This window comes from Ailuropoda melanoleuca, chromosome 1 (assembly GCF_002007445.2).
Source record: "Ailuropoda melanoleuca isolate Jingjing chromosome 1, ASM200744v2, whole genome shotgun sequence".
Classification (NCBI taxonomy): domain Eukaryota; kingdom Metazoa; phylum Chordata; class Mammalia; order Carnivora; family Ursidae; genus Ailuropoda; species Ailuropoda melanoleuca.
The window spans coordinates 163,202,430-163,274,518 of NC_048218.1; the positions used below are offsets into that span (position 1 = coordinate 163,202,430).

Consider the following 72,089-nt stretch of genomic DNA (forward strand, 5'->3'; position numbering starts at 1 on the left):
GAGGATTTTGTTTCTTTTCATTTTTTTAGTTTTGTTTTCTTTGGTTTTTGATCTGGGCATGAGGAAATGGGGGAGAGGATGGGCCCAGATTCACTTTCCTCAAATGATTATCCTGCCATAAGATTCTAAGGCTTTACATTACAGCATTTTCTCATGGGAATGCTGTAGCTCCCAGAGACCATTGCACAATCTGTACTTCAACTGATTTGTAAACATAACCTGAAAGATGTTCAGCAGATAGACCAAAGGCAAGAAAGCAATCCCTTAAACTCTAGCAGCCAATGGTCTTCACCAGTAGACCAATGAGGACATGCTTTGGTTCTAAGCATAGTTAACAAAAACTGTTACCTATAGAAATGAGCATGGATTTCTTCTTAATAACTGGGCCCCAAGTAGCTGATCCAGTGTAATCTCACAGACCAGAAAGGCCAACAAATTGAACCCTAATTGAATATCCCACTGGGTGGCCCACCCTGTCAGCTGCACCCTACAATTTAGCAGCTGTAACAATGGCCAGCCAAGCTCGGCACTCAGGTCACAGCCCAATGCAAACAAGCTCATGGACTGTCTAAATCTTCTAAAGAAATAGAGACAAACGAAAATCAGCTGATGCTCAAGCTAAAAAACAAACAAAACAAAACAAGTAGTTCGAGAAGGAGCAAGATAAAATATTTTATCATTTGTGACTAAACAAAACCATGTAGGAAAATATTTTTGCTGTATCAATGGCTAGATTTAGTAGTGTGGTGTCTGTTTTAACTTTTTTTTTTTTGCCAGTTCTCCCAAAGGTAGTTTTATTTTGCTGAAAAGGCAAAGAAGGGGGTTAGGAAAATTAGCATTAATTAAATTTTATTTCCCTTGGCCACGGGCCACACAGTTCAAATAAAGTGCAGCCTCTAGCCAAGTTCCCTCACAAGCAAAATTTGGAATGCATGGTTTAATTCACATATATTTTTGTTTTTCTGACAAGAAAACAGAGAAAAGAGGGGATAAGGATAGAAAAAGTAAGAAGATGAACAGGAAGTATGTCTTCTGTTTGGCTTCCTTTAATTTTCTGCTTTTAGAGGAAATTAGTGGGAAAGGAGGGGCAGAGCAGGATGCAAAGTTATATTTCAACCATATAAAAACATATGCAAGTATATAAATAAATAAATACCATACATGTCGGTGAACGAAAGCTCCATTCTTCCAGTTAGGTCAAAACCCTTGGCGTTATCTTTGACTCCTACCTCACACATCCCCCTAGACTGCTTTCAAAATGGATCCAGATGCAACTGCTTCTCACCACTTCACCACTACCGCACTGGTCCAAGCCACTGTCATCTCTTCTGCACGATATCTGAATAGCCCCCTAAACTGGTCTCTATGTTGCTCTCCAAGAATTTGTTCCCCACTAAGTCTGATCTGGCTCTCTGCTCCCTCCATGACTTCATCTACTGTTCTCCCCTTCACTCCTTCTGATCTAACCATGAGCTTGTCCTGAAGCATGCTAAGCATCTGTCACCTCAAGCCTTTGACAGTTCATGCTTCCTGTGCCCAGAACATTCTTTCCCTGGACTTGTTTCGTGACTTGCTCCCGTATTCTTTCATGGCTCTACTGAAGGCCTCAAGTTACCAGAGAAGTCTGTCCAGAACACTCTGCATAAAATGGCAAATCTCTCTCTAGTACTCCATAGCTCTCATGCCTGGTTTTATTCATTTTTGTCCATTTTGTCCTTTATTTGCTTATTTATTATCAAAAGTTTCTCCCATTAGAATTTACACTCCTTGAGGTACTGGTTTTTTTTTTTGCTGTATCCCCAATGCCTACAATGGTGCCTGGCATACAGCTGATGTTCAGTAAATATCAGTTGAATAAACAGATGAGTGAACACATAGGAAATGAAGTGAGCTAACTAAATAAATAAAATGAACACATAGGAAAGAAGGTGAGGGAAGGTATGGGAGAGTGCAGAGAAAAAGAGAATACACGACCTCCAGATACATCTCTTTAAGGTAGTAGTATGGGTAAACATTTCATAATTTTATTAATTTTCCTAAATGTATAAAATATAGATGTATTAATTCTGTAATGAAAATAGTTATCTGAAAACTGTAGCTAAGATTTGAGAACAGAAAAGAGAAATATAGGTTGGGGTTCTTTTAAATTAATGTTTCACAATTTTAGGAGAATGGACAAGTCAAAGAGTAGGAAGGGTTCTTGAGATAAAAGCCCAACTTGTCTCAATGGTACCATGCAGGCTCCACACCACCTCACCTTTATCCCCAGTCAGCAGTGCTGGCCATCCTCTAGGGCCGTCTTCTCTGCTTTCCATTCCCACCACCATCATTACCACAAACATCCAGGAGTCATTTTCATTCCTCACTGACATCCTACTCTAAAAGTCAATCAGATCCTCTCAATTTCTCCTCCTGCATCTTTCCTTCATCTATCTCTTCTTGTTCATCCACACCGTCATTGCCTTAGGGTAGGCAGTTCCTTATTCAACTCACTACACCTCATCCCTCCTCCTCAGGCAGCTTCCCCAGCAACCCCCTGTTGGAGGGGCGTTCCTAAAACACAAACTTAATCATCTCATTCTCCGTACATCTAAAATCCCCCAGCTTAGCACACAGAACCCCTTCTGGACCTGACCCTGCCTGACCCTCTATGAGGGTCACTGCCCTTCATTCCAACCCAACCCAACTCCAGCACTAGTGGCTTTCCAAACTCCTGGGCCGTCTCCTGCCTCCATGCCTTGCGCATGCCCATCTATTCTTGGAATGGCAATCCTTGGCCTACTTAATGGACACCTACCCTTTAAAACTTACCTCTCTTGCCACCTTCATTGGAAAGTTCTCACTGGCCCCCATTGATATAGATGCTATTCCTCTGGGTTCTCAAGGAAACATGTGCTCTGTTTCAGTCAATACTTTACTCATTGGGATCTTACATTAGACTGTTAACCTCCAAAGGGAGGAGCCCATGTCTTAGACTGAATATTCACTTTAACATTTGATTCAGCATTTCATATCTAATAGAAATTTAATAAGTAATTGCAAAAGGAAAGGGACAGGGGAGAGAGGGAAGTCAGCTAGGTAATTAGATTGATTAGGACTACACATATGTTGAGGGAAAAATACATAAAATCTTAAGATCGTGTACACTAAGTCTCCTTCTGTGGATGTTTGCAAACCTTGGAGCTGAGATTTTTGAAGCAAATAGCATATGATTGTTAACAACACACAGGCCATGTGGATTTCAATCTCAGTGGAGCCACTTGGAAGCACATTACTTAGCCAATTTGAACCTCAGTTTCCTTATCTAGTAAATGAGAAGGAGAATATTGTTTCCCTGATAAAGCTGGTATGAGGTTAAATAGGATAATTCATGTAAAGGGCTCAGCACAGTGCCTGGAAGCTGTAAATGTTCAATAAATGTCATTAGTGATAACGATGATGATAATCATTAGGAAACAAAACACCAAAGCTTTTCAACAGAATAGTGAGAGGAGGTCCAATAATAAAACTATCCAATGTATCAAGCTTCAGTTGCAATCAATGGTATTTCAAAGGCCAGCCCCAAATCAAAAGCATCATTTGAGGGCTTGGGGCTGCCAACAGCTGCTCTTTACAGAGTACAAGCCAGCAGCACAAGAAAACACAGCGGGCTGTTCCAATTTCTCATGACTTAGCAGCAATCTCAAAGCCGTGTATTCAGAATGGTTCCACAGGATGGCAATGGATGTTACAGGAAATAAATGATTCTGGAATCAAATAAGATCATGAGATTTTGTAAACCAAGCCCAACGACGGTATTTTCTGCAAGACTTCTCTGAGCATCTCTGAGGAGAGGATAGCGGGATTCGCCCAACATTTTTAATCCTGATGTCCCAGGGTTTTCAGATCACTTCCTGAGACTTTTCAAAAATGCCCCAATTTAAGGAAAGTTCAAGGGTCTAGCATTTAACATCCCAGTTCAACTGGGAAAAAGGAAAAGAAGGAAGGCAGAGAAAAGAAAAGACCATACAGCCTCCAGATAATAGTATGGGTGAATATTTTATGCTTTTCTCAATTTTCCTAAATGTATAAAATAGAAGTGTGTCAATTCTGTAATCAAATAACAGATACCATTTGTCTTAAAGCAATTTTCTCAAATTTAAGATGTAGCTAAGATTTGAGAGCAGAAAATGAATCAGGAGGTGGTTGTTGTTTTTAAGTCAATGTTTCATAATTTTAGGAGGAGAAATCTCCTGTGTGTTGTGAACTAACAGAAAGAGAGAAGGGCCTCGTTAATGAATGCAGAGTCCCAGACAATCCCGACACAGTAGACTCAGGGGTGAGAGGCACTCACTCAGAGACACCACAGAGGCTTGTGATCCCATCTGGGCCCCTCCCCTGGCTGTGGGCATCTGCTTGGACCTGGGGAGGGGAAGGCCGGTTTCAGCAGACACCTCCCTGGGCAGATCTCCAGGACAGAGGTAGGTTGGCACTGAGACCCCAGCGCACCTTGACCCTTTCCCCACCTCAACCCACACAGCTTCCCGGAGGGCGCCTTCTGATGGCCTGGGGTCAGGCTACTCCAGGGCACTGAGTTCAGGCTGGGCCAGCAAAGGCCAAACCAGCCTCTCACTTCTATCACTGCTGTGGGGTTCAGCTCTTTCTTTTGTATTCATTTGCTTTCAAGTATATCTGGTAACTCTGTAAGTTTCTCCCTTTCATTCCAAATTGGTTTCCTGTCATTTTTATGAGAAGGAATTTATTGGTGCTTTAAAAATATATAAAAATGTCTTTGTGCCTAAATCTTTCCGTAACAGACTTCTTTACAATATTTGTTCTCTATCCTGTTTCTTGTTTTGTTTTGTTTTTTCCCCTTTTCTGAATTCAGTGCTTCTGAGCCCAGCTAAACGGAAGCAGATCTGGTAAAGGCTGGCATGCAGGTGGGGTGGGGCAACCAGGCCCTGGGGTGGCTGAGCCGAGAGCTACTACCCCTCGCTAAAGTCTATTACTCACTCAGGCACTCGGCAAGTCTCTTCCCCCAGGCCGCCCATCCCCTGCTTCTCTGAATAACATACACACCAAGCAGGGAGCCCATCACTTACACAAACAGCCTTGAGCACCTTCAGCCTGCTGTTAGGCTCCTAAGAATGCAGATGCCCTGGAGAGGCGGGAAGTGCCTGCTCATGGTCTGAGCCTCCGTCTGCGGGCCTCACAGGTGCTTTTCCTGCAGGGAAAGGGGCAGGGGCCATCTGGAACCAGGGCTGCCTGCCCGCCTCCTAGGTAAAGGACCTGCACTTTGCCCGTGTGAAGCAAGATGCCTGCTCTGGATCAGGGCAAGTGGTGGGTCCAACACTGGTGCAGGGGCCGGGTGTGTGTTGGGGGGGGTTGAAGGGAGTGCGTGCCCATGAGCACCTGCCATGTCCACTCCTCATCTCGTTCAGGGAGACCTGGCGACAATTTCAGAGAGAGAGGGTGCAGGGTACAGCGTGCTCCCTGGTCCCACCCAGACACCACACACTCGTATTTACTGAAGGCTCCTGGAAAGAAATGTGTAAGGTAGGCTTAAAATTATCTTGACAAATGTAGGGGAAATGCCTCCCATAGGACTAAGTGGAAAAGACTGGTGTGCAGAATTGTACATAGCACAATTCTAACTGTCAAAAAAGGATAGCCCTCCAATGTGCCTGTGAAAGGCAGGAATGGATAAAGCACAAAGGCTTCCTCTGTTCAGTGGGGTTATCAGTGCTATTTCTTTTTCCCCTCACACATTTGTACATCTTCTAATTTTTCTACAGTGAGCATTCTCACTTTTAGCAACAGAAATGTCACTTAAGCCATTTGTTTTAAAAATCTGCAAAACACTTTGTGTGTGACAAAGTGATAATTATGGGTAAGGCAGGTGTGTCTGTGTGTGGTTATATACATACACACCATGCACATATATAAATAAATGTGAATAAATGTATACGCTCGTGTGTGTCTGTGACTGTGTGTGCACATATGAGAGATGAGATAATCATGTAATAACATACATATAACACATAACATACATATCATGATTAACTTCAAAGACCCACAAATACAGACAAATGACCTGCTGGGAAACCCACAGAAATATGTCACACCCAGAAGGTCAACAACAAATAAGACAAAGGGCCACCCACTAGCTGTAATAGGGTTTGTCTTCCATTTTCTGGGGTCAAGTGACTGTTGCAGAATAATCCATTTATTTTTTGTGAAGTTGGCCACCTTTGACAGGATAAAATGGGGGAGGCCCTGCCTGGAGCAGAAGCTGTGTGCCACTGTAGTGACAGCGACCTTAATTGATATTTCTGCCCAGGGGCAGCTTCCCTCTCTTTCTCCTCCCAAGTGAGAAACTGCACTTTATAGAGGGCAGGGTAGGATGTTTTCTCTTGGGGCAGGGCAAGCCTGGGCCAGATACAAAGGACCTTATGTGCTCTGCTGGCATGGCTGCCCTCCCCGGCCTATTCTGCCAGTCACGGACACTGCTCCCTCTAACAGTACCCCTCGTGCTGTGTGGCCTCCAAGGGTCCTCCATGGGGAAGAGCCTTTGGAATGCCTCGGCCGGCAGCCTGAAACACTCATCCTCCACCTGAGAGTTCTCAGGACTAGCGCCTCAGCGCATGTCCTGCTCTCACACTGATGGCTTTGTGTAGAGCAGGGCAGAACCTATAAGACAGGAAGGGCTTCAGGGCGGCTCAGTCGGTTGAGCGTTCAACTCTTGCTTTCGGCTCAGGTCATGATCTCAGGGTCATGAGATCAAGCCCCACATCAGGGTCTGCACTCAGAGGGGTGTCTGCTTGAAATTCTCTCTCTCCCTCTCCCTTTGACCCATCCCCTGCTCATGTGTGCACTCTCGCTCGCTCGCTCTCTAAAATAAATAAATCTTTAAAAAAAAGAGAGTTAGAAGAAGAGCTTCATTATGTATGACCTAATCCTTAAAGATATGGAAGGTTGGGTCCCAAAAGGAAAGGGAAAATCTAGATATCTGAATTTTCTCCCTGGAGTTTCTGCATCCCTTTGGAGTTCTTAAAATTTGATCTCACCTTTGGTATTACCCGTGAGGGAATGGCACTCTTCAAAAATCACATGTCAAGCAATTATTCCAAATATTTTCTTTAGAGAGCTTTTGTTATTTTTCTGCAAGGTTAGTCCTTGTAGGATAATGTTGGGGTGTGTGTGTGTGTGTGTGTGTGTGTGTGTGTGTGTATGGTTAAGGAAGAGAGTTGGTCATTCCAACAGCTCACCGGCAGCATGGAGGCTTGCAGCAGGTGCTGGTGATATCTGGAAGACTTTTAGCCCATCTCTCTGTTCAGTCATTTGTTTTGTTCATTCAGAACATGTAATTCAAAGACTGGTTGTAACTAGATGCATAGTGAGCTTGGAAATCAAAGTTATAGTCAAAAGATATGTTTACTTTCTGCTGTATGAAGTACTATATAGCCCTTTGTTACTAGCATGGTAATTCATTATAAATATTTCAATTAAAAAAAATAAGTACTGGGCCTTCTGGCCAAAATTTAAATCAGAGCAGGCCCAATGAAAAGTCTTAGTCTTTGTCACGACTCTAGGTAATGAGAGAGAGTAACCCAATTTCATCTAGCTTACACCAGAGAATCCATCAGTTCCCATAACTGGGGGGTCTAGGGTTATGGGATTTAAAAAGTCAGGTTCTGCTGGATCCAGGGACTTGGATGACATATAAGGTCAGTCGTCAGTCTCTTTCTCTCTCTCCCTTCCTGTGGCTCTTTCTCTACAAATGGAAAGATAGTCTAGGCAGCTCAAAGACCACATCCTTATAGCTATTATTCCAGACTGAAGAGGCGTACACACTCTTTCTCACATCTACGTAGAAAGTCTCAAGAAAGATGGCCATTTCAAAGCTAATCCCTCTGGCTTGGGAAGAGAGGGCTTGGCCTGGCCCATCAGGATCACATGCCCCCTCTGCACTGGGGGGCACAGAGTGCCTGTGGGGTGGGGTGAGGTGCTGTGTAGGGGGATGCAATTTTGGTATTTGTAGATCTATCAGGATCCCATGGAATAGGGGAGGCATGGTTCCCTAAAGGAAAGAGTGAGGTGTGCTTACCTGAAGGAGGGGAAAGGAATACCAGATGGACAAATGGGTTTCTCAAAGCGTCACTGTAAAGTGTGTCTGAAAAGGAATTGATCCTGTTTGAAATACTTTCAGGAAACTAAAAATGAGAACAGAGAAAAAACCAAGATTATTCAACAGCAGTGAATAGAATGTTATTAAGGACATATCTTGACTCAAGAGAGTTTGCTTCAAAAAAATACCTTCACAGTGAAAATCTAGGGATGATGGCATCTTGATTAAAATGTTTGTTTTTGTAAAACAGAATCCAAACAGCCTCAGAGTCAAAACAACTTTTCCTGGAACTGAGGTATTTTTCCCCCAAAGAAGTCCAAATTTAATTAAGATGGGATAAACAGCATCTGGACATTCCTGATCTTATATCTTGACATAATTTAGCCTCAGAGGAAGTCATGTGTTCTTAGAAGATGATCCTTTCTTTCCTTCTGATGGGCTTTGTCCTTGGGTAGGAGACAGGGGAGAGGTTGCTAGAATTTGTCCCACACCATTCACCGTCACGCATCTTCTCCACTTAAGGAGGCTCTGGCAGAAGCAGAGAGAAGCCCAGTACTTCATGAAGCTATTCGAAAGGCTCTTCAAAGTCATAGGGCTCAGAAGGGGACTGTCTGTCACCAACTAACTCTGGCTGTCCTGCTTTACACAGTTTATGACTTCTAGTCTCTTTCCATCAGTTATCCGGTTTTATGGCTGCAAATAAGATAAATTGCATTCCCTCCCTCCCTCCTTCTCTCTCTCTCTCTCTTTCTCACTCACTCTCTCTCACTGTCTCCCTCGATCCCTCCCTCTGTCCATTAGGGTCACAGATTAGAGGATTCACTGTTCATCTGTAAACCAAAATAGATCATTCCACAGCCTCATGCTCTCTCAGACCTCCTGTCACCTCCCTCAGTAACAACTTCTGCAGGCAGAATAGGGGGCCCCAGAGTCTGTCCCTGAGGGCAGGAGACTGAGTTGGTGCCAGGATCAAAATGGGTTTGGCAAAGCTGTCTCCCTCAGAGATCTGTGATGAGACCAGTTTTCCTTCTGCTCCTGTGTGGGCAGTCTCCCCTCAGGTTTCAAGTCCCTCGGCTGTGTGACTTGGACAAGTCACTTCACCTCTCAGGGGTCACCTATAAAACAAGCAGACTAGACCAGGTGATTTCTGTGGCCCTTACACTTCTGACACCCTGACTCCATACCCCACCTGCAGGATTTAGGGAAGCTCTGTGCAACCGTAACTCTGTGTTGTCTCTCAGATAAAGGCCAGCCCTAACCTCACCCCGCCAGAGGGTATGTCTGCAATAGCAGGAACAAGAACAAGGACAGACAGGGGGACAGGCATCAGCTATATTCAGATTAAAATTGGAAAGGTTAAGTCAGTAGCATCCTTAATAACGTGGCCATTTCTTTCTCCTTCTCCCCTCTGGGATTAAAGCTTGTGTGCTGACTGTTGAAAAATCAGTCATTAACGGCCAGGAAATGACTTCCCCATCCATCAGAACACTGCTCAGCCATGTTTCAGCTTTCCCCCCCTTTCCCTGTGTAATTATTCTCATCCACCACTGATTACAGTTTATAATAGCCATAATTCTCTCCAAATCAATCATTACTTTACTTTACCACGGGGTTACTGGTAGAAGCATGAGGGAATGCAGTACCCCCGGCTGGGTTTTATTTTTTGGAAATTGCCTGCTTTCGTCTGGATCTCATTTAATCATCTGGATGTTCAAAGAAAAGCTAAGATTTTAATTCAAAGGCATTTTTTTTCTACTTGACCTTAACTCTTCTTCTTCGTCTTCTTTTTAAGGGGAACTGATGGCTGGTTAAATAAGGCTGATATTGTACAAAATCTGCCTGCGTTGTTGTTTGGAGTGACTGGTAGGGGACACAGTGGGGATTCTTGTCAGGAGCTCATGGGCTGCTTTGGCACTTCACCCGCGTGAGTGCTGTTCAGGCTATCCATCCTGCATGATTTCCTGAAAGGTTCAAGAACTGTCTCTTCCCTCCATGGACTAATTGGAGCCAACATTCCTATTGGGAGGAAACAAAGGGGTTTTTTTCCTTATACATTCTGGGAGGTATGATAATCAGTCATTTACACCTTAGTGAGAATTTAAGGCAATTCAGTTTTATCCAGTATTTACCAGACTTACTATATTCAATTTACGGAGTCAGTGCTTTGGTGAGTTCAAAAAAGAACTCACCAAAAGGCTAGAAGTGGTAGGAAGATAGACATATAAATAATCATTCATATTCCTCACATGCACCTTGGATTTTGGGGGTACAAAGTGCAGCAGGAGAATGAGAAAAAGAGGTTATGTATACACTACAGATCTTACAATTCCTAGAGGAAATGTGATTTGAGGTGAACTTTGGCAGAGGGCAAGGACTTGAACAAGCAGTCGTTCCAGGAGAGGACAGCAGAAATTAATCACAAAAGCCTGGTAAGGGAAGAGAGGGAGGAGACCAAGGCCTGACAGGAAAGGCCTGGAAGGGTGGATGACCTGGGGCCATGGGGGTTGCCCAGTGGCTGGCCGGAGCATCTGGTAACCCCCAAGAAAGCTTTGGAGAACCATCCGGGCTCCTCTCTGAGAGGTCTAGAAATACTTGCCGAGGCAGCATTAGCAAAAACAAGAAGATAGGGCAAGACATCACATAATTTAAAACGTATTATTTGAAATGTGACCTCATGGCTAGTGAAATTTGGGGCCTGCTGGTTAAAATAATGAAAGGAGTAATTTTACGATATTGGACCCTCACCAAAAAAAATGTTCCCTCAAGCCCAGATAAAACCAGGCTGAAGTTGAAGCTCTAGCAGAAGATGTTTTACTTAGAAATATTCATTTCAAATATTAGTGTAGTATTTTGGAAGTGCTGGGTCAGCATCAACAGCAGATGTTCTCCGAGCTATTCACACGAAGGAAGGATGTTCTTTGAACATCTGCGGTAGGAACGGGGACAGCACCTTAGCCCTGGCATCCCTCCTTACTAGCACATGGTTGGTCTACTGGGGAGACCCATGACCTCTCATAGAGCCCCTCTTACCCTCATGTGCCATATTTGCCGTATATAGGAGACATGACGTAATTCATGCAGCAAAAGCCCAGGGGTCCTCAGTCTGGGGGAAAATATTCCAGGTAGCTGCTAATCTGGAAGTTATTTTCTTTCCCTAAACTGCCAGGGTGGTCCATATCAGTGTTTTCCAGCTTTCTTATTTCATGAGCCAGTACATTTTTTTTTTTTTTACATTGGGTGGTAATGGGGGGAAACATGGGTTTGCCTATTTATTCTTTTGCCAAGTCAGGGCATAAAATATAACCACTTTCAGCTCCTCTATTGTTTCACACACACACAAAGCACATCTTGTACCAAAAACATAAGTAAACCATAATCTCGGCATAGAGGAGAGTCCTTTCAATTGAAAGCTTTATTGAAGAAAACTTTCTCCATTGTCCTTAACTTTTCTCATTTTGCACCAAAATGCTCAAAGATGCGTCTTTGTAGGGCCTGGAGCCCCGGAGAAATTCTGATCTGTGGGAGCCCTCATGCTGCTAGAAGTTAGCACAGAGAAACTAATCTGGGGCCACTTCACCGGACACACGGAGGGAGAAAGGAAAGGGACGACCTCATTTTCCGGCGTTGTCCAAATCGATCAGGCAGCAATTGGGACTTCATTGTCAGCTCACAATGTGATGTTTGCGAACAGCAGGAGGCAGAGCCTGGGAAGTCTGTCCTCTCCACGAATCTACCGGCCCTGCTGTGGCGGGATGCCCATTCTGCGAGGCTTTTTTGTGAACAAGGGTTTGTTGCACATAGAAGGCCGGCCGAGGACGCACGATTAGGGCAAGAATGTGTTGAAAGGGTGGAACAGAACCTGGCCAAAAGCATCTCCTTTTTAAGTCACTCTTGGCTAAGGTTTTCATGAATTCCCAGCTGAGGGCAGAGAGAGAGAAAGGACGGATGGCCAATAATAGTTATCACTGAATACCGACTGTGCGCCGACCATGCCTGTGCGAACGCGGAATACCGACTCTGCTCCATGCAAAAACCTCGACAGCTACTCCCCCTTATCTAACCCTCAGGACAAGTTTATGAAAGAGGTGTTCAACGCAACTGTTTTTTAGTTGGAGAAAACAAGACTAAGAGAGGTTAGGTTCTTGGCCTCTGACTACACAGAGGTGGGAGCAGCACTCAAGTTCGCCTGAGCCGAGAGCGCACTCTGGCCGCTGCGCCCAGACCCTTCCAGCAGGACTGGCACTAGGTTTGTGTAATCGCCTCCCTACGTGGGTGTGTGGCCTGCAGTTGTACACTTTAACACACTGGTTCTAGTGTATTCCATCATATGGCTTTTCTAAGTCTCAATGAATCCTTTGTTGTTTTCATACGATGTCTCCAGACATTGTTAAGGGATAAGCCTGAGTAAATCAGATACAGACAGGAGTCCAGCATCAAGGAGGCCGTCCAGGTAAGCAAATGGGGTCCTGCCCACACCCATCTGACCAGAGCGTCCTCACTCTCAGGACTGGATGGCTACTGATTTCAGGGGTTTTCAGAAAGCTTCCCCAATCTTGCAGGCTCTAGTCTCCATCTGCCACATCTACAGGGTTGGATGCAAATTCCCAGGAACATGAATCACCTGCTTTTCTCTAGGGTTTTCCTCCATCTTTGGCTCCAAATACTTCATAGCAGCAGTGCCAGAAAGAGGCCCCGGGAGAGAGGAGAGCTTGCATATTAATTCCAGAGGCGACGTAATGAGAATTCATTCACTTACTTTGAATTCCCTGGTGTCCCCCATCCTCCCCTTGGTTCATTAACTGTCCGTACCTTGCCCGGCTGCTGGGTCTCACGAGAACAAATGCACTCTCGGTTCCCGCAGCAGTTTGCCTGGTCCTCTCCTCCCTGCATCTCCCCCAGGACTTCACACTCATCTGCTGCCGCCCCTCACAGAGGTCTTCATCCCGCACGCAGTGTGCGTCCTCCCTCTGCAGGAGAGGACAGCCTCCTCGGTGTGAGGCTCACGCCGAGGTTCTGCAATCCGATCGGGCTCTGCTGGCCTTGCCTTCTCTGATATTGGGGGGGGGGGCATGGGTTCAGCCTCTAGTTCTCAGCCCACCCCACCCCAACACAACAAACATACTCATGGATTTCAGAGAGGGACCTCACTCAGTTGGGATCAAATGCTTTTCCGTAATCTGAGTCTACAATTCCAGACAAAGATTTAGGAGTATGAGAACTTGTGCGGGGACAGGGAGGGAGGTTGTGGTTTGGGGAGAAAATGTAAACTAGAATTATAATCCATCCAACATAGGCCAGAGTCAAAAGCTGACAGTTTCATTCTCAATTTAGATGAAGAAGCAAACACGCTTTCACACTAGAAAAATCTCATTTAGTCTTTGCTAACCACTTCTGCCAGAGGCCCAGGTGTGTGTGTGTGTGTGTGTGTGTGTGTGTGTGTGTGTGCGCGCGCATGCGTGCACGGGCGTTAACTGGCCCCATAAACTGGGAAATGTAGAGGAACGCGGTCCCTCCCCATCCTGTAGATGTGTCTGGTTGCTGTAAGGCTGCAGTGCTGAACAGACTCTTCTGGCTTTTTGAGGGGCAGGGCTGACGTCATGAGCATGCGCACTGGGCCCCACACCTGGAAGGACTCTGTGCTTGGAAATGCTCTGCTGTTGCTGTCCTAAAATTCTCAACAACTCATAACAAGGGATCTGCATTTCTGTTTAGCACTAGGCCCCATACGTTATGCAGCTGATCTTAGTGAGAAGTAGGTCATAGATAGAACAGTGGCCAAATATGAATGAGTTGTGTGATCTTGGGGCCATCACTTCACCCCTCTGAGTCTTAGCTGGGCTCACATTTGGTGGTTCTCAACTCCGGCTGTACCTTCAAATCCCCAGAGGAGCTTTGGAGAAATATCAATGGACTAGAATCCATTTGGAAAGGGGACTGGCATCAGAATTGTTTTGAAGTTTCATTTGAAGTTCTGCAGGTGATTCTGATGCAAAATTATTTCTGAAAATACAAGCCTAGACAATCTAAGCTCGTTTTCTGTGATCATGTATTCATTTTCCGTGGTACCTGTTCAAATTTCCATGACTGCTGTGTTCCATAGTATAATCATGCTTGTTTTAATTTAAAACAAACATTTTAAATTTGTTATTATCTAGTAAAAGGACACTCCAGGAAGATGTACCATATTTAATTTGTGTATAACTCATGGCTTTGCACCCTCAGATGTGTGAGTAGCTCACTTTGAGAGGCCCAGGACTACACTCACAGTGGTCTTTAAGGACCCTCATTTCTTCAGTATTCTTGGTGCCTATGCCCTGTCTCCCATAGATCTTTCCACAGATGGCCATATTCATGTGAGAAATGAATTCCTTAAATGTGTGTGTCCTGCCCTGCTAACATCACCAACCCTGGGCCTTCAAGGAAGTTCAATGTGTATACTAAAGATCAAGGTCAGAACAGGGAGTGATTGGTGTAGGCCCAAGGAAGGAATCCGAATTCTCAGCTGCTCCAACAAGTTAAGTAAAGGAGTCTCATCCTTAGTCACATTGGGAAACATCAATGCTGTTGAATAGTTGATGCCAAGTTAGATCTCTTAGAGCTATCCTGGTATTACTCTAGACAAAAACAAGGCAAATGGAAGTTTTCCTCTCCTGTTCTTCAGAATCCCTAAAAATGACCAATATGCTCAGAGTGTGTTCTACCAGCTTAATCAGGCCTTCCCACTAGGGGGTTAGTACATTACATGCCCCAAACCATCTTTCTTCTCTAATATAGCTGCCCTCGGAATAGGATTTGATAAACTAGTTCTCACTAAAGTGTCAATGACTGATGCCATCTCCTTAGTTTTTTCCAAGTGTAGTATATTACAACAGGGCTGCATTTACTTAATGCAAAAGAATATGGCTTTAAGGTAGAGTTTTAGGCATGGATGGTAAGCAAAGAGGGGTATAGTTAGACCTAGACCAGGCTTCCTGGACGTCCTCAAATAACATAGCTCCTCTGGCAGCTGGCCATATGTTTGTCATTTAAGCAACAAATAATGCTATCAGCAAGCAAGTCTTTGAACATATGAAAGCATGTATTTAAAAAATCAACCAACCAAATAAATGAAAAACCCAAGGATATCATTTGAATTCCTACTCAAATTGCTCAAAGATGGAAAGGTGAATTAAGGGTGCTTCAGGAAAACCTGGCAGATAAACAAGCAGTTTAACATTAATGCTATGAAAATGAGTAAAGAAGAAAAGGGTGGATTGCAGTTAAGAAGGATAAAAGCAGGGGGCGCCTGGGTGGCACAGCGGTTAAGCGTCTGCCTTCAGCTCAGGGCGTGATCCCGGCGATATGGGTTCGAGCCCCACATCAGGCTCCTCTGCTATGAGCCTGCTTCTTCCTCTCCCACTCCCCCTGCTTGTGTTCCCTCTCTCGCTGGCTGTCTCTATCTCTGTCANGCTTCTTCTCCCACTCCTCCTGCTTGTGTTCCCTCTTTCTCTGGCTGTCTCTCTCTGTCAAATAAATAAATAAAATCTTAAAAAAAAAAAGAAGGATAAAAGCATAAAAGGCAAATCTCCGGCGTCCCCCAAACACTCCGTATCCAAGAAACCAGCTAAGGGAGATAAGTGTAAGATTTAACAGAGAAAGCAGCCAAGGAGCTGGGAGGAAAGGGAGTGGGTGCTGACATGCAGCCACCTCCCCTCACCAGACCCTGGGTCCTGCTACACACCTATGTTCATAGGTTCGCCCAAAGGGAGATCCTTTTTCTCCTATGTCCATCTGGAGGGAATGGTGCTTTCTGATTGGTCTATCAGAAGAGCACTCTCCTAATTTTCAAGATTTCCTATAGGCCAGAAGCAACCCTGGAACCAATCCCAGTTAATCTGTGGTCTGTATGCAGAAAATGTAAAAGCAAGAACAGCCAAAGCAAGCGGAATGTCACAAAAATTCAGACCTAGACCCAACAAGGAAGGCATTTAAAAAAAAAAAAAAAAGCAAGCAAGCAAAGGAATTGAGATTGGTAAAAGAAACACATTTAATGAGTCTCTGAAATGTTTTCTCCAGGTCAACTCCTGCCTGGAAGAGATGAAAAAGAACTGAGGTGACCTACCTAGCTCCCTTTCCTGCCAGGACTGACCTATAATTTGGGAACAATGTAAAAGGCCCATGTAGGGCTCGGGGTGGTGCCTCTTGAAGTCTACAAGCCAAAGAAGTTCCCCTTTTGTATTTTGCTAATTTAATGTGAAAGTGTGAGATAGGCTCCTTTGCAACCTTGACAGCGAGCTTTCTGGGAAGGTGTCTAATATTGGACATAAAATGGAGACATGAATCGATGAGACTCATTAATATTCATAGACAGCAGATTAAGGTTGGTGGGAAAAATTATTTATGAAACCGGGGTATTGTCTTCCTCTCACCAAAAGGATTTTGTTTGGAGAGGATTGCATCGGGTGACAGGGCTATGACAGATTAGGTATGAATTTGCAGATTTCTTGGTTTATCTCCCAAGGAAAAGAATCTGAAGCATTTGCAAGCAAAGAATGTGCTGGGCTCAGAGCAGTAAATGCTTCAGCACCAAGTGCCGAGTGCCGGTAGGTGTAATGAGGTTCAGACACCGCGGGCGTGATGGAAAGCACTTGGAAGGGAATGAAAGAATGGATTGAGAGTGTGGTTATGTAACAAAGGAACGGGCTGAAAGCAGAGCAGGACTCAGCTGATGGCAAGAAAGGTGGGGGGATGAAACATAGCGCCTTCCTTTTTTATTATGCATGTGGGGGATGGGTGATAGCACAAACCTGAATAATATAATATGTAATTTACAATCTTTTCTCACATTACATATGTATTTGTTGTGCTGCATAAGAAGCCTTTGTGTAGTTAGTATACGCTGTTTTATAATCTAATAAAGACAAGAGTGAAAGTCAATGAGTTAGGAAGTTGTCTCCAATCTTCAAAGAAACTCTGTTAACAGTACTCTTTACTTACACAGTTTGAGGATTTATTGCCAGTCCCTTATCTCCGTGAGCCCTTTCCTCCTTTATCTTTCTGATCCTTTACAGGCTTGTGGAAATAAGCTGTAGACATCTGCTGAAATTTTAAAATGACAGGTGAAATTTCTTTTTTCCAGAATTAAGCATTGAGAGTGGCAGAGTGAGAACCTTAGGATAAGACCTTGAATTGTTCCCTAGGGCATACAGCATGCCATGGATTTTTAAAAAGGAGTTTTCTGTTGAATGGGCTTCAAAAAATTCAGTCCCCTACTCATGGGCCCAGCCCATCACAGTTTGGTGGTTGCTGTGGTGTTGTAAACGTAACTGGAGAAGAAGGAGCGGTGGTCCAATTTAGATTGTTTACCCCCAAGGCTTAAATTAAGTAAGATCTCCAGATCAATAAAAAAAATTTTTTTTTGGATATGCAGATGAAATTTAAAAATGTGTTCTCAGGAATTTGATAGGCCAATCTTTGAGGGTGGAGACCAGGAGCCAATGTAAGCAGAGCTTTATGCCAAACAAGACAGCAGAGGCTAGACGGGGGAAGAAAATCGGGGTTTGAAAGCCAGAAGAATTCTTGGCTGTGATCTGTCCTCATCTCTTCATGTGGAAAAGTGTAGAAATGAAGAGTGATAAAGAACTCAGCCAGATGGATCAACAATGCTTGGGACATCCATACGATGGAGTATTACTCAGTCATAGAAAGGAGTGAAGCCCGACACATGCCACACCGTGGATGAACCCCTAAAATATTATGCGGAGCAAAAGAAGCCAGACATCAAAGGTCATATATTTATGGCTCCATTTGTAGGCCATGTCCAGATTCGATAAATCCATAGTGACAGAAGGCAGATTGGTGATTGCCGGCGGCTGGAGGGAGGGAATGTGTGGGGTGACTACTAACAGGATGGGGCTTCCTTTTGGGGTGATGGAAATGTTCCGGCATTATACGGTGGGAGCGGTTGCATCACCTCATCAGTAGGTTGAAAATCCACTGAATTGTACACCTTCCTATGGTGCATTTTATGTTCTATGAATTTTGTCATAGAAAAAAAGGCAAAAAGAAAAAAAGAAGAGAGGGCTTGACGAAAATCTTAAGCAAAGACTGGAGCCCAGACCTCCTCATCTGAAGGGAGGGTCCTTTCTATGCATAGACCCTCTTCTAGAATCATGTTTTTAGTGTTAAAGTAACATATATGAAATAACAAAGAAGACAAATTATATCAAAATATTCTTCAAAAAACCCCACAAGTGTGTGGTCTAGGACCACATGTGCTTCTAGAACGGCACAGTAAAGAACAGTAACTAGCAGCTGCTCTGAGCCTTGTTGTCGTTTCAAAGTCGTGAAGGACGTGTGTGATTCTACACAATGTCTGCAACAACTGCAATGGGGTATGAAATCTGTGATTTTTTTTAAAAGATTTTATTTATTCATTTGACAGAGAGAGACAGCCAGCGAGAGAGGGAACACAAGCAGGGGGAGTGGGAGAGGAAGAAGCAGGCTCCCAGCGGAGGAGCCCGAAGTGGGGCTCGATCCCAGAACACCGGGATCACGCCCTGAGCCGAAGGCAGACGCTTAACGACTGAGCCACCCAGGCTCAGTCCACATTTCTGTTAATGACAAAATCACAGATCCTAATTCTGATTTCTTGCCGACACTCATCATTAAGGAAATGCTAAATTTCAGTTAGAAGGTAGTGAAAATAGAAATACATGTATTTGTTTACATCTGAGATCATAGATCCTCCAATTATACATATGGGTCGCTTGGGGGTTCATAGGCTCCGTTATGAATCCCTACATTGCACCACTTTGGATTGTATCCAGGAAAAAGTGCAAAGGACTCAAAATATTTAATAAGCCGTTGTCATTTAATTACTTAGGGAGGATGGTTTCCAATCTTAGCCACTGGCGAACAGCAGAAGTAACATCTAAGGAGACTTCTTGTCATTCTTTGAAGAGCACATAATAAACTACCCGATTTAGTAGGCAGATAAGGCCCCTATATGCAAACAGGTTTCATCGTGTTTGTGTCAAGTCTCAGGTTGTAGGGTGATGTCTGCAGGACAATTTTGAGGTTCTGTTTCCTGCTGGGGGTGTTGGTAAGCTCTGCGATAGATTCGTGTGATTATTGATGTCTGCTCCCAAGCCCAGAAAGAGGAGTGGTGACCCCCTGATCCTATTAACTCCCAACCCTAGATGCTAAGCACTTCCTCCTAGACCTGCCGCCTGTCTCTTAATGCTTAGCAATTCAGTCCTCAGCAATTCTACCCAAATGTGTGATGTTAACACAGAAGGTAAATTAGCCATGCAGACGTTCGGCGTGGCTTTTCTTTTTAACAACAAATCCCATTGTTTATTAGCATGACAATATGCTACCAATGAAATGATGCTTATTAAGAAGCTATCATTTGGAGAACGATATTAACACGCAGAAGTACTTCAGGAAACACGGTACTTCTTATTTAAAATACTGCTAAGCTCTGCTTTTTAATTTACTCAAGCCCTGCAGGTCCTATCAGAACTAATTGAAACTCACAGTGAAGCTTCCAGGCACCACCAAGAGCTGAGGTTTTGACCTAAGGAGCCAGGAGGCCAAGTGCTCCCCAAGTCTGTGGCTTTCCCTCCGACGCGCCAGGGGGTCACAAACTACCGTGAAGTGGGGGTCTGGGTATCTGCCCAACAGGTGGCCAGCCTCTGATCGTGGGTGTTGGTCCACTGCCTTTGGTCCTATTCCTTTAGCTAATGAAGGTAACAGCTACCCGGCCCAGGAGCGGCTGGGAGCGCGGCTTCTGGAGCTCGATTCTCTGCACTATTCTCCTCAGTGTACCACACAGATGAGGCAGACGTGTTGTGTATGGTCTGTATGCGTGTATGCATATGCAAATGTGATGTGTTTGACCTGTGTGTACTATATATATTGTGTGTACGTATCTCTGTCGTCCTTCTCCCTTTGGAATTGCTCTTCCCCCTGTTCAGGGTGAGAAAGACAAGAGCGTACAGTGAGCGGGTGGGTAGTCATCTCAATTCCCTGACCCTTAACTTTTAAGTCAGTTTGACTGGACGACTTAGTTTGGCCTTCTGGCTTCTACTTAATCATTCTTCAGAGACTCTATTCCTCCAAATAGCCTTGTGGGCAGTGAATTTGACTCCTGATGCTTCTGAAGCCTGAAATGGTAGTGTGTTTTAAGATTGGCAGGAAGCTCTCCTCCATCCATTTCATCCCCCTCACTTGTGAGTCTGAGGTTCCTTTGATTTTTGATACTTGGACCAGCTTCACATAAAGTGAGAGCCCCTCCTGGGAGGCAGTAGGAATCTGGAGATGCAGGGCCTTCTCCCCTTTCTCGCTCATCCAGGGCAGACTGCACTAACTGAATGCAACACTCTTTCCTGCGAAACTGGGTCTGGCCTCAGAGACCTTGTGAACACAGTGGAAGCCAACCATGGAAGTCAACATGTAAGGGGAAACCTACTTGCCAACCTGACATTGAACCCGTGTCAGTGAACAGTGAAGGCGTGAGGTTTGCATAACCGATCACTAGCTCATCGTGCAGTGGTAGGCCATGTCTCTCAGTTAACACTTGAAGGTCTATGTGTGTGCTTCTCACACAAGCCACTTAGACGCTCCTGTTTAAGGGCTTCTCTTAAATCACAACAAAATATGTCCACCTTGCCCATTAATCTATGTGGGAGAGCCTAACAGAGAGGATTGCTGGGGGGGTATGATGTGTCAATCCCCTGTGCGCTGGGAGGTGCTCTGTCCCTCTGGCATGTCAAGCCAGTCCTGGCACAGGCCAGCCCCTGTGTCCCTCTCACTCATTGTACTGCCTCCTGGCCCCTGGGGTTTGCCCACCCCAGCCCCAGTGGCCTAGGAGCACCAGCTCTTCCATTTTCCCTAGACCTCCCTTGCGTTCTCCTCCGAGCATTATTTGCTCACCTTTGCATGAACTGAAATCCCTCCCATCTCCCTGCTATCTTCGGGAGCAAGCACAGTTTTATAGCACACCAGGCGTTGTGTTAATAATCATTAGTGGTGTATGATGTTTCATGATCACAAAATCCCCCTTCCCTCCACTTTGCTTCTCTCTTTACAGCCTCCCTGACCATTATGTCGGCCGTTGGCCATTGGAAGGTGTCCCCTCGCTTAGTAGAGATAATCCCCTTGCTGAACAGAGGTAATCATTTACACTTTTGTACCCAATAACCCTCTGTCATAGATGACTCTGCTGGAGCCAAGCTCTTCTCTCCAGTGCAAAACCATGCCACGGCACAGCCTCACCCCTGCACCATAAACCTCTTGATTGTCTGAAATTTCAGGCAGCAAAGGATCAGCCTGTGCGGCTGAGAGCAAGTCAGGCAGTGGGGTCCGTCCCATAAACTAACGGCTTCACTTAACTGCAGCCTTGTCTTCTGCACGAAACTCTTCTCTCTCAATGTCGTAGGCTTCTCAGGGCGGGGAAGAGAATAAGGAATTCATCCTCCTCCTGTCGGTTTTCACTCAGGCAAAGAGTGAGTCTGAACGGGAATCTGAATCTTAGCTTCCATCTTCTGAAACACAGTGTAGGCTGCGGTCTTCTGAGCCTCCTAACTAGTAAGCCTGACTTGGGAATCTGAGAATCCGTCAGTGGGGTGCAGGAAGTACAATGGTGTGCAAAGTGTGGGGTGCCACCCCCCCCACCCCCCTGTCCCTGCCAGTCCGGAGAAGTAAAGTGAGCTCAAAACAATTAGCCAAAGGGATCAACTGTCTGTTTCCCAGACTCAGCTTCTGGCTAAAGCTACAGCAAAGTACAAAGGTGCCAGGCAGCTAAGAAAAACATGGATAATCCCAAATATTCACTTTCCTCAATTTCAAAGTTTTCATGGTGTCTTTCCCACGGTTGTTACTCCAGTAAGCAGAGGACCTGCTGGGCCATGGAAGGGCCCTGGATTTGGAACGAGAAGACCAGGGTTGAGTGCTGGCTCCTGCACTTGCTGGTGGTGTGACCTTGACCAAGTCCTGGGCAGAGCCACCTCGTGGAACCAAAGTGCCCGTTGGTAAACAGGGAACCATTAGAATGTCTTGCTCTCGGCAGCGTTATGAGGTTCCAATAGCGTGAGGTAAACTTGAAAGCCAATTATGTGTAGCAATCGGCATTACAAAAACAAGGACTTTTTCCTTTTTCTCCATCGTTCGACAGCCTATGATCGACCTGGGAGCCCCTCTCCCCCCAGCTCTCCTGCCTGGCTGAATCCAGCATTTGCCGGGGCCACCCAAGGCCCGGTTAGTGGGGTGCTCAGTGGGGGTGGATGGGGGTGAATTCATGATGCCTCCATCTCGCCCATGCAGATGGGTAAGGCAGCTGAAATTAATGACATTCCGAGCCACTGCAGTGCTCATCTGCTTAACAATCCAATTTCTAGGACATTTTAGAAGTTGTTAGCTGACTGCCAAAAATGAGGGTCATTAAAAATAGATTCACAGCTGTTCAGGAAGCCAGAGATATAATTTTACCTTCATTATGCCTTATTGCAGATGTTATTGATTTAATCTCATTGCATTTTACTGTGTAATATCAATTCACACTGTCTTTGACTTGGAAATTAGGAACTGTATTTATTCTTCTTATTCTCATAGCACAGCTATGCTGAGACTGACAGCCACCATGACACCAGATTCCAAGGTGGTGGCACCATTTGGGCAAGGCCTAATTTTAGGGGTGCAGAGCTAATTCCGTGTCATTGCCTATGAGAAAAATCATCTAAAGATGGGGTCACTGTGCCTTTTAAGAGTGGGTCTACCCACACAAATAATTTAAATAAATGAATCAAAAGAACACTTGATTGGTTGGTTCGATGAATCTTTCACTTCTCTGGCAATTCTTTTATCCTGCGTATTTCACATTGAAAGTTGCTAGAGAATTTAATCTGAAATAAATTCGTATACATTAGGATATCGTTTTCCAAGAGGGGTTTCTCAGAACATTTGTCTTGAGATACTCTGTGATTTTAAAAAAAAGATCCAGTGGCACCTGGGTGGGTCAGTGGGTTAAGTGTCTGCCTTTGGCTCAGGTCATGATCCCAGGGTCCTGGGATCAAGCCCCATGTCTAGCTCCCTGCTTCTCCTTCTCCCTCTGCCCCTCCCCCCACTCATGCTCTCTATCACTCTCTCAAATAAATAAATAAAAATCTTTAAAATAAAAAATAAATAAAAATTAAAATTAAAAAAAGGTCCAGTACTCATTTGATAGCACATATGCTAAAAATTGAATGATACAGAGATTAGCACGAGCCCCTGTGCAAGGATGACACGCAAATTCATGAAGCATTCCATATTTTTTATATGAATAAAATAAAATGAAATAAAATGGGTCCTAAACCCAAAAAGTCTGGGAAACACTGTCAGATAAGTCCTTCTTTTAAGGAGTTAAAATATATGGTGGCATATTAAAAGCTCTAAGCAAGAAAGAAATTTGCTCACTTTGTTTAATCCAGCATTTTCCAAACTAAAGTGATACAGAGTCATTTGTTCTCCCCACCCATTAACGTCTCTGAGTGCTAGTGTGCTGAGGAATACCATTTGGGACTCACTGCTTTAAGGCAGTACTGGAAGAAGGAGGCCAGCTCATGGCTAGGAAGTCCCACACCGTTGTGGATTGGCAGGATGGCCGCCATCTTGAACCTAAATGAGCCATTCCTGTTTTACAAAGGTTTGGTTCATGAATTTTTTTACCTGAGTGTCTGCTGCTTCATCTCTGCTCCTTTCCCTATTTCACTGTCTCAGTCTCCAGACTCAGGTTCCATCCCACTCACTTCCTATTTCCAGGCTCCTCACCACCCCATCAACTCTGTCCCAAGAGAACTTTTCAGTCTCATCACTCACAGTTGCAGAGGGGTTCAGGGAGGCCCATGTCTATTCTATTTTTACTAGATTCAGCTCATTTCCTCAATTAAATAAGTAGCGCTACCTGAGTGAGACAATTTGTTCATACGGTGGGCTCCAAAGCCTATATGACATCAAGTATAAAATGATTCCAAATTTGTCCTATTTTTTTGTAACATTAATATGTTTCGTGGCCTTTAGCAACTCATTTAGCCACTCTGTCTTGACGAGTGGTTGGCATCGCACGCCTAAAGACACACAGGTGTCTCTGCCTATATTTATAAGGGCTTAGAAAAGAGCCCCATGTTGCCAACAATGGCATGAAGGGGTTCCATATGCGCCACTTGGTTTGATGAGCTCACACTGGAGGTTTTACCAACCGCAGTGGACATCATCAAGGATGGTGTGGCCCAAGAAGTTTTACTCCATTTCTGCCGGCTACCTTGCAGACTTCCAGATGTCACTAGTTTCCAGGCTGCTGAAGGTCTGTGGGACCTCATACATATATGTCTGTCACTTTCTTTTATTTCATAGAAAATATTACCCCTTTGATCATGACATCTAACATTTGCTACCAGGTGGCAGAGAATGTTAAGCAACTTCATTACTATCTCTCTCTAGCCCTTCCTTGTCTTTCCTACTGCAACTTGGCTGACTTCCCTACACCCAGCCAGTCCCCAGTGGTGACTTAACATCACGTCTCAGGATGACAACCATGGGCAAAAATTGCGGCAGGGTTTAGGCCCAAACCAGGGTTCAGAGCACAGACCTGATCTTATCTGGTACTTACTCCCCACAGTTTCTAACTCCCCAATAACAGACAACTTGTGCCCCACCCCGAGATTGTGAGCCACACCGGGCCTGACCTTTTACTTCTCCAGCTGTCCACCATGGTGACTAGCACTGAGTTCAATGCCTACTTACTCATTCCTGGGTTAGCCTCTCCAGCCAGTAAGGGATAGAGCCAGTGTGGGATTCAAAGTCTCTAGACAGACAGATGCATCACTCGGAACCAGTTCTGTCCCGAGGGTGTGATTCTACAAAGCCTTCAGCTCACTCCTCCGTGGGCCGACTCCCTTCTCACGGCAATTCCAGTCGAGTAGCGTAGACTGAAAAGCTCGCTGGGACTCATAACTGCATACATTGTTGTGCCACAGAAAATTATCCAGATTTTCTTTTTAACAATGTAGCGCATGCATACAGGTTCAAGAATGGCATTTGGGACAGGCAGGTGGCACAGCTATGTTTACAAACTCATAAGGTCATAGGTGTTCCAACGTGAGAGAGACCTTGGAGGACATTTGGAGGAACATCCTTATTTTTGTAGTTAGGAATTTGAACTCCAAAGACCAGCACAACTCAGACACACAACTAATTGACTAAATTATGCTGGAGAATTCCTTTTTACATAAACCCAAATGGAAGAATTCATTTTCAAATCCTTTATTGATACCTATTTTTCTTTCCAGTATTTGAGTTATGTTACATTTTAGTAGCTCTGATGTGATTCAGAATTATGTCCCTTTTAAACTCAAACTAAAGTGAAATGTCCAACGAAACTCTAAAGAATCTGAGACAATGAGAGACCACAAAGAAAAAGTCAATTTGGACCCATACTTGAATATCCTGAAAATTAATGCAAGAGCAAAATATAACTAATCTGTGCACTGTACGGAACATACAGAGACGAATAACTACTTTTACTTCCCCTGGCCTACTTACGTAAGCATATACTTATATATGACAAACCCAGACATATTAAGAAAAGAACAGAAAAGTGAAAATGCTTCTTTACAGGACTTAAGCTACTCCATTAACATCGCTACCAAACAAAGGAATAAAAAAATAAATTGAAAACAGACATAAAGAAAAACTAGCAGAGCGGCGCCACCTCGTGTCGATAATCTGAAAAAGCATCTGCCCTTTCCAGCGCCCTCCTGTGGTAGAATTTACCATTCCTCATAGACCGGAAAGCTAATTTTATAAACATTGGTTTCTTTTCTCCGCTCTCGATGGGAGATGGAAAGAGATAGCATCTCAGCACATTTTCTTAGCAAGGTATACCTTCATGCACTCTATTTAAGACAAAACAACTACGGAGATCCAATTTCCCGTCGATCACACAACAGTCTTCCTTTACACATGATTTCAAGTGAACTGTACTCATTACCTTTAAAATCTGAATCATCTTAAAAGATGTAGGCCTTTCTGTTCCCATGACATTCTGTTCAACATGAAATTTTATGAACGCCATTCCTGTATCAACATTTTAGTAATGCTTCAAAGCCAAAACAAACTTTAATTACAGCAAAAAAAAAAAAAACTAATTTAGAAGTAAGAGAGAATATGAGAGAAGTAAGAGAGAATATGAACCAGAACTAAGATTTAGCTTCCTCTGTGCCTCGGTTTACCTAACTGTAAGGTGGAAATTGTTCTGACTCCAGTCTACCTACCTTCCCTTAGGAGTGGGGAGAGTGGCCATTGATAGGATTACATGAGATCGTCCATGGATGCTATTGAAGAGTAGAAAGTATACGATTTAGACAAAACTGAGACATTTTGTTATTTTTATTAAGAGTTGAATATTTTGGTGTTGCTCTCTAACATCAGCGCTGCCTGAGCGAAGGAAAGAACAGTGAATGAGAGAACTAGATGAACTTTACTAGTCCCATGATTTATCCTTGGGTAAGTCATTTAAGTCTGGACTTTGTTCTCCATAGGGCCTGTTTTGGCTCTAAGATCCTGCAGTTAGATAATGCGATTGCAATCTCCCTGCCGCTGTCCCAGCACAGGCCCTCCTTACCTCTTATCTGGACTATTGCAATATCTTCCTAACACATCTCTCCCAGCTCCAATCCATCCGGGCAAGTAATCAAGGAAGACAGGTATTTCCAGCATAAATCTTCCTCAAGTGTAAGTCCAATCATCCCATTCCCCTGCCTAAAAGCCTGAAGTGGCTCCCCATGGCATTTTGCAGGGCAACCAGCCTTTATCAGCATCTACTCTGTGCCAGAGAGTGTAATTGGTGCTTTCCGTGCTCAGTGTCATTACATTCTTGCGATGATACTTCAGTTTGGCAGGACTTACCTCATTTTCATGGAGGAGGAAGCTGAAGCTCCTAGTTGTTCAGGGAACTGATTCAATCCCAGTGAAAGACTGAAGCGTCTGGAATGCAAATCCAGGTCTCTGGTTTGAAAATTTGTGGTCATTGTGAGTGGTTAAGGTGTAGACTTGGGAGCCAGAAATGCTGGGGTTGGAATCCAGGCTCTGCCAAACATGGTTACACATTGCATGACCATTGGAAATTTCCTCATCTCCCTATGCCTCAGTTTCCTCACCTGTAAAATGGGCACTTAGCGTTTTGTGTTATGATTACCACATTTTCTCATTGAACTAGGTATGAAGTTCCTCCCTTAACATTCAAGGGGCTTTTAACCTTCTGTTTTTTCTCCTACTACTTTCTAAGAGTCCAATGCTGAATTGTTCCAATCCCTCCCCAACCCCACCCTCACCCCCCATGCTTACAAGTGTATTGACCTTCCTTCAAGGTCTCTGCTTTTGCTGCTGCTGGTGGTCTCCCTCTTCAGAAAGTCTGTTTCCTCCTCTCTACCGACCCCTAGTGGTTAGCACAGTGATGGGCATGTGGCAAGCATGTAATAAATGTTAGGCATTATCAGTATCACGGTTATTGATGGTTTATTAATAATATCCTTCAAAGCCCAATGCCAAAGCCACGTCTTTCATGAAAATTTTCCAATCCTCATGTGAGGTGTTATCCTCTTCTGAACTACCTGAATATTGCCCTACCTGTCACTTAGCACACTTGCAGGTACTGCGGACCAATTGAGTAGTTGCCAGCCACATATGGCCATTGCCCTTTAGATGAGGCTGGTCCAAACTGAGATCTGCTATAGGTGTAAGATATATCCATAGCCAAAGACTCTGTATAAATAAAAAGAAATATTAAAAAGTTTCATCAGTATTTAAATTTTTAATATTTTAATTTTTATTGATTACATGTTGAAGTGATAATATTGAACATATTAGGTTAAATAAAATATATTAAAATTAATCTCACCTGATTCTTTTTATTTTTAATTAAAATTGCACACATGATTTCCTTTATATTGCTACCAGAGAGCACTATTCTAAGGTAGTTATTTTTAACAACTGTTCTGATTAGAAAATATAGTTCATAGTCATGGTATAAAGTGGAGAAAATATAGAAAATCACAGGGTAGGAAAGGTGGTGTATCTCACCACTCAGGAAGAAACACTACTGTATATGTTCTAGGATTTTTATTTATAAATATATATATTTTTGGTAAAACAGGTTTTTTTACAAAGCCAAGATTATAACCTAAATGTTTTGTTGCCTGCCTTTTCCATTTACCATAGTATAAATCTTTCCTCTTTCATTAAATCTTTTTTTAAAATATTTTATTTATTTATTCATGAGAAACAGAGAGAGAGGCAAAGAGAGAGAGAGAAGCAGCCTCCCCGAGGAGCAGGGAGCCCGATGTGGGACTCAATCCGAGGACCCTAGAATCGTGAGCTGAACTGAAGACAGATGTTTAACAAACTGAGCCACCCAGGTGCCCCTGTTTCATTAAATCTTCTATAGTTTCCTTTTTAATGGCTGCATAAGTATCCTGTTTATGGCTATACCACATACTTCATTAAGCCAATCTGTGAACATGCCAGAGATATGCTAGATGCTCACCAATCCTGTTTCCTCTTCTTGGACATAGTGGAAGATTGTGTTTCCCAGCATCCCTTGCAGTTAGTTGTGGCCACATGACCAGGTTCTGGCCAATAAAATGTGGTCAGAATGATGTAAGCCATATCCAGCCCATAACAAATCCAGGCGTTCCTCTTTGCTCTCTCTCTCTTCATTCATCTGTTGGATGAATGCAGGGGTCTAGATGAGGACTCTGAGGTTGTGAAAGATAGTAGAACTACAAGGTAAAAGGAGTCAGGATCCCTAAATCACTACATGGAAAGTCACCAAACAACCATCTCCAACTGTATCATGAATGAAAAATAAACTTTGTGTTAAGCCACTGAGATTTGGTATTATTTGTTAAAGCAAGCTAGTATTAATTCCCTTAACACCTAGTATGAGCATTCGGATTACTTCTGTTTTATGTTTTTATAATCTGCAGCATTAGGATAAATTCCTAGAAGTTGAATTGCAGTGTCAAAGGATATGTACATTTTTACAATTTTTTTTAAAGATTTTATTTATTTATTTGACAGAGATAGAGACAGCCAGCAAGAAAGGGAACACAAGCAGGGGGAGTGGGAGAGGAAGAAGCAGGCTCATAGTAGAGGAGCCTGATGTGGGGCTCGAACCCATAACGCCGGGATCACGCCCTGAGCCGAAGGCAGACGCTTAACCGCTGTGCAACCCAGGCGCCCCCATTTTTACAATTTTTGGAAACTACTGTCAAAATTCCCTTCAGACTTCTTGTATTCCTTACCAGACAGAAGCCATTTGATAAATTTCACTTTGATTTCTTCTAAGTATCTTGTAGATAATAGGTATGTGTTAAATACTAAACAAATGTACATATGCTCAAAGTACATATGCAAAAGGAAATTACTTTCCAAATAATGACTCCAAAGTATAGATTTCAGAAACTGCATGAATTGTATGAATGCCTTTAAGAAATACAGGTTATAGAAAAATGGCAGCAAGTAACATCAATGTGCTTGGCTGAGAACTGCTTTTAAAAAGAAGGTGTGTTCATTTCTACTTGTCACAGTGAAGCCATGAATAGAGTCAGCTGGTTTGGGCATATACCTCCCACACCATGGGTTGCTGATATGCAGTTGGCCACTTGCTTTTTTTTTTTTTTTTTTTTTTTTGCCCTTCTTGTTCCTCCATGGATTCTCCATATGAATCTCATTGCCTATGTCTGTGCTATGCATTTTTTTTCATGTATCACAAATGGTGATTTATTTGTAACTACATTTAGTCCTTTTAGAGACATAGATATCAGATTTGGGAGGGGTGAAGTTAAGACTAAATAATTTTTAAGATTCTGTCTGAATGTAAAATTCCACGAGAGGTTCTGCAAAGAAATGAATTTAATTATCTAGTGCATGGGCCTACTCTAAAAGAAATCACTGACCAGACTGGAGGCCAAATTTTAGTCTTTTGAACGTTTAGTTTTCTAGAAGCCCAAGCAGTGACAACAGCTTATCTTTCTTTTAACCACAAACCAATGCTGTTTCTTCTTGTTAAAAATCACTGAAATAACGCCAACCCCTCATTACCCAACAATGCAAGTTTATGTGAAAAATTCTTTCAGAACAATATAGTTTTACTTTGAGTGGAGTTGAAGTTTTCAAGTCCTCAGGATGCTGAGAACAGCAAAAACCCATATTCTAAGTCTTCCTATAATGAGGTAATTCTCGTGCTATTGTAGTGAACACTTCTACTGAGTTCAATGAAAAAACCTAGTGTATTCTAAATAAATGGGGCCACCATGGCCCTTGACCTTATTTCTGAAAATTTCTTAATCATTGAGACACATCGACCACAGAGGAATGAGAATAAAATCCTGTCGTATTCTTTCTTGAAGGTTAATGGAGTTGTAGACCAAATGGATTTGAGAACACCCCGAGAACAGCTACACGGTTAAAATATCTATTTGATACTAAACAACATTGCTGGTTTGTTTTCTGTAGCTGAATTGACCTGACTGCCCAGCTATTGAGTGTCACAAAGACAGGCCTCCTTGTGGAGGATGAGGAAGGAAATAGTATCTTGTAACTAAATGTTACTAAATGTTACATCTCTTGAATTGCTCAGAAAGAGATGGGCTTTGGGGGAGCAAAGATGCTGGCATAAGTATTTCTTTGTTTTATTTGGACCTTTTTTGTTCTTCTGTGGTTAGATGGTGTTCTTTAAACGATAAACCCATCATCTTCTTAGACTGGCCCAATGGCAGGACTCTAGGTGAGACGTGCTATCCACCAACTTCCTTTGCAATCTCTCTCTCTTTCATACTCAGTCAAAACCAAGGCTAAGAAAGTCTCCTCTGAAGGACAAGACCCCATCAGGCCAAAGAGCGGTAGAGCTGAAGTGTGACTCACACATGAGGAAAATGAGACACAAGGAAGAACTATCTTATTCTCTGCATTGACTATCTTCCACCTATCTCCCCTCCCACAGTAGCAGTTCTGTGAACACAGCGATCTCATTCTCCAGCACCTAGAACATGCCTGGCATTTACAGGACGCCCACAAATACATTTCTGAAAGGCAGAAGTAAGAGAAGAGAGCCATGAAACTCTTCCAGGAGAAAATTTTTAAGAAAGAGCGAAAGTGCCAGGTTGCCTAATGCCTGGATGGTCAGTATTTATCGACCACCTATAATACGCTCGATGTGGCACCCAAAATAGAAACAGGAGTAGAAGCAATAACAGAATAAGATTCCAATCATTTTCTAGTCCGAAAGCAAGTTTCTAGCTTACATCAACTTATATCTGAGAAATGGATCTCAAAAAAGGGCGGAAAAATACTCATTGGCTTTAAAGGAAACCACATGCCTTTCATTACGAGCATGCTCTCTGCTGTTTTGCATAAGTGACTTCCCCTATCTCTAAATCAATTGATGGTATGAGAACGGCTACCTATGCTCCCATCAGATGACATTTGCCCTTTTTCTTTGCCATTTAGTGTATGTTTTTAAATAATATAGGGGCATTGAGACTCTTTAAACAAGAAAAGCATTTCAGGGATCCATTTTGCATCACCTTGATCATCAAGAGGAAGGCTAAGCGTGGCTCGATTGGACAATGGTGGGGACAAAGAGTCTGGGCAAAGTAGAATTCTCCTTTATTGTAAAGAGCTTTACCTGCAAAAATCACTTGGCCTTTCTTGTGGCTCGTTTCATGGGTGATTCCTCCTCGTTCATGGACAAGCACCAAGCACAAGGCCCTTTGTAGGTCTTCAGTAGATTGTTTATTACGTTTAGCAAAATCCTCTCCAGATGCTCTCCCTACCCTCGAAACTGAGGCTCGTTGCCCTTCTCGTCTCCTTTCTTTGTCCGGGCCACCTTCATTTTGGCTTTAGCTGTACACGGTACCTGGGGAAATGACTGCCCTAATCATAATCTTTAAGATCTCTACAGAAAGTGTCTATAACTGGAATTTCCTCATTACTTTAATGTCCTTCTAGTCATAGCTTCACGGGCCTATTATGTGTAAATTAGAAACACATTATTCCACCAGCAAAGCTTTTCTTTCAAATGCATAGAATTTTATAACCTGTCACAATCTATTAAATTCCAAATTGTTTGTACTGAAACTGACTTTTTTCTGTAAGAAGATGTCAAAGGATCTTAATTTCAGCTAATTCTGGCAACCAAAACGAGTCTCCTCTACTTAATAGCTGGCAGTGGTCTCTGCAGTAAAATGCTTCCAGGAACAATTGGAAATTACTAAGATAATAGTGTGTTTCTTTAGATTAGTATCACCCCTGAAATGTGAAGCTTTTGCCAATTCAAAGCTCCTTGGCTGTCTTTCTAAAACTGAATTTCCTGAAAATTTCTTAAATATTAAGAAGAGTTGACGTAAGTAGACAAGAAGACAGCAAACAGGAAAGCTAATGGACAGACTGTGAGTGACCTGTAGAGAGTTCTAGAATTTCATATGGGCTATTTCCAAATAAGGGAAAACTTGGCAGGCATGAGTTTGGAATTCTCTTTAGTTTGTCGTTCTTTTCAGAGCCCGATACTACTTTTATTGGTATTGCTTTATGGCTTCATGGCCATCAGCTGGAGTATTTCCAGAGATGATATGTTTTTGGGTGGGAAAAGCATCATTTCCTTCACAACCAGCTCATTAAGTGTGATGTAAACTCAGCACTGCAGTGAAGAGTTTGCCATTAGTCATCAGATCTGACTTTGGATGTGAACTCAACTAGCTAATACCAAGGAGCTACTGTGGGGCGAACCAAGGAGAACTCTGTGCTTCATGCTTGATGGGGAGTAACTAATAATAATAGCTAACGCTGATTAAATGCCAGGCATGACAGTAAGTGCTTCGTGCACGCTAGCTTATGTAATCTGCAAAACATAGGAATAAAAAAATACAAAGCCTCTGGGGCAGATTGTACTATTCTTCCCATTTCATGGAGGGCAAGCCTAAGGCTAAAGAGGGAGACTTAAGTTTCGAGTTCAGGTCACCCTTGAAGGTTTTGTTTTAGAAAACATCATCAATTTCTCCAGTATGAGATGAGCTGGATCACAAAAATGTTCCAGACACTGGAGCTTTCTTGTTGGTGCTGGTAGGTCTCCTTGAATTTATGTGGCCACCGAGCACGTATTCTCCAGTAAGTAGGGGTGATGCGTGTCTGAAGATATTCCTAAAGCAGGAGAGGCACTGCATTCAAAACAGACGTGTTATAGACAGATTCTCAAGGCATTCCAGATGACTGGTCAATCCAGTCAATTTAGGACTGAACAGTTCAAACTGATGGGTTGTCTAAGCATTGTGCCGACAAAGTTTCAGGCAAACGACCAGTCAATTTCTGTGAACCCATCATTCCAACTGCTTGGCCTTGTGTACCCAAACTAATTGTTGGATGTTTTTCACTTTTCTCTCATTTGTTTTTTACATTATATGATTTTCCTTGCTTAACTTTCCTATTTCTGTTTGATAAATCCTGTCTGAACAACTCCGAGCTTCTCACTAGAACCATTTTACCAATTATGCTCATGACAATGCCAAATGTGGGTGTACTTAATTTAAGTATTAATCATGAAAATAATGACATTTCACCCAAAATAAAAGCATATGTTTGTCATGTGTCATGGGTTATAATCCTTTTATCTGCTTTTCTCTGAATGTGGTTTGCAATACAATTCATTCTCAGTAATAAAACCTCCCAAATGAAATTTCCTATTTTATATATTTTATGTGACCTGAGACACTTGGGCAGCATGTCCTTTAGAAGAGATGTCATTTGAATGCATTGCACTTGAACGGTGTCTTCTAGTCCGGTGACCTTTGGGTTGCAATGAATAAAAATTCACTCAAACTAGATGAAAAACAAAATGCACTTTTTCAGGGAAGTCGAAGATTTGCCAATTAATCAGAAAGTCAGTTAATCAGAACATCCTTTCACAAAGTTCTAGCTCATCAGATTTCACTTTCCCATTTGTCCATTCATCTACTCATCCATTCCTTTAAGATCCACTGAGCCGCTACAGTGAGCCAGGCACTGTGGACACACGGACAGGGGCTCCACGATCCTTGCTCTCAGGGAGACTTGTCATCCCTCCCTTGATCCTCCTTCCTTCTGAGCATTTCTGTGTTTGCTATTGAAGAGTTTCTGGAAACTGGTGTAAAAGATAGAAGTGCAGTGAGGAGAAACTGTAAAATGGAAAAGCTCATTCACTCTTAAATCTATTAAAGATTAACATTGGAAATCCAAATTGTGTGTTTGGTTAAGACGAGAATATATTTCTGTGGAATGCACTACTCATTGACTTCAGGGCAAATACATTTCAAAGCTTAAAAAAAAATTGAGCTCAGGAGTCACTGAGAAAGAACTAACCATTCTCTTGAAATGATACTTAAGGCTCTAATTGAAGAAATCTCCTAACCTAGCTGCTGTTGTTAGCTCTTTCTCCTGTCCAGCTGTGTGCATCCTCACAATCACCCAGAGGGCTCGTAAAAGTCTAGATTTGTGGGCTCCATCCTCAGATGGTTCCTGAGGTCTGGAAGGGAGCTTGAGAATTTGTGTTTGTAGCAAGTTCCCGGGTGATGCTGATGCTACTGGTCCAGGGACCAGATTTTGAGAAACATTGTTGTAAATAAATATTACTAAAATGCCAGCTGCAGATATGAACTCTTCATTGCCGGTCTGTGACAAGATGACTACAGAAACTGAAAGGAAGCAGTGGGAATCTTTTATAATTTGACATTGCCGTGACGTCCAAGTGCATGGTCAGTGGGCATATCTCAGTGAATAGGGTATAGATGAGTTCCGGGCCGTCAACTTTAGCTTGTGAGTCACACGTGTACAAGCTACATGCCAGATATGCCCAGGGAGCCCACATTTTATTCTGCAATAGATTGAACAGAAAACCCCAGGCTGTTCACCATACGTAGTTAGAGAAGCACCACTCTCTAAAGCACCATGCCATACTGCCTCATTTTTTAAAAAGTGGTTTATACACAAATGAGTCAGGGCATTCCTTCTCATGCCGTTTGGGGCAGGTGGGAGGAGGAGGCCGCGTCTTGGCCTGGCGCCCTCTGCCCGGGGAGGCCCAGAGGAAAGAGACAAGGCTGGACAGATGGACCCTGGGTGTGACACCACACATCAGTGGAGTGGATCAGCCCTGGGGCCAAGATCAGGCTTTTTTGAGGCTGGAGGCCTGGAAAAAGAAACTGACCAGTCAGAATTTAGGATGTGCAACCCTCCACAAGGGTCAAACCAAGTAAACAGGAAGATTGGTTGCTTCCAGGTGAGATCAGTACGGGTCCCTCAATTGTAGGCAGCCAAGAAGACTCAGACCCAGCACAGCTAATTCTTTAGGGTCCCAGAGTCACCTGATCCCAGGTCTGGGAAACTGACTTCATACCTGGGCTTAGAAGCTTGGGCATGACTATGTCTGCAGGTGGAGACCAAAGCAATCCCATCATGAATGCACCCTCAGGAAAAGGGAAAGCAAAAAAATCATCCTTTTTTCTCAGCTACTTGGGCTGGCATTTTCTTTTACCTCTTCAAACATTTTTATCAAAATTTCCAATGATCTGATTTCTGTCAGGATTCAGCTGTTCTTGGCCTTAAATTCTCAGATCCTCTTGGGCTGGCTAGACGGAAACCCATGTGATGGGGCCTCCATGATTTCAAAGCTTGATGAATGTGTCTCAGATTGACTTCGCTAACCGTCTTTTCAAATAGATCTCCTGATAGCTCTACGATTTTACTAGCAGTGATTTATTTTTTAATATTTTGCACTTCAAGCTCTGATAAATTCAGTGTTCTTTCTAAGCACTTGTACAAATTAGATTGTAGTTAAAGGAGGTTAGCATTTTTCCATGTTCAATACGTCAGGGCCCGATAAGCAGGCACTGCAGCTGGCAGTTTGCTTTTCTAGTCCCCACTGAAGTCTGCCCTTCTCTAAAGCCCTCCTTGGCTGGAGTCACCCCAAGAAGAGGTTTTCATTACCCGGGATCCAGAAGTAGCCATCAGTTTTGTTCTAATGGCCTCCAGTCACTCATTTGAAAGGGTGACCTTAAGTCACTAGCTACCTCCCAAGGCCTTGGCCTTGGGGGCCAGAAAACTAACTGCCCCAGAAAGGCTGCAGACCGGCTGAGACACAACGAGACTACCAGGCTACTGATAAAGATGTGAGTTTGAAGATGATGACCCAGAGAAGCAGAAAGGAGTGTAACGTGGGGGCAGGGGTCAGACCTGGTTTGATGTTTGTCGTATCACTTAGAATGCTTTTGATTGCAAGTAACAGGAAAACCAGGGCAAACTGGGATAAGAGCAAAGGAAATTTAGTGGCTCATGTTGGTCCACGAGGCAGAGCAGGCTTCTGAGTCGATTGTTCTAGGGGCTCAAGGACATCAGCACCTCTTCTCTCTACCGTACTGTTTCAGCTTCAACCTCAGACTGATTCCCCTAATTCCCTTCAAGGCTGCTAGATTGGCTGCAGGTTGCCATCAGGCTTCCTCATGAGGGGGCAGCAGGAGAAGAAAAGGGAGAACTGGTTCTCACAACCAGTGCAGGAAAAAGTCCGCCACTTCAATGTGATTGGCTAGGGGATATGCCCTGAACTCATCGGGTACGGTCTGGTTTACCTGAGCCAATCCCTGTGCAAAAACGATAGGCCTTCCGTGGTTGGTTTCAACCAATCAGAGTGACTCATTGGAGTTAGGGGTGGAGCTGATGGCTCAAAACGAAGAGTGCGCTAGCCCTCGGGGGGGAAGGGAGGCCGGAAGGGGGCAACCGCCGCGTGGTGATGCTGGCTCTGCTCCTGTCATCCCTGCATCTCCTTATTTAACCTTTCTGAGCCTCTGTTTCCTCATCTATAAATTGACGATTACCTTGATACCCACATCCCTGGTTGTGGTAGAGATTAGGAAGGAGATAAGAATAATAAGGAGCTTTGCACTGTGCCCGGCACACCGTAAGTGAGGGAAAAGATCAACGGAAGTAGGTACCCGTCGTATGTGCACATTACATGCTTTCTCGGGCTCGTTTCCAACAGCTCTTCCCCCTTAGTGGCTGCGAGTGAAATGCCTATAAATGGACAACAGAGACTGTTCAAAGAGAACACTGATGCTGATATATCCTGACATTATTTAGGTGAAAAAAAACCCCTCAAACTAGGCAGTTCTAATGACATGCAGAGTAACGCTTAGTTGAAGCATGCTAGTAATAATGGCAGTAATAATATTAAAACAAAGATGAAATGAAGAAAAAGAAGAAAACGAAGACAGAAGGGGAGTAGCTGCAGTTCACCCAGCACGGATAAATGTTGTCCTAGGCACTGGACATGAGTCGTGAGCCCTTGACCCTGGTTTTATTATATCTATTTGTACACGAGCAACGGAACTTTACCTAAGCTAAGGAGTTTGCCTGGCGTCAGTAGCCATTAAGGGACAAAACCTGGATGTGAACCCAAATTACTATGACTCCAAAGTTCATTTCATGTCTGTATTTCAAAACTACTTGCAGGGGCGCCTGGGTGGCACAGCGGTTAAACGTCTGCCTTCGGCTCAGGGCTTGATCCCAGCGTTATGGGATCGAGCCCCACATCAGGCTCCTCTGCTATGAGCCTGCTTCTTCCTCTCCCACTCCCCCTGCTTGTGTTCCCTCTCTCTCTGGCTGTCTCTCTCTGTAGAATAAATAACTAAAATCTTAAAAAAAAAAAAAAAACACTACTTGCAAAGAGGGTGCTCTCGTTCATTCATTCCCTCACTCAGGCTCCCAGCAGCTGGCCCCGGAGCCCCTGCCATGACTGGTGTTGGGGAAAAGAAAGATGAATAAGACCCAGCAGTGCCGCCAAGAACCAGACAGTGTCCAGGGCCTGGGATTCCTGGCTTATTCGAGGAGTTCCCAGGGCAAGGCTGTCTGGAGCGGGGTTTTGCGCTCTTTCTCAGTCAAATGAGAACTGTTGAATCACTAATGATGATGGAGGCACAGCGTGCTCCATGGCTTGCAAGACACAGGGGGCTGCCCTCTCCCCCCAGCTCCCTCTGCCATCTGCTCTCCTCAATGAGACAGTTGAATCTTGAGCTATCTCAGGGCGAAGGAGGTCGGACCGTCAGAGGTCACCTTAACTCTCCATAACTCTGCTCCAAAGAAATAATTGTTTCAGAGGGAAATGGCTGTGACCAGCCAGATTCCTCTTTATTCAGAATCTGGACTAGATGAAGAGAATGGGTCTTGGGAGTTTATATTGTTGATTCTGTTCAATTCACTCATCTGTGTCGCGATGGCCTCTGTGCTAGGGGTATGCAAATGAGGATCACAGTGCCTCCGGCCTCTGAGGTCCACAGGCTGGCAGAGCAGACAGAGGCACGTAGAATGTAGTACGTATTAGAATGGAATTGTCTGGTATGCCTCCGTATGGCTGAACAAGTTGTTGAAATTTCTGCAAATAAGTCCAGACAGGTAAACACATGCTGTCCTGACTGCCGATCCACCTGCCTCGCAGTGTCCATCTTCTACTTTGTCCGCCCTGACTCCTCCTCAAGGATCCTTCCCACCCAGCGGCCTGTTCCCCATGATCCCCAAGCTTCCCCTGCCCCAGCACCGCAGTGGCCCTATGTTTGGATTGGTCTGCATCTGAACACACCAGTTTTTAGATATTTCGAGGGTCATCTCTGAACAAAGGCACATACCATGCGCCTCCTGCGAGTCGAGGGATGGGGAAGAAAGGTTGGGACCAACTGAAGGGACAATGTCCCCAGGGAGAACATGTATGGGTGGAACATCTGTTGTGGCCTTCGATCTCTGGCCACACTTCCATCATGCTCCCCAGAACTTCCCCCAAGTCTTCTCACTTTACCCCCATCCTGCAGTCATCCTGCTCTGAGTCCCAAGACAGCCACCTCCTGCTAACGTCAGCCCAAAGGAGCAGATATGGGTCAGAAATACAGGGCTCCCGTGAATTGAGGTGGGAATCAGCTTTAGTGTCCTCTGAACTTTGGCTTTTGTAGGAACACAGGACTCAACAACCAGATGGCTGGATACTTTTATCTGATGATTGGAACTCTATCCATTAGGATGCTTTCAGCTACTAGAAAAAAAAAAATCAAACTGGCTGAAACAAAAGGGAAAATTCAAAGGAAAACACCATGGACCCCAAGCATGGTTCTGTCTGTGTCTGAGTGCACACAGTGACCTCAGTGTCCGTGTTCTGCCATCCTCAGTGGGCTTCCCCCTTCATTGTCGTAAGATGGTGAGTGGCAAACAAAATCAGAAAAAGGTTGTATGTTCTGGTGTTTCTATCCTCAGAAAAAAAGAAATCTGTGCCCACAGCCCTTCAGTTGGCTCATCCTTCTGTCTCATCGTCAGAAATGGATCACGTGTTCACTCCTGTTCAATGGCCAATGAAAGGACTGCGTCACCCTTGCTGGCTTTTTCAACCAAGATTCCCAATTCCTTTGCCAGCAATTAGGAATGTGTGCTACTAGAATCTACTTAAAAGAGAAAGGTGGAATTGGAGAAGATGATGTTGGCAAGTGAGGTAGGGAACATGGGGGTATGTCACTGGAAATCAGAAGTTGAAAGACAAAGGATTTTGTGGAGTAAAGAAACCTGGTTTGGAATGCTAGTAGTACTTAGGCCCTTGTTTCAGTTGTTAATTACTATGTGACAACCGCCCCCAAGTTTGAGGGCTTAAAACGACCACCATTTATTATTGCTCACTGGTCAGCAGATCAGCTTGGTGGTTCTGCTAATCTGGGCCGGGCTCATCTGAGCTCTTCTGGACTCGTTCAAGCATCTTCAGGCAGGAGGCTGGTGGGGGTGGGTTGGTCTCAGCTGAGATGGCTAATCTGTGTTCCACATGGCCCTTCATCCTCCAGCAGGCTTGTCGGGGCTGGCTCACCCGAAGGCTCGCCAGAGTTCTAAGAGCAAGAGTGGAAAGAAGTGTTGGCGGTCCAGGCTCAGTGCGGGGACACTGTCAGCGAAGCCGCATTCTAATGGCCAAAAGCAAGCCGTGAGACCAGGCGAGAGCTGCAACATCACAGTGCAGAGTGTGTGCGGAGTGTGGAAGAATGAAGAACGGGGATCACTTTGGCAGTCAATGCACCACCATGACTTTTGCAAGACATTTCTTTTCTCTGCACCACCGTTTCATCACCTCTAAAATGGCACTGATAATAGTATGACCTCCAAGTCTTATTTAAGGATTGAGACAATGCGTGTAAATTGCTTAACCCAGTGGTGGGCACATAGTAAGCATTAAATAAGTACTAGCTTTTATTACACTTGTATTTAGGATTGTAACTAGTCTTATTATCATTATTATTATAGTTGCTTTAATGATTATTATGATTTTGAGTGTCTGTCTGCTGGGTTATATCTCCCCCTAGGATACAAGCCTAGTGAACTGATTTCCAAAAAGCCCAGACTTTATGGAAATCCTAGCTGACTCCCCAGAAGCCTGCTAATCAAGGGAGGGTGATTTCTGAGAGCTCCCCATCTGCCTTCCTCCCGCTGTTTGGTGACTGCTGTTGTCTCTGGGTTTTTGCTGTGCTGGCTGCTTGGAGCTCCCTGAGCTCTATGGCTTCGTTGAAACCCTCCAAGGAATGGTGGTTAGCTGCTATTTCAACAGAAACCACTAGTTTTTGGAGGAGGGGAGCAGGCTTCACTCCCGAGACAGCTGATTTTCTCTCCTTTCTGCTATTCCATCTGCGCCCAGTGCTGAACCCTCTAGAGGGGACAACATAGTTCATGGTGCCCAGTGTGGGCTGTGAGTGAGGGACGGAGAAATCTGCCAGCCTCATCTCGCACTTAGCCTCCAAGAATTAAAACCAGTTGGCAATTTCTTGGAAAAGGGAATTTGTCTCTTAAATCTGCAAAAGGGGAGTTTTTTGTTTCACGTTTTTGGGTTTTTTTGTTGTTTTTTATGGTGGTTTTCTTCACAACGGAAAAAACCTCCCGATGATGGTCCTGGTGTTTATACCCCATGCAGACTCTGCAAGCACCAAGGAGCAAAGGCACAGGAGCTCCTTCCGCGAGGCAGCCTGCTAATTTCATTTGCCACCACAGTTTTCCCATCTGCTAAGGGACCGGCCCAGACAATTTTCCATGTATAATTCACAGTCCTTTGTAATTTCATCTTGAGCAGAATCAACAGCTTGATTGAAATGCCATGGCGAGGATTCAAAGGGTGGCCCTCCCATCTTCTGGCCTTGCCCCGTGCCGGCGCTGGCCCTTCCCTGTGCACACCTCCTCTCTGTCCCGCTCTCTGAGTCTCTGCTCCTCGCTCCCTACCTTGTTTCCTGGCCGGTCCAGTGCTTCCCAGTCTTTCCCATTCAGCAAGCCCCATATCTCTGGCTCGCCAATATACTGCCACCGCGGCCATTGTCAGGGCGCCGCGAGCTAATTGTGGCCCCCGCCCCCACTGCATCTGGCCAGGGCTAAGACGGATGCTCAATTTGCATTATTTATGTCTTTCCTCATGTTCCAGTGATGTGCTTGTGCATAACATATGTAAAATTCTGCTGACATTGGGAATTCATTTGGTTTGCGATGCTAAAAAAGCGGGGTGGGAGGCAACCTGGTTTGTGTAAATTCACAAGTTATCAGGCAGCTTCGCCTTCTTTTCCCTGAGACTCGGAAGATGGTTCCTCATGAGAGTTCTTTGGATTACACTTGACGGTCGGGTGAGCTCCTTTCCTTAAAGAGCTTTGGTTCCATTTGGGCTGTCAGTCTTCCTCCTTCAAATGGGGCAGGGTGAGGGACTGAGGCCCGTTTTGAAGTTCGATGCAAGCCTGTCCCTGTGTTGCAACTACAGCCAGAGACTATCAGAGCCCGGAGGCCTTAGAGCATCTCATTTAATCTCTTCCTTTTGTAGAGGAGCCACTGAGGCTGAGAAGCAGGAGGTGGCTGGCCAAGCAGTGAGCCACAGTTTATCATGTGACTCGGTCCTTAAATTCCTTCCAATACCACATTGCCACAAGGGGGCCGGCACCCTTCCAGGCACTCTACTTACTGTCTCATTTAATCCCCATCAAAGACTCAGGCACTAGGACTTGCCATCCTTCTCATTTCATAGAGGAGGAAACCGAGGCCCAGAGAGGTTAAATAGGTCACAAGGTACGAAGGTCACACAGTACTAAGCAGCAGAGCTAGGACCCAAACCCAGGGAGCCCGGCTCAAGAGTCCCCGATCTACCCGCGGTGTTCCTCTGTCCTAAGGCCTCTCTGAGCCACGTTGATTACAGAAGGGTGCCCAAAGCCCTCACTTTGCAACATCAGGCCTGCTATGATCCTGCCCCTTCTGACCTTCTCAGCTTCATTCCTGCTTCTCCTCAGAATGTAGCCCAGGGTTGGGAAAGGCAGTCTTGGGCACGCTGTCTTTCAACCCCTGCTCGGCCACAGAAGATGGGCCTTGAGCCTGGAACATTTCCTTTCCAAGATATGGGGAGCCCACACAGCCTCTGCGGAATAGCTTTCGCTGCTTCAGACCACGTGTGCTCCTTTGTACCATTACGCTCACCAGTGGCCCTCAGGCACACCCCAGTGTTCTGCATTCAAGACCCCAGGGAAGGGAGAGGGTCATTTTGTTGCAGCATGAAATGGGGGGTGCAGTCACACTGCCCATGTGGGCGCAGGGTGGCTCTGTGGGCCGTGGGACCGGACACCTGGCTAGGGGCTGGATCGTTCACACGTTTTCCACAGAATACTCTTTGTTACGCCAACTCGGGCTTTCTTACCTCCCCAGCTGAGCGCTGTCCTAGCCCATTTTCTGATGTCATAATCACCACTTAGGGCGCAGGTGATGGACAACAGAACAGCTAACTCCCCAGTGGCCCGAGTGTGAATCTCCCTCCTCTGTGGACTGGGGCAGGAGGAAAGGACATGAAGAAAGGGCCAGCTCCTCCTCCCGGGGTCAAGCTAAGGGTACCTTCCTCAGCTTCACCTTGACCTGACTTTCCTGCAATATTGGAGCAAGGGTTCCATTAGATCACCACACCAGTTGACTATTATGAGCCAAATATCATGAATATTATGTTTGTTATTGAATAATAAACCACTTTCAATGACTTATTAACACACATTGCAGTATTATCTTGGTAAGAGGCAATAGCAATTTTACTAAGGAAACTCCTAGGGGATAGTCCTTAAGTTCTATGGACGACATATATTTCATATATATAATTCTGACACACTTTTATGTCATGTTATGGGATGCATTCAGAAACTAATTAATAACTATGTTCTCTAAGCCAGTTGTTTTCAAATGTCAGTTCATAACAAAGCTTTCACAGACCCACCAAAATAAGGGCAAGAATATAATGTGTGTGTGCTTAAAAATTTGTGAATGTCCTTTCTTGGGAAGCAATGTCACTTATTCAAAGACGGTAGGCTCTTGTTCTTTTAAAATTATCAAGGGCAAGAGGAAAAGGCAAGAAATGTTCTTTCTTCTGTGAAGTAATAGTGTTTGTCCTATTGGGAAAGTCTTGAGATATTGTATTTCAATTTCTTCATTTTTTTGATATTCTATTAGATTCTTGGTTTATTTACTTTATTTAACTAACTCATTCGAACGCTAAGCAACTGCTGTGTCTCCTCATGGAGAAGATGATACATGTCCTAAGCTCTCCAGTCCAGAGTATCTGCTCAGAGCTGGTGAGGCTCTGTCCTCTGTCTTTCTGGCGGCCTCCTCCTCAGAGCCCTGCCTTCTCCCGGGCTCTCGTGCTCTCACTCAGCTCGTGATGGGCCCGTCCTGACGTGTGGCCTCGCAACAAGGGGCCTGTAGCCCAAATGACCCTCCACGTTTCTACTCTTCTGGCCCCAGGTCTCACCTATTAGTTGAGGGCAGGTATTGGCAGCTGTGAGACTTCGCGGCAATACTTTTCTTCGGGCTTTGGTGTTATAACCCAGGGCACTTATTGCTCCAAAGGCTAATTTCCTAGCGTGGAATTTCAGGCAGTGAGGCTACGTGTGGCTGCCCTGGAGAGCTAGTCTTGAGCACTTCAAGTTAGACCCCTCCGGGGCCCTCCTGAATGTCTGTCCTTGACCCAACCCGGCTGCTGGAAACACCAGAGCACCAGAAGACTCAGCCCTTCCCTTGAAGTCGGACACCGAAATCATCAACTGCCCGTGGGGAAACGTGTGGAAGGAATAATGATCATCTACTGCGTCTCCCCACCAATTCCCCGTGTCCCTTTGTCTTGCTCGCTCCTTATAGACCCCGTCTCTCTTTCCTCTCTTCCTTATCTTCTCTTGCTACAGAACATTTTATTCAAATAGTTGAAAAATGTGTGTAGTTCGTATATCCACACATTGATAATCTCTGTGGATTCTAAGATCTTTTGCGCAAATTGGGGATGGCTTTTGAAACTCTTATAAGGCAGAACTAGCAGGAGATCAAGGACATTCAGCTAAGAACACAGCAATCCTTATTAAAATAGAAATCTTCAAATTTTCTCTTGAAAACTTAAGAGAATGGCCATCGGAGGCCCAAAGAGGAGGAAGTATGTGTGGAGGAAGGGATATGAAGGAAAGAACCAAGCAATATAGCTTATGAAACCCATAGAGATAGAGTATCTATCAAGTTATGGTCCGGGAAATGTTTTTACTCTTCCTTAAATGTTCAGTTATACGATCTGAGAGAATGAATGCTTATCTTGGGAGATGTGTGCATTTAGGGAAACATATGTCTGAAACTCAAGCTGTTGAAGAGATTCTAGTAGACGAGCCCATGCCCACGCCAGATATGTTTTATATGCCACGCTACCCCACAGTATGACCCTTCTAGGGACTTGGGATGGCAATGCCGCCATTCATTATACTACTAAGGGTCTCCTTCTGCTTCCTTACTTCTCAGACTAGAGGCCCTGTCTCTATCCCCACTTCTGTAGCTGGGCAGGATCACAGACGCTTTCTGCTATCACCCTGTCTGTGGTTCCCCTACTCTCTGCCAGCAGCTCACCTGGTTAGGTTCTTCGTCTGTGGGATGACCAAACCTTCCATCACATGATCTGCGTGCTTCACAGCCTTGTCCTTAATGAGTTGCCTGAATTACCCGTTGCCAGGGATCATCTATTTGAATCCTATTTGATGTCATTATCTTCCATCTTTTTGATATGAAGATGTGTCCTTACCTGCCTCTGTAGCTTGGCTAGAAAGGCAGATACACACTGAAATTTAAAACCTTAAGAAAGGTACACAAGTGAAGTATCATTGGCTAAAATACAACATCGTTGCCAAAAAGTTGAACTTGAATCTGATCGAACTTCTAGATCTAACTAATAATTTACAGGAAATTTAGAGGAAAGGGACCTGATATCTTTAATAAATTGGAGGGAGAGAGAGAAATTGAGATTTAAAGACAAAAGAGACTTATGAGACACATCAAACTATTGCCATGTATGGACCTTATTTGAATTCTGATTGAACCAAAAACCTCTTTCATTTCATTAAGAGGTGAATATTCAGTAATTTCTACTTTTTGTGCTTAATAATTTAAAGCAAAGTTTATAAGAATAGATTGTTATTTGTTAAATATCCATGGTAGAATTTTTAAAAATATAGCATTATAGGCAAAATGAATAAAAATATCCACTTCAAATCACATACATAGTTTGTTACAAAAAAGTAAAGTAGAGTGTTCAATACCAAGACTTTCAAGCATAAAAATACATTCTATTAGGATGAAATTATGGAGGATGATTAGAAAATAAATGAATTATGAAAACTTAGGAAAATAAAGAAATGCAAAATTTCAAGAGTTTCTTTCCATATTTTTTTTGTTTTAAATCACGAGCTGGGTATCACCTGCTCTGCTTCTTAGATGCCGTGGATACATTTAAAAGGATAATGTCGGGGCGCCTGGGTGGTGCAGTCAGTTAAGCTTCCGACTCTTGATTTCGACTCAGGTCATGATCTCAGGGTCCTGGAATCGAACCCCATGTTTGACTCTGCACTGAATGGAGAGTCTGCTTGGGACTCTCTCGCTCCTTCTGCCCCTCCCCCCCAAGAGCTCACTCTCTCTCAATAAATAAATAAATAAATAAATAAATAAATAAATAAAATCTTGGAAAAAAAAAAGGATAATGTAACTGTTTGTTTTTTGATGTCAGTCTTTAAAACACGCCAGAAATTATGTCCTCTGTGACTGTTACAATTTGGGACGAACCCCTTTAGACACCAGCCTACCAGTGTGACTAGCGTACACAAGTTTCAGAATTCTTTCCAGTGAGACACAAGCACAAGAGTTTGAAAATCCCCTGAAATCCACCACTCCTCGCGCTTTTTGAACAGGAAGTCCTTCTGGGGCACAGCCCTTTCCCCCAGTCTTCAGAGTGCATTGCGGGGAGCCCCCTGTGCTACCCCGCGAGCGGAGTCTGCTGTAGCCCTGAGGGGCAGGTGTCTGCTTCTCAAGGTCAGTCGCTCATTCGTCACTTAATGAATGTTACTGGAGCAGCCACTCTGCTCCGCTCAAGAACCTGTGCCGGGCCCTCGGGAAATAACCTCTGGAATCACATTCAGTGTTAAATTCTTTTTTTAAGTCCTTTTGTGACAGAGCCTAACACCGACCAAATTGTTCCGCTCCATCCTAACTCTGCTGGACGAAAATAGTGAGACAGACGCGTACAGTGTCCTCTTGAAAACGGCAACGATCTTAAGGTGGTCGCGGGCAAGCATTAGACGTGCACGAGAAAAAGAATATTTCGGAAGGCGAGTCAATGTTCCAAAAATTGAAATCTACTCTTAATTAAAATGGCTTCTTGGTTCTCTGGCAGGACCCCTGAAGAGGTGACTGAAAAGCCAATTCATAAGGAAGTCCGTGTCAGAAAACACCTCCTTATTACTGGTGGACAAGAACGTGCACACACGCAAGTAAGACAAGCGATGAGTCATATCAGTATTCCAGATCCGTCACTCCGTGCAGATGCTCCCAAGATTCTGTGTACACAGCGTTCTGATCTGGAGATGATTTACCTGCCGCAGTCTGACCAGCTCTGTTCAACAGAGTCGGCTATATTTTTGGGGGCTAAGGTGACATTAATAGTGCCCGTATTTATCGAGGAGAGGAGACACAGAGCTGCGGGCTGCATTTCTGAGGCGTGGGGGCTCAGTTGTGCTAAACCCGGTGAGCTTCTTGCAAAGAGATTTGTTTCACTCTCGGTTATGCATTTCTAGCCACCTGCCTTCCTTAACCTACACGCACTCACTTGCACACTCTTGCACACTTCAGGGTGATTCTTGCACACAGCTATCCCTTTGATTGTTCAAAGAAAAAAAAAACCCTGGGGGATGAAAACTTGCCAGTCCTTCCGGAACAACACGTGAGGCCTGACCCCTCTGGGGGTAGATGGGTGGGATGCTGTCTGCAATCTAGTTTGTTGCTTCTCTGTGTTTTGTTTGGTTTTCAGCAATCAGAGAGCCGGCCCCTGCCCTTGCACAGTGATTACTTAAAGCATCAAAAAGAGATCTGGTCCACTGTTCTCAGGAGCTGACTCTAGGCATCATAGAACCCGAGGATTTCTGCTTGTCCCCTTTATTGACTCACCCGTTCAAAAAACTATTTATTGACCACCTATAATATGCAAAGCCCTGGGCCAAACGGGAGGCAGAATCTATGTATTCCATAGATTCTAAGCCATGCATTTTTCGACATCTTATTGCCTCTGAATTTGGGCTGTTTCCATGGCAATGCCTTTTTTCTCAGTGGCACCTAAAGCAATTCCATGTCTTCCGACCAATGACCTCTTAGATTTGATGGGATACTACATTGTCTGCAACTTCTCTGCTTTCACCGAAAGAACATGCAAAATAAGAGAAGGCGAAACTCCCAAACTGGCAGACTTTCCACTTATCAGCTCTTGCAGAAAAAAAAAAAAAAAAGTAGTAGTCTTGGAGCTTGTGTGATTTGAAGATGATCTGTGTGTTTCATTTACTGACGCTCTCCCTGGCCCTAGGAACAGATCATAACTGAGTGGGGATTATCTATTGTTATTCTGTGGTTCTTAAATTCACAAATGACTTTCTTCACGGCTGTAGAGTGAGTGTGTGTGTCTGTGTGGGTGTAGTGCTTTCTACCAAGAAACTTATTTGGAAATTGATTTTTGATCCGTTGTTGAAGCCATAATTTGAGGAGACGGTTTCTTAGGATACATCGATAGTATGTCAGTAGAAACTAACTAGCATTACTTTTAACAGAGCAAAAGAAAGGTTTTTCTGTTAATATTGTTCATTCAAACGTTTTCTGAGTCCCTGTGATGGCTCTGACACCACAAAGGACTGTTAGGGGGCAGAAACAAATGGAATATTACTTTGGCCTTCACAAGACTTACAATCTAAAGGAAAAGGGAAATCTGTAAACTTGGAACGGTCACACAAGGAAGCATAAAATGAGTCAGGTCATCAAGACCCAGGGATGCCTCCAGGAGATGTGGGTCATTCCACGGCAGTACATGGACTTGTAAATATAGCAAAACAGAGGCTGCTCCACTTCCTCTGAAAAGTGCCTACATCCCAGACAAAGACCCCAGAGGGGCTGAGAATAGTGTCCCGAAGCAGCCCTTCATGGTTCATACAGAGGCGCACCCTTCATAAGGGAGGGGTGGCGAGGACTATTATTTTGGAAATTTCATCATCAGCCACATTTTTTGTGCCTCCTAGAACTGCCGCCATTGCTTTCTATCCAATGATAGGTCCTATCAGTAATGAGTTTATGCCTGTCATCTCATCCCAAGAACCTCATCCTCTTTCTTCCCTGCTCAGCTTCTCCTTGACCCTCCCAACGCTCTCAATCGCTTACAGAATCCTTCCTTCTCCTCATATAACACTATCTTCCCTTTTTTTGAACTCCAAGCTCTTCCAGACAGGAACTGAGCCTGTGTGACACAAAGTAGACCCTAAAAATAAATGTTGTCATATCAAGAAGGAAAGAAAGGAAGAAAAAGAAGAGAAGACAGCCTCTCTTCTTGATTCTGTGAGTTTACTAACCTGAGGGGAATTTGGGACCATCCACAAGCAGGACATGGTAGCTTGGACTGCAGAGAAAGTCCCCCTCGGGGCTTCCCTCCTAGAACTAGCCGGGAGCAGTGAATCTCAGTGGAATCTTTCACCCCCAGCACATGTGACAGTAGATTTTCACATGAATGACAGATGGTTGGGGACCTAGTCCACTCACCTGGAATCCCCAGAATGTTGACTTTGCAGTCATTTTTCTGTCCGACCTGGTGTGCAAGTGATTAAAAGTGAAGTGATGGAAAAACACACTGTTGAAACCGCTCTCACTTATGGGGGAAAGGCCAGTCACTTGCCAATTTTGCTGTTTTATTGTTAGTAATGAATTTCTTGAGACAAACCGGTTTGTAGACACGCCAGCACCACCAGCAGCCCCCTCCCCAGCACACTTCCCACAGGGTCTTACCTGCCTCTCCCTCCTCCCCACCCAGGTCAGACGCAGAAGACAGAACCCAAAGCAGCAGGAACTCTTCCCTCACCCAGTATCCAAAATGGTGCCCAGCTTTCTTCTTTTAACTCCTAAAATACCAATAAACCTGTCAACAAAAGGTTTATAGGTTTATTGGTATTACCTGTTTAAAAAGAAGATCACCCATTCTAAATATGTTCCTCTTATTGAAAAACAAGACACACAAAACCTTTTATTTCCAGTGTGCTCTGGTTTAGGCTGCCTGGTTTGTACACCATCAGATCCTTTAATAATTCTGGGGAAATGAACTGGCTCATAGCCCTTCACCAGTGGGGTGGACATGCTCATGTTACAATCTCATCTTCCCATCCTTCTCAGCCGCGGGCGCCCTTACCGTATACCACACCATGGTGGTCGCTAGATAGATAGGCTTGCCAGATTCAGCAAGTGAAAGTTTACAATTCCTGGCTGAATTCAAATTCAGTCAAACAACAAATAATTTTTTAGTATGTGTATGCCTTATGCAAATTTGGGACACACACATACTCAAGATTATTTGTTCTTTGCCTGAAATTTGAATTGACCTGAGGGTTTGTATTTTATCTGACAATCTTATCACCAGAGACCATTGCTTGGGATTCACCAAATACCTTTATATCCACCATTTCTTCTGAGCCAAGGGATTGGAAATACTAAGTACCAATAATGGTAGCAGCTCAAGCATCGGGAGAAGGATGTGGGACTTCTTAGCATCTCAGAAATCCCATATGGGCACAGGTCCAACTTGTGTGTGAGAAAGGAGACAAGACATAGTGATGAGGGAGAAGGGAGGCAGTGGGCAAAGAGGTAAAAGATCAAAGGTGGGGGGCAGAGCATCTTCTGGGGACCACAGCAGACACGACGTGCCGGGCTACCCAGAGTGTCACGCCAGGAAGAGCCAACTCTGCCCAGTCATGCCTCCTCCTTCCTGAGTCTCCAGGAAAGTGGAGAACATGACCGAGCTTTGGAAACCATAATATTCAGACAGAAGAACTCAACTGATTTTCAGCTTTCATCCCTTTGCATCTTGGCCCAGGACTTTGACACAAGTTCTCATAAAAGGCTTGGCAAATATCTATAGGTGGGAAATGGTGATAGATACCTTGATAAGCTCAAAGAAACAGTTAAATCTGAGTGTGGATCATTTAATCACAGTATCTGGAATATATAAACATGGCACATATTATCTCCACCCCCCCCTTTTTTGTGGCCTCAAAATTTGATCCAAGTCTGGGAGTTAAAAAGTCCCATTTTGTGTAATCAGGTTCTGGTTGAACATGATTGCTGAATTATTTTAAATTGAAGACACATGTCTGGAGGCTGAGCTATATGTATTATTTCAGGATGGTGTCCATTAGGTCTTATCCACAGGGGCTATCTTCAACTTTTGCCACATTCAATGCATTCTTTATACATCAGTATTTGCAAAATGGTGAATCATATATAAGGGAAAATTGGAGGGAATATGGTACTCGTTAAAGGGTGATTTTTTGAAATTATCTTGAATGCATTATTCAGACCTGCTTCCAGTCTCCCCTGCTAAGGGTCCCAGTGCTGGTTGGAAATTTCCTGGGGGGAGAAAAAAAGGAATATTTTAAAGACAATAACAATGCATAAATAAACAAAACCCTGCAGTTGTGCAAGACCCTTTTGCAAGGCTACATCTTTGAAAACTTTACAACTGAATCAACATTTACTTTAACTCCTTGTCAACCCCCAACACTTGAAGTGTCTTAATTGCAGACCTAGATTGTTGCCGCGGCTGTGGGCTTTTTCCCTTGGAATGCATGTGTCCCTGAACCAGGACTTTTGTCAGACTTCACTTCACAAGGGCAGACAGTTGATTTTGTAAATTGTTGCATCATGCCAAGGGCTCCTGAAGGACTTGAAGGTTGCTGGCTCCCGTGAGGAGCTGGGGGCTGAGGGAGAGCCCGACGCCCAATCAGTCCCGAGGTCTGTCTGCACCACACGACACTCTCCCCCAGAGACGTCCTCCATAGCAAGAGCTGGGGCATCTGCTGCGTGGTCGTCGGTCCTAACTGCTTTAGTGAGGTGCAATTTCCACACCGCAGAACCGACTCATTCAGAACACGCAGCCCCGATGAGCACATTTCCAGAGCTGCAAAACCAGCACCACGACCTAATTTCAGAACAACTCCAGCATCCCAAAACGAACCTTGTGTCCACCTGCAGTCATCCCTCATTCCCGCCGCCAGCCTTTGGCGATCACTAAGCTACTTTCTGTTCCTACAGATTCGCCTTTTCTGGATGTTTCAAATAAAAGGAACCATATCATATGTGGGGTTTTTTTTTGGTTTTGGTTTTTTGTGGGTTTTTTGGTCTGGCTTCTCTCACTGGGCATAACGTTTTGAGGCTCATCCCTATTGTAGGATGTGTTAGTACTTCGTTTTCATTGCTGGAAAATATTTCATCATGTAGATCCGCTGCACCGTCGTTCACCCAGTCAGCAGTCGGCAGACGTTGATTTGGGGTTGCTTCTACTTTTAGGCCACTATGAAAAATGCTGCTGTGAACATCCACGGACAAATGGGCATTTTAAAATGAATTTGGAAAATATAATATGAATTTGAATGATTGGTAGTATCCTCCACAGTAAACTGTAAGTTGGATTTACTTTTTATTTATTCAAGGGGTTACCCATGCTTTTGTTCAGCTGCCTTTTGGAACATTCCAGAAAAAAGTAGACTCCCGAGTACTTTAAGAAATTTTTACCAGAGTGAGAACCTTAGTAATTCCAGGACATGAGGCACTTAAGAAAAAGGAAAGAAATCTGAAATTTTGAGACTAAAAGCCACCCTCAGAGCAGCCTCAACTCCTTCCATGCCAGGCATAACCCGGAGTTTAAAGAGCTCAGACCCACACACGCCGGTGGCACAGCCCTTCCTTCTGGCAGCCTCGGCGTGCACTGCCTGATTTCTGAAGGTCCTGCTGACTTAAATAACGCAGAGGCTACTCAGGGAGAAGTGAAGTTGGAAGTGGCAGGGAGGTGAACAGGTCATAACACGGGAACAGAGTTGTCAGGCTTTGTTTATTTTCATGCCTTCTAAGGCTTCAGCGACTGATAGGAGACGCTGGCAATTCTGTCATCGAGGAATGAGCGTTGCCCACGATGGGGAAGTAGCTTTATCGAAAAGTGCCCTGGCATGTTGCCCCCCCAATCACCCATGTAGAGCCATGAAAGACCCATGTCATGAGAAATCCCTTCCCAGAAATCATCATAGAAAGCAGGCATATAAAAAGCCAAATGGTTTCTAGAATGTGGTACTGATCAAAGTCAAGCCCAACATTCTTGTCCTGGCATGTCACTAACCTTCTCTGTGGCCTTGACCAGGTTGCTAACCTTGCTGGGCCCTGGTTTTCTCATTGCAAAATGAACGAGTTGTCATCCTGATTCTTGCCTACGGTTTTTTTTCTCCATTCAATATTCTGTTTCTCTGGCGACTTTGAAAACTTATACTTTTGAAACCCACATTTAAAAAGTTAAACCAGTATTATCATCCTGTTAGCAATCAACTTACTGATGTCAAGAGACACGATCTGGAACGCCAACTGGTGAATAATTAGCATTTGGAACACAATTTTTTTGAATGCCACACAGCGTCCCAGTGGCACTCCAACACTATTTGCAGAGAGGAAAATTGTTGTTGATTTTTCAACATATTCTCTTGCAAGTCATTTAACTTCTTTTGTGTCAGAGTTGGGAATTAAACCAACATTTTAGGGCTTCCAGACCTTTATTGTATCAATTAATCCGGATTGCCTGGGAGCAAAGAAAATAATCATTCAAGGGCCTGTGTAAAATAATCCACCATTAAAAAAAAACCTCTGACTCACTGGCCAAATAAAGCCATTTTCCCCCCTTGTTTTTGTTTTCCAGTTTAGGTTCTTACTGGAATGATGAGATCTTGCTGGAGAAAGGGCTTGGAGGGGATTATGTTTCGACAATAGGTGGTAAATCTCTATTCTCCCAAGAAGAAAAATGTTCCCTGCTGAGAAGAATGCCAGCCAGTCTTTTACCCCTTCTTCCTTGGTTGCCTGTGCTCCATCTCTCACCCAGGAAGCAACGTGACGTCTCCTGCCCAGCCTCTCGGACACACAGCCAGCTGTTGAAGGTTGACACTGCTTTCATTAGGACTTTCAAGTACGTCTCTTAATGGGAGCAGCAGTCTCTCTCCACTTCCCCACGGCGAGGATGCGCCATGGGGCTTACAGGGTCTCCTGTCCTTTCAACTCCTCCATACAGAGCCTTCCAGAGACCTGGCATTCTGACTGTTCTTCAAAGCCAGTGACCAGCCCCGTAGTGAAAGAAATCTGGGGACAGATGGTATGAAATTGAAATCACATCATCACTAGCTTCTCCCAAATGCTGGCCTGTTACTCTGGCGAAGCTCCACGAAGCTCTGTGGCACTCATGCTGATCTGATGGAGGCCTGCATCTTGAATGAGGATGCCCGAACATCAGGGCTGCTAGAGAGGGGGCCCATTAAAGAGGAAATTGCATTAATGTCGTGTGGTCCCTCCACGGCACTCAGAGCCACATGTGCATTTGAAGAAGTCCACATGCCACCAGACAAATGAGGAGGTCTCTTTTCACTTATAGACCCATCTGTTGTTGAAGAAAACCCCGTATCAGGGAGAAGCTATTCTGTGTTGGAAAGGGAGCCCAGGCCTTGAGATAGAGACGGCTGTAAGGTTTGCTTTGGTTTGGTTTTCTGATTTTCCTCTTTGAATTCAGCTGAAGGGTAATCTGGTGAGGGCCTCTGAGGCAATCGCACAGCATGGTGGGGAGACCCCGACTTTCTCTTTGGATTTGCTCTGGATGGAATAACAAATCATCAGGGGAGGGGAACAAAGCAAGAGGAGGAGGAAGGACCCTGACCCTGGAGGGATGGTGGGGATTCACAGAGAAGCCTGCACGGTGCTGGCCCCGCTCCTTCCAATGGCCAAACTTGCATCGATGCCCCCAACAGTGTATGGAAGCAATCAGGATGCTTTGGTTGCTGGCAACTCGTAGCCCGATGGTATTAGTTTATTTTTATGGTGAAGAATTATACTTCCTCCCCTCTTAAATATTGCAAAAAGGTATGAATATTGTATAAGTCTATAAATGTAAAAGTATTTTAAATGAAGAATTACATTTCTTTGAGTTTTTACTCAAAAAAGCATATCTTTTTCTACCCCATTGTCATTCCAAAAGGAGGGAGAAAAGCAGGGGATTTGAGGTTTGATGGTTTGTATTTAAAAATCCCTGCCTCTCCACCTATTACTTGGATGATTAAAATGAGTCTGAACTTCAGTGTTCTTATTTATAAAAATCAGCATAATAACAATGATTATTATGATGATGATGGCAACTTTAAATGATCATTATGAAAATGAAATGCTTTTTAAATTGTAGAGTCCTAATTGAAAGTTATTTATTATTATCTGTAGGAGGATAAAAAACCCAGTAAATTCACTGAAGCATCTGGAAAAGGTTTGTCTTATGGGCTTGTCATTAGCATGAGATGCAGAGAAAAACAGAAAATACCGAGATGAGCAGTGAGCTGGTTTGAACAACTTCCTGTGTGTAGTTCTCCTTCCGATCATGTCTCCAGGACGTCCTCGCTTCTCGAGCATATTTCTCTGGGCTTCGTAAATGGGGAGCTAGTGCTGTCAAAGAATTCAAAATCGTGTCAGAGAAAATCCCCCCGCCATCTCGCATCTCTTCCAACACCCTTTCCTTGGAGATCGGACACATTTTCCTGGCAAGATGTTCATTATTCAGATGTTGCTTTGCAATTTCTTTCAACTTCCGCTCTCCTGCAGGTTAAACTGTGCCTTTTTTTCAGGATATAGGGAAAACTTTGAAGAATGAGAAATTGGAGTCCATTGTGGATAAAGTTCTGGAATAGTCCCAGCAAAAATAGGCTTTGACAATATCGTCTTCGTCACGGTTGATTGTAAATGATCCATCACTTTCTCATTCATGTTATTGTAGAAAATACTGGAATCCTGAGTTTTGAAATTAATAAAACCCCTTATCGACAACACACTCTTCCTTTAATAGCTTATTCCTAACACAGACCCATTGTATGAACACCTACTGATCACGGGCTTACATGGATCACAGTACTGCATTTCTGCCCATGGGGTCTGAACTACCCACGCCTCTGTCCGTCGGGAGTAGCCTAGGGTTTTCTTTGGTTAATTCATGGAGAGAAGGTGGGAAAGACAGGACAGGAGACAGCCATATGATGCTCAACAGAAAGGGGCCCTGAGTTTGGACAAAAGGAGTCTGAGACGGTATGTTATTTAGAGGACTATATCTTTTTAAGGTTGCACACTGCCAAAATTCCGAATGAAAAGTACAGTCTTTGGATTGAGTTGGGCGTCATATGGATCAAGTAACGAGATGCGCTTTAAATTTTTTATTTTCATATGGATGTTATAGAGACAAATAGTTGCTTTTGCAATCCTGCTAGAAAGCATTCTAAAGCTTTTCCGAAGGGGGATGGTCAGGGATACTTTTGAAATATCAATAAAGATCTCTTGTCTAAGATAAAAAAAAATTCAAAACTTTGCTCAACAACGACAGGCATTTCGTGGATTGCCTGGATTTCATATTACAAATAGCCGAAGTACTTCTCTAGCTCCTGAATTTACTCCCTTCTTAGCTACTTTTCACATGAATTATGGGCATGCTAACAATGGAGAATCTTCTGACAAAAAAAAGCCATATGTCATAAAGAGTCTGTGATATTTTTTTTGTGGGCAATCATACTGATAATTAGCATGGTCATATGTGAAAAATAGTAACTTTTTGTTTCAAGAACTTTTTTAGCCCCAAATACACAGCAGACAACAAAGACATCACCCTTGTGTTATTGTTTTAAATATTATCAGTTTAATACAAAATCAATCTATTTTCTGGAAATGATTCCCCAATTCTTTGCTCTCCCAAAAGGATCTATATCTTTGTGTCTGTCTATCTGTTTATTTAACTGTCAGTCACCACTGTAACAACCTCTTTCAAAGAGAAGAAACAGGTAAAATCAGCTTGGGAGAACAATCCCAGTTAGAGAAATCCCAGGTACAGAAAAGAGCTAGAGCATAAAGGAACTCCTTTTTGTAGCAAATGATTCCGGACTAAATCTCTTCCATAAGAAACAAATTTTCCATGCAAATGAAACCTGGGTTTTATTTTTAAAGTATAGTGTTCTATTATTTTTGAATAATGATAGGAGATGTAATACGCCAGCATTTCTTCCCTATTTTATTGAGAATTAAGATATGTCAAAACTCTTTTATAACGTACGTCAAAAGCACATAAAGATCTTTAAATTTTATCAAAGGTTTTCACTTAAATAAATCAACTTTTTGAAAGATGATATCTTATTCTGGAGTGAATAGTTGCATAAATTCATACTCCTCTTTGTTAACAATTTTAAAAAGTATTTCTTAGTATAAAAAAATCAAAAGTATCTCACAGCCATTTTAGATGTTGAGAATTAATTTCAAACAACCAAAAATTATAGAAAGGCATATGTTGGTTTTCATTTTCACCAAGTGAGTTATGGTATTGAAAGTACCTGGGTCAAGGGACTTCCTCATGCCACAAAGCCTCCTGTGTTATTTACCAAAGAACCAAAGAAAGAAAATAATTAAATTTGGGCAGATTATACAGGTGAGAATATTGTTTAATCGTACTTTAAATGGAGTCTCCAAGGTGGCTGCTTTATATAAGAAAAGAGCCACAAACATAAATTTTATAAGTGGACTGTTCTGCGTTTGTAGAGGGAATGTTTCCCTTTCGGAATTACAGATACATAAAAATCATGCATCCCCGCTGGTGAAAGACCAGTAAACGTGGATGTGTTTTGTAAAAACTTAAATGCTGGAGGCCAATTCTCACAAAATTTAATGATCTTTCTGCTAATAAAAGCCAACTTCTTAAAAAAAAAAAGTAAGGAAAAGAAACAAAACATACACATTCTGAGTGTAGTATTTTCGAATTTCGTAGAATGGAGTGTGTGACGTCACCTACTTCATTTTTTTGGTTGCTCGTGTTTTTACAGTCGATTCTGTTCCCAGAAATAAATGGGCGCGTGAAATAAATACGGGTGTTCCTGGTTCATCTTGTCATGACTTTCTTGGATGGAAAACAGTTCTTGTTGAAAAAAATGACAATAAGGTAAAATAAGAATGAGGCTGGTTTTTTAAAGCAAAACAAACAAACAAAAAGAGGTGCGGAAGACAAAGGCCCATAATTCCCACTTTCCTTTCTATACGTTTGCCATTAAATTCAGGGATTTCGTGCACTGCGTGCTTGATCAATACCCACAGGGGACCCCTTTTACCGACGCTGTGTATGCCAAGTTTCTCTTTCATTATTTGGAACTCATCATGTCTCTCTTAGAATCAAATATTCCACTAGCTGGTAGGATTCCCTGGCTGGCTCACAAAATTCAGAAAAACCCACAATTTAGCTTGCTCGGTGTACAAGTAGTGTTCACGCAGCTGTCAGGTAAAACACTTTCTATAGAAAAGCTCATTCTCCGTCCCATCTCAGGGATTCAGCGCCTCCACCATGCGGGCCTGGGAGTGGCTGGGGGGGAGGGAGGAGGGAGAGACAGCGGTTCATCTTGATGACTATGAGCTCCTGAACTCTCTAGGATTGTCTGAGAAGATAAAATCATGACTCTTCTACGAATAGAAAATCTTATGTCAAAGATTTTTTTTTTTAACTCATTAGTTAATGAGGGAACAAGTAAGATGTTGCCATCGGGTCAGAATTCAAAGAATCACACGTATATGGGCAGTAAGGCATGCGAGATAAATGTACATAGAACAGGGAAAGGGTCTCTCCAGACCGAGAGCAGTGATCACCTACATTCTACCAGACATGAGTAATTTGCATTTCTATAGATAAAAGTCATTTTCATTATTACCAGTTTTCTACAACTCGCAGAATTATAAAGAAGAAAGCTGGAAAACAATGAAAAGTGAAGATAAATGCACCAGGAAGGACACTTGGTAACTTCTCTTTCATCTGCCACAAAGCGTTTCATGATTTTCTTCTGACACTGTGTGTAACATCAGAGTCCATCCAGGGCCGTCATATCCCTGATACTGTGAATTGGGAAAGAAATGCTGAATTCCAGAAAGCAATCCCCCCACTGTGTACTATTAAAGTCCATACCAGGGCTGCCCAACAGAAATACAACGCAAGCCACAGAGACAGCCACATACATCATTGTTTATTTGCTGGTAGCTGCTATCGGGGAGGGCCACCCTACGCCGAATTTAAAAAAGAAAAAGAACCAGTTACAATTAATTTTAGTAAAATGTTTAATAAATGTATGCAATCATATCATTTCAACATGTAACATATAAAAGAATGAATAAGGTAATTTATATTCTTTTTTCTTTTCCTTGTAGTGACAAACTTTCAAAAGCCAGTGTGTTTTACCCTCACAGCACATCTTAATTCAAAGAGCCACATTTCAGATGCTTTACTAGCCACATGTGGCCGGTGGCAACCAGACAGCACGGGTCTATATAAATCAAACATACATGAGCAAGCGAAGTTTTGCATTTCTCAAAATATTAATTAAAACGTTTAGGTCTATCTCAGCTCTTTCTATCCCCATACCATTATTTTTAAGGTAGCCGGGTTCTCTGATTTCGTCATTTTGGAATGAAGCATGATCAATGCCCAGGGAAGTGATAATTGGAAGTGGTTGTCTAGTGTGGCCCCGTGAATTTTCTCATTAGCAGCCTGTACTGTTTGTTGTCTTTTCCTGGGGACACCGTACTCACCCCTGTGATATGAGAGAGAGAGCGAAGAGCACACAGGGACACTGAGATAACCATAACAATAAACATAATATTGCTTTCCCTGTCACCTGAGTATGACAGCGCCCATCAAAAAAATTAACTTTTTTATTTTCATATCACCCTTGTGAGGTAAAGAGAGGAGGGGCGTGTCTCATAATCCCCTTTTCACCGAAGAAAGACAAGAGACACTTGGCTTCTTTGCAAGGGCGTCACGAAGATGTGTCCACCTCGGCATGTTGTCTGTTGTATAGACCTCAGCTGGGTACAAAAGGATCCCATTCAGAGTTCTGCCTCTCGAAGGGGAAAGGCCCCTCTCTCCAGCCTCCTTGAGGCAGAAGGGCATCCGTGCCAGGTGGGTGGGAGCAAGAGGGAAATAGAGAGGTGCCTGCCTCTCTGCGGAGCCAGAGAAGGGATGGTGTGGGGAACCTCCCTCTTTCAACCAACGTGTTCAGAACCTCTGTATTTATTTACTGCTTTTTATTGGGACTTCTCCCCACAGGGATTTCCGAGAAAAGAATGAAAGTCCCAGGGTCAGACAACCCACTGGGATCCCTCATAAAAAGCTTTATCTCAGATAGTTCTGGAGGAACACTTGGAATTCTTCCTTTCCTAGTATAGTCTGGTGTTTTATATAATCTGAGCCAGGAGAATAAACCATGGGGCTGTGTGTATGTGTGTGTGAGAGAGACAGAGAGAGGGGGGCAGAGACAGAGCCAGAGTCAGAGACGGAGGGAGAGACAGGGAGAGAAAGAAAAGCCAAAGGCTACCCTGAGACCCAAGACCTTTCCCCCTTCCCCATTTTCTTAGAACCCAAGGGCCTAAAATCAGTGCCCAGTGGCCTATGGACTGCCTTTCAATCCACCCCCCTCCCTCGGCTCCTACCCTCTCTTGAACTTTCAGAAGAGCACACAAGTCATTCTCCCCCTGCCCATCCAATCAACCATTTTGTCTCTGGTGGCTGCCATTTGCAATCGTCACCTCCCTTGCGTGAATGGCACTTTTACTGCCAGGGTACCAGTCATCCCCTTCAACAGCAAGTTCGTCTGTATTAACATCAGCTGCTTAATAGTGGCCCATTGAAGCTCTAGGCCCTATAACATTTGAATAAGGAGGGGGCTATTGCTTTCCTACTATAAACAGAATTGATTATAAAGCCAGAACCCAGAAAGGGCTCCTCACCCTTCATGCTGGCGTGAAGGGGTTTCGTTTCTCTGCAAAGCCTTCATTTGAGAGCTGGCTTCTCCAGGTTTTCGCTGCATTCCAGGGAGGGAGAAAGAAACCAAAGCAAACAAAGCGCCCCCAAAGGACCCTCTCCTCCCTCCAAAAAGCTTCTATTTTTAATTCTCTGCAGCTTTTAAAACAGTTGAATGGAGAGGTTTCAACAGTCTGTGGTGGAAGAGAATTCCTGCTCTCTCTGAGGACGCCCACTTCAGATAATCCCAGCTGGCCGGGGGACCCCAGGGCCCGGGCTGGGCCAGCGGGGTTTCTTGGCAGTTCCTTTTCAGCACATTCTGTCATCACAAAGTAACTTGCAACAACTGCGTTCTCCTCCCCACAAAGAAGTGGAAAGCATGTTTCGAGCTGCTTGCTAACTGCAGGTAAAGCGTACCTCCTTTCCCCCTGAGCTCTAAGGCTAAGAACACGTTTCTCCAGTGCCAGGTGCTTCATGGGGGCGCTGGACTTGCAACCAGGGATCCGTTAGCTCTCAGTGGGCTTTCTCCTAAGCCCCGCAGCCGCGCCGCAAGCTGGGTGGCATGAGGCAAGCCCCTCTTTGCCAGGTGGGGAAACACAGCAGACACAGGAAGCCAGCAAGCGGTTTTCCCAAGCATGTATGGAGGATGTGAGCGGCAAAAGCAAACATTCCTTGCGCGCGGCTCTGTCTGGTTTGGGGCCGCTCTGTCCAGAGCACACATTACAGGGCGCCATCCCATAGGCATCGGAGGAGCACCGTTGCCCTCGGTAGACGTTTCTCGCACCCTGATTCCCAGCCGTCTGCTCTGCTGTCCCGCTGGTCTGAGGCCGAGCAGCGCCGGGCAGCCCGGAGCACGGAGACCGCGGCAAGGGAGGACTCTCCTCGGCTGTCCTCTCCCTGATCCCAGGCTGCTTCGCTCCAGCTGCCTGGATCTGCAGGGCACACTTTCAAACGGACATATTTAAGGCAACTGGCCATAGAAAGTACTACACCCAAATAACCTCTCAGGGATCTTAAGGACAGGACTTGAAGGGTGGGGAGGAAGCGCCAAATTAGCCGTGGGTGTGAAGGTGATGAGACGGGCTTCAACCGAGTGGAGAATTAGACAGCCCGGATTTCAAAGTTCTCTCTGCCTCCTAATGTTACAGACATTAAACCAAGAATTTAAGTCCTTCGCCAGCGTGCTCTATTTCCTAATACAGATTTCTTACTTGGAAAAAGACTGCTTATAAATGTGCCCTCCTCTTCTCTCCAGCTTTCAGAGCTCAACTAAAGCCCATTTTCTATTAAATAAGGAACAAAGCAGTAGAAACCAAGAGAACTAATGCGTCTGGCCCATCCCCTGCCCATTATTTCATCCCAGCTCTGAATCCAATGAAGCCTTCTTCGTAATTCAGCCCTGAACTTGCTGCAGAAACTGGGGGAGATCTGGAGCATATGTTTTCAATTCATTTACACTTGACTCATCAAAACAGGCTGCCTTTTTAAAAAGAGCTATTTGATGTTTAAGGAATTATTTCCACCTTTTAAAAGAAACCTTCTAGAGTTTTTCTCTGTCCACAACAGGAAGCTGCAGAATGCTAGAAGAATAGAAGCTCAAACGCAGGAAGATTCAGGGACAGTTCAAAACTCAGAGCCATGAATTTAGAGAGGGTTCAAAAGTTGGCAAAGTGAACCCTCTCATCCCTGCCCACAAATAATAAATAACAATCACAACAAGGAAGAGGAGAAAGGGGGAAAGCCCCTGGAAAGCCATAAGTTATCCTGTCTTCAGCCTTACAGCTCTCTCCAACAAAGCAGGGGCTCTTCGCAGGACTTTGGTTGCGCTGCCTGCAGGGAGCTGTGCTTGTCTTCCGTCGTAAATTACCTTGCCCGGGATAAGCTTTCCTCCAGGTCCAACAGACAAGCAGCTCTGCAAGACCCATCACCCGGCTCTGGGCTGCTTAAATTATCCTTCATCTGGTTGTGACATCTGAAAAGCTAGAGGGAGAACGATCACCCCCAATCTGACCTTCCCATACCGCTAGGGCTTTCTTTCTTATAAAGGACCGCACCACCAGAAATAGACACGCCAGCGTCCTATTTGCGAACAGAAATAGGGGGAGGAAATAGAGCTTTCTCTACCCACGTCCCAACAAACAGTGTGATGTGTTCAAACTTGTTCACGCTAAACTAAAGATGTCTTTTTTTTTTCGTTGAGACGTGACCCTCGGTCCTTTTCCCAATGGGCACAGCCATCCCAGTGCTTCCGATCATGAAGTAAGGAAGTGAGGGAGGGCTGGAGGGAGATTTAAAATTCCCTTCATTTGCACTGTGCCATCAACAACCTTGCTGCAGCTTTCCAACCATATTCAGATGGGTACGCACACAGACGGCCACAGGCCACAAACATCTGAGGACCTCGACTTTTTGAGTCAATGGCAGCAGCGCCTTGAAATGTGATCAAGCCTTGAGAGCAGGTACCAGGCCAAGAGAAATAACTCTTATCCATAAAGAGTTCCATAGTAAATCAGAAAGCCTTTTCTTCCATATGTCACATGACATGTTTAATTTGTCTGCTTTGACAGAACGATGGCAAGCAGAGCTGACCATTAGTGAAATTAGAATGGGCCTTTGTGAAGAAGGGCGGACCGTGAGGTGTGGGAGGGCACAGTGAAGGGTCTGCGTGGTGGGCATCGTACGTTCTCCTGCGGGCTAGCTCCCTGTGACGGAGCAAGAAGGGAGGGAACTAAGATTTCCGGCCTTACGGGTTTGCAGCCCAGTCAGCCAGCCGATAGACACAGTACCAGTCATCTCGTCCAAGAAGTATAGCTTTTTTCTTTCCTCATGTGCTTCTCCTTGGAATTCTGCCTTTGTCATAAATGCAAGGAAATAACATAGATCCGTTCATTTTCATTTCAGCTTTTTGCTTCTGGAACACAAGATTTACACCAGAGATGGGAGAATGTACTCTCTCCCATGTGCACTTCCTGGAAGGGAAGCCGGTGGATTTACTGGTGTCAGGCTGACTGACCTTGGATCTGGTCATGCAATCTGTTGTGAAAGGAAGAGCTCTTTACCTGGAGAAGGAGCCCACCTTGATCCGGCCGACAAAATGGCTTTCAAATACCTACACTTTATTTATTTAGGAAGAAGGATCCTGGCTACTAGCTGTGAAGCCAGATACTCCCTTCCCTCAACCAGCTGGGATGCCCTATTACCATGGCATCGAAGAAGAGATTATCTTTTCTTCTGAATCTATATGGAAAGTGGGCCATTTAATCCTACCCTGTGAAGTAGGAATAATCTCTCCCCAGCGTTGCTGATGAGTAAATTGAGGCTTGGACAGAGATCAAGTCATTCCCCCAGAGCTACCTAGTGGCAAGAGCTGCATGCAAGTTGCCATTGGTGATATACATAGACCCTAATTCTTTATTTTTGCCCATTTCCTCTTTTCTGTTTTAATATAAGGGAAGTGTGATACACATACATGAAAGTGCATTAAGTATTCAGCTCTACAAATTCAGCATCTGGATCAAGAAACAGATCCGTTCCAACCCACAAGCCTCCCTCGTGCCCTCCTTCATGACTCACCCCCTTCAGTGGTTATACTCCTTTTCCCTGTTTGTGCCAGGAGCCCAGGGTGGGGGTATCATATTCGGTTATGAGCACGTGCTGTGGAAGCAGCCCTCCTAGGCTGAAATCCTGCCATACCTCTTACAAGTGGCTTAACTTCTCTCAGTTTTCTCAACTTTAAAATGGGGGGGGTTCACAGAACTACCTCACAACGTCATGGTGGAAGTTAAAAGCTATAGCACATCTAAAGAGCTTAGGTCAATGTAAACAAAAGCTCAGGGAAGCCTTCAGGAAGCACCAGCTACTATTACTGCCGGAACATTTGTTCCCCCTCTCAGAGACTGTCCACGGGACACTGGGAAGATGCGATAACTGAGCAAGGGAGAGGAAGACAGAGGAATTCCAAGCCAGCACATGCTGAATGTCGGCAGAAGAAAGAAACCCATCTCTAGGCTGGGGAGGGGATTCAAGCCAAACAGGATGAGGAAGAGCTAAACTAGACAGCTTTCCAGAATCAAGGGTTCTGAGTAACACTCTGACTTTGAAGCCTGGCGCTCTACACCAGTGCAAACGCCCCCGCTAGAGGCGAGCAGGCACGGGCGGTTCCAGATCATCCACGAGCTCCGTGACCCTCGCCATCTAGAAGTCGATGGGTACTTTTAAATTTCCTACAGCAGAAAGAAATGGGCTTGGAGTCTTTTCTGCCCAATTCACAGTTTAGTTCCTGGCATAACTTTTTAAGTAAAATAGATTCAGGCATTTTTCCATGGCACGTTTTTTAAATATTTTTGCGCCACTTGAAATTTTTTTTTTACCCATTTAATTTGGAACTTCTCAAAACTCTCTGCAGTGTAAATCAAAAGGAAATAGCTTGTTTAAAGCATAGATTCTGAGAAACCAGAAGCCTTGGGAAAATAAAAACCCAAGATTGAGAACTTGCTATGCAAATTTCCTTTTTTCCCCCAGCTCAAAGAAAGGCACTTACTGCAACATCTACATATTTAATGAAATACTTAACCAAGTTATCAAAGTTAAAAAAGAAAAGAGAGAGAATAATAAAAACATATTTCAAGTAATATTAAGAATGACAAACATATAATAGCAATTTGAGCCCTTCGTTGACTACAATAAAGCATTAGCACAGTTTAGGTTCCCAACAAGTGTGACAAAGATCGGGGCCTGATACATTGATTTGTTCAGTTAAGACCGGGTTCAGGAAAACTCAAAATGGATTAGAAAAGAGGCTCGTGCTTGATTTCTCTCTCTCCCTCCCCACCCCCACCCACCCCCCACCCGGGACATTCTGGGTTTACTCCCACAGGTCCGACGTTCTGATAAATCCAAGTCAGGGAAAGACCCACCTCTGCTCCAAATCTCCACCCTGGAAATCTCCCATCAGTACTGGCTTCTTGGGAGGAAAGAGAAGAGACTTGCCCCCATAGGGAGTGTTAGGAGNTTGTGAGATAAGCAGACCAGAGATAACTATTAAACTCTACCGCCGTGCACTTTCCAGTCCTGATAGATCTTTGCAAGGCCGTGGAGATAACGTTACTTACAGAGCTTTTCGACAGCGTGGCCATGTCTCCGGCCAGGCCCTCTGTCTAATGGGAACAGAGCGCTTCCTTCCTGGGTGGCTGGCTGGGGCTGGAACAGTACGTGATGTTCAAGATAAGACAACGGAAGTTCCGAGCACTGAGCTTGCATGGTTTAACCAAATGAGGTAAAACAAGAAATGGAAGGACAGTGAGAAGCTGCCTTATATGCAGCCTTGTGTCAGAGCCGGTGCAGGGATCTGGAGTCGGACAACAGCTCTCTCAATCATGGTGGGATGGTTTTGTCCCTGCCCCTTAGCTCTGCACAGATAGAAATATGAGATGAAGCAGCTTTGTTACCTTTTAGGGATATCGTAAATACCAAAGAGATCATCGTAAAGTGATTCTTAATGCCCTTGAACTTGCTTTGAAAGATGAAATAAATGGAATTTATAATTTCTAGTCCAGCAGCTAAAGATTGTGTCCACCCATTTCTAAAACCAGGGATGACTGTTTGATCCCTTAGAATCCTCCAACCCTTTACACAATTGAGCTCACTCCGAACAGGATGCTGGCCATCATTACAGCCGTGGTAGTTGGCCTCCAGACTTTGACCCAAGCTGACCCAACTGTGCGTGGCCCACATGACCAACTTTCTGTCCAGAACAAGCTCTCATCACCACTACCTTCTTCTGAACCTTGGGTTCCTCATCTGTAAAATGTGGATGATAACATTACTAGTTCCTGCCTCATGGGGGTATTTCGGCTCAACCTGCTGCAACCTACAGGTGAGCAGGGTGCTCAATGTACCTGGCCACGGCTGGTTCTGTGACCCTCAGCAGGTCACTTCCTCTCTGGCTATCCACTTCCTCATCAGCAAAATGGGCAGAAGACCACCTAACTCATAGTGAACTCAATGGCATATAACTCTTGTTTTGACTTGGCTTCTCTCGTTTTGACTCACATTTTCAGTCTCTCTCTTGTTCGTGGACATCTGACAGGAGCCAGTGATGCCCCGGCTTCATCCTCAGCTCTCCGCCATGGATACAACTTAGACTCTCCCCTTATAGGTCAAGGGGCTCACACCAATTCAGGTCCCACCTACCTGGCTAGGGCTCACCTAGGCCTGATCATCCCCCACCAGAGGAAGTTGGGGTGGGGGTATGGACTGACCCCCATCAGGAAGCCATTGCTAAATCAACCAGATGGGATCTCCTCAGCCCCTAGACTCTCCTCCTTGACTCATTCCTTGTGCTGTCTTCTGAAACAGTGCCCTTTGCCTGGTCTTTTTCTGTTTGGTTGGTTGGTTGGTTGGTTTTTGCCTGGTATTCCTCTCAGTAAAGCATTTTTGAGCACAAACAACAATAGAGATTTATAGATTTATAAATTATATACATCCAGTGCTCTGCTGATAAGTTTTGTGCATTCTGAAAACACACAAGCAGGTCCCAAGAGCCCAAGAACAGGTCCACCCCCCAGAACAAGCCCCCATTCTCAGCCCAGGAGCATCACCCCAAGTCAGGTCAGCTCTGCGGGTGGGTGTCCTGTGTCGTCAAGCAGGACCCCCACTCAGAAGGGTCCCTAGCTTGGTTAAATCACAGATGTCACCATCTTGAAATTCTTAAAATTTTTATCCTTGAACTTGTGAGGTCCAATGGGACAAGGGAGCAGGCATGTGAGCAGAGGAAGTATGCACAGTATGGGTGTCCCCGTTCCTTATTCCCCTATTCACACATAGCTTTGGCAGTGCCTCGCGGGCACAGCATTCTGGCGGGCCCAGCATGTGTTGGTGTTTAACGAGACTCAAACAGAGTACAAGGTAAGCGTGTTATGGAAGCCATCTGCTTCCAGAGTGTGGTAGAATGTGCACATTTCAAGAAGTGAAATAAAAACAATTGAGTTAGTTTTGTGAAGTGTTTCCACTGTTCTGGTAAGAATTAAATTCGTATGCATGTACGCAGTATGAAAAACAAATTGCATAATGTCGGTGATTTCGCAGACAAGTTAAGTGCTCTTCTATCCCCATTTAAAATTGCCATTCCACGATATAAAGATGAATGGTATGATTCACGCTAATAATTTAAAATTTTAATTTTTGTTTACTTAAAATGACATCAGACAGCAAATAAAAAAGACCATGACAAGTTAAGAAAGAGACTGTGAAGAAAAGAACCTTTTTTCTATTTTAATACCTTTAGTGCCCTTTCTTTCTTGGTCTTGAAATGAGAAGCCTCACTACCCTATACTGTAACCAACTTTGCTTCCAGTCCCCTGACCCATGGCCAGATGAACAGCCTATCTCTATCCAGAGTGAGTTCACCCTACTCCCTTCTCTCACTGGAAGAAAGAGAAGATTCTGCCTCCATTTTGCCCCAGGAAGAGATCTGTCCTTCCAAGGCCGTGGTTCATACATCCAGTTGCTTTCATGCTTCATATTTCATTCATTCAACAAATATTTGTGTGTTTATATAGTTAAAATAATGAGATGTTAAGTATTTGCCCAAGAGAATAAGTACTTCTCCCACCCTGTTTCTGACACAGCAGAAACTTCCTGCTGCAGTGGAAAGATCTCAGTTCAGAAGAATACTGCTAGGAACTTCGGGGACCGAGCCCTAGGTGAACCACCCCTCGGCATTCTTCACCCACACCCAAGAGCTAATGATTTCCAGAGGTGGTCACTGCAAAGAATTCACAGGAACGTGGGTCACTGTGTCAAGGATCATGTCAAGAAGAGAAGGTCACCAGCTCCAAATATTTCAGAGGTGAAAGGTCATTCTTATAAATACCGTATCCTTCACATTCAGCACACCACAGTACGTGCTTTGTCACAGTTTGGTGGGCCACCAGCTGTCACGACAGAGCCTCCATCCAAATGAAATTTCTCAGACTTCACCAGCCAGATGTCACTCTCACATCTTGGTTGACAGCTTCTTCCAGGAGCGGACACAGATCGGGCTTTTGCCTGTGGAATTGACTAAGCGAGTGGTTCAGAAGGGGTTGTCCAGGGATCCCTGGGGCTTCTTGAGATCCTTCCAGTAGATTCTTCCAGTTAAAACTATTTTCATAATAATACTGGAATGTTATTTGCCTTTTTCACTTTCATTCTCTCATGAGTTTACAGTGTCTATTTCAAGAAGCTGTAGGACATGAAGATTTCATTGCTCTGATAGCTAATGAATGGAATGGGTATTCTCTATTTTAAAGGTTTCTCCATTTTAATTTCCAGTACAGTTAATATTTATAAATGTCAACACTCTTGGGTCATCAACAATTTGGGGTCCTAAGTCCAGAACGTTTGAGAAGGGCTGGGCTAAGTGAATTTAGGTATCCAACACCTTTTCCGTTTCTCCAAAGACGGGTCTACTCTCCCCTTCCCAAAATGCTTCTTTCTTACAGACCCAGCAGTTTCCAGTGATCCTTATAACTCACTAAGGAGATCACCATGTCAGTGACCAAAGGGCAGATGAGTATAATTCGGCCTCGGTCACTTTGGCAAGCGGAACACTGAAGGTGCACACATACGGGGCTCTGCAGAGTGACTCTTCACGTGACATAAGCCACGAACTATGTTCTAAGTAAGCAAGGGGATTTAAAATGTCTTTGCATAGAGAACAGTCCAGTATATATTAATTTTTAAAGTACATTTAAAGAGTATAACTGAGTTTCCCCAAACCATAAATTAATTAATTAATTAATTAACAAGTTAGGGAAATTGCATCCGACAGGGCCTATCCCTGGAAATGGAAATCTCTACTACTCCCTAAAGAATGTCTTCAACACACACACACAAACACACACACACACACACACACACAAAACCTGTCACGGGCACATATGGTATTTAATGCATACCTGTTATGGAACAACCAATGCTTTTACCTTTTCATGAACTGTGAGTCATTCCGCCCCAGAGAGGGCTTTTGGAGCTTCATAAATATTGATCATATGCCCTAAATTCTAACAGGCAGTTTCCTCAAATACGACTGATACTTCTCAACTTCACTCCTTATTCTCCGTATTCAGTCACAGCATTGACCACCGTGGAGAGACATTCCACATAGACGGAGACTCCTGATAACTGAAGCTGAGCCGCTTTGAATTCCAAGTCTGCCTGCCTGCCTTCCTCTCACCCTTTCATTCATTCATTCATTCATTCATTCATTCATTCATTCATTCATAACCATTCCTGAACCAGAGCCAGGAATTGTGCTGGGTCCTGAGAACACAATGACAAATAAAGCAAAATGTGCCCTCAAAAGAGCTCACATTCTCCTAGATGCTGAATAGAATTTGTCCCAACCTTTATCTCTGTGGTCTTTAAAAGTGACACATGTGAAGAAAATATTAAAACTTCTAATTTGATATCTTGTGTATGTTTTCTGGTATAAATAATAGATTAGTTTAGCAGCACATGCATAAATTATAAATTAAAATATACAACCACTGAAAGTGAGGACCCCCCAAATTTTTATTGACAGGGTGTTGCAATTCAGAAAGATTAGAGACACGGATTGAACGTGCCTTGCTAGGACTTCTTTTTTAAAAAAAGGCATTAGTCTTTTGTCATCGTGAATACTTTTTGGCCACTCAGCAGCTGCCTGGGAGTTAATCATAAAATCAGTACATGCTCTTAGCTGGTTGGCCTGTAAGGGAAGTAAGAAATGCTATACTAGATCCTTTCCTTTGCGGAAGCAGCAAGACCCAGTAATTGACTTGCCTAATCCCTATCCCAATTTGGTGAAGGAGTTAGCAGTGTTTTTGAAAGTGTGATTCTGAGTCACCATCGCAGTGGGAGAGGCCTCGTGGAAATGCAAAATGCTGACCTGAGGATCTGGACATTTTGGATCCGAATCTCCAGGGCCAGGGCCCCCCGGCTCCAGGCTCCATGTTTAAAACCAGCTCCCCAGGAGATCCCGAGCACTCTGGGGGCTGCGGGAGTGGGAGGTGCGGGCCTGGCCCAATCTCCCGTGCTCCCCGCGCCAGGCTCTCTCCTTCAGGCAGGTTGTCACGGCTTTTAGAGCAGGAACTATGGTGTTCAGTAACAGATGTGCCGTGCGGTCTGACCTGGTGGAAATGGCTGTGGGTTGCTGATTTTGCTAATTCTGGGACACTGTTTCTCAGGGGCTTGTTTTTATCTCTTTCTTTGATGTCGGGCTGTTTGCCATCATTTCTTGCTGCCTTTAGCGTGATCACTGCTAATCTCTCTTCCCTCCTTCCTTGTCCCCCCTCTACCTTTCTGCTTTTAATTTGTTGTGGGCTGGGAGTCTACATAAATGGGCTTGTTAGGAGTGTGTGTTCATTAAGAGTCAATTAGACATAGTTAAGTGCATTGCTTTGTTGACTGGTGTTTCCGGGGCTTCAGGCCTGCTTTGCTTCCTTCCTGCTTCTCAACTGAGCTCCAGAAGGCAGAGGTGGAGGGACGCCTGACCTCTGGATAAGTGGGGTACTAGGGTATTTACTTTCTTGTCACATTTCACTGCTGTCAGAGCTCAGAGAGCCTGGCCAGCCCCTGGAGGAGCCAGTGTGCTTAATGATTCGGGACACCTGGGTCTGACCCCCTCCTCCTATGTTTCTCTGGGCTCCGAGTGATTTACAGGAGGAGGGTATGGGATCCAGGAGGCAGGAGGAAGGGTGGACTCTCCAGGGTGGACCAGGAAGTAGGTATTGGCTCCTCTGAGAAACACACTAATTTCCAGTTCAAGAGGGTCTAGGTCTGTCCCCCTTTACTAGCTGCTGGGGAATGTCAGCCATGACACCCACAAGGGTAAATCTCACTGGGGGTTGTGGGGGTGGAGGGCCATCTCTAGCCTAGAAGGCACAAGCAATATATTTAACATTCAAGTTCGTCCCATGTGAAAATACTGCTATATTTTTTTAAGACCTTCAGGGGGTAACGATATCTGTAGAGCCTAAACTTTTTCTGTGATGCCATTGTTAAATGATGTAAAGGCAATCGAGAAGATCGTAAAATTTTCATCTTCATCTTGTATCGGGAAATAAAAATTAATTGTCCTCACCATGCCCCAGGATCCTTCACCCTTCCTTTATTATACATAAATACATGATCTTTTGAGCAGAGACAACTCTTCTGTCTTTACAAAGTTAAAAATGACAAAAATAAAAACAAAACGGGAACCCAAAGTCAGTGTTATTCTACTTCATGGGGTTCTGTGCTTCTTATGAGCTAATTTCTTGTTTTTCCCAGGAAAAGTAATATCTTTAGCTAATATCCCAGGTTGGGACATGCATGACCAAAGCTTAAGTATGTGTTTATTTTTCAAAAACAGGATTTGAAAAGAGGCAAAAAGCGAAAGATACTTATATTCAGGGAGGGATCATCCTGAGCCATTTTCAGGCCTTAATTACAAATCTGCTACAGCTA

At 44.1% G+C, this 72,089-nt stretch overlaps 1 long non-coding RNA gene and 1 other non-coding gene across 2 annotated transcripts; one reads left to right on the top strand and one right to left on the bottom strand.

Annotated features, from left to right (window-relative positions):
- The first annotated feature begins 23,300 nt into the window (after positions 1-23,300).
- Positions 23,301-23,404, top strand: LOC117795458. The gene has a single exon (XR_004619490.1). It is a non-coding gene; the product is annotated as a U6 spliceosomal RNA (small nuclear RNA).
- A 27,348-nt stretch (positions 23,405-50,752) lies between these two features.
- On the bottom strand, positions 50,753-65,889 carry LOC117804036. The gene is made up of 3 exons (XR_004628211.1): positions 65,732-65,889; positions 57,579-57,758; positions 50,753-51,157 (listed from the first exon to the last, which is right to left on the bottom strand). It is a non-coding gene; the product is annotated as an uncharacterized LOC117804036 (long non-coding RNA).
- Positions 65,890-72,089: the final 6,200 nt, after the last annotated feature.